This window comes from Calidris pugnax, unplaced genomic scaffold (assembly GCF_001431845.1).
Source record: "Calidris pugnax isolate Ruff unplaced genomic scaffold, ASM143184v1 scaffold171, whole genome shotgun sequence".
NCBI classification, from domain to species: domain Eukaryota; kingdom Metazoa; phylum Chordata; class Aves; order Charadriiformes; family Scolopacidae; genus Calidris; species Calidris pugnax.
The window spans coordinates 4,981,420-5,052,561 of record NW_015091064.1 but is presented as its reverse complement, the minus strand read 5'-3'; the positions used below and the strand labels follow the sequence as shown (position 1 = coordinate 5,052,561).

Sequence of the window (71,142 nt, the reverse complement as noted above, 5' to 3'; positions counted from 1 at the left end):
AGATTTTGTGATTGATCACCATTGCATCAGGAGGCCCCTTTTAAGCTGTTCCTCTAGGATGCAGGTAGTCTAGATATGAAAACCTTTAAGCTGAGAACTAAACATGTCATCTGTAGGACTGGCTGGTGAACAACCACATGATGACAAGTATTCCAGAAGAAGGCAGGGAAAAAATGTGAGGGTGTCAAAATCAAGGAGGAGCTGCTGCCTCCCAGATGTAAAAGATGCAGGCAATCCACTGAGTTCTCACTGTTATTTCTCCCTCAGAATGTTGTCCACCACCCCGTTTCACACCCTGGGGAGCTGAGCCAGAGGCTCTTCAAACACAGCCAAAAGCTGCAGGATCCCTGTCCTCAGGAGGGCCCCCGTTGTGATGGCTGCTGTCTGAACAGGCAGTGCATCGGAAAAGGGGGGCCACAGTGCTGCCATCCCACAGCATGTATGCACTGATCCTCTCCTGACCATGAAATGGTCTATAAGCTAACTTCTAATGAGCATCTCAAGAGACATGGCCTTCAGAAAGCACCTGAGTGTGGAGAGGTGGTGGAAGAGAAAAATCATGGAGCAACAAGTGGTGCAGGCAGCTGCCAAAACTTGGGATATGTAAAAACATTGTTAAGAAAAAACATAATCTTGTTTAGCACAGGGTTCAGTGCACTGGAGACAAGGACCTCTTTGATTTCCTCACTTGGGAAGGAGAACATAAAAGAACTGAACTTCTCACAATGAAGCAGCAAAGAATTATTTTGCCTTATTACCCTGTCACCTTCCTCTCCCCCTCAGCCCTCATGAGTCATCACTCATCCAGTGTCAGTGATCTGACAGTGAAAATCACGTTCTGCTGTTGGGGTAAGCCCAAGGTGGTGGTCCTCAATGGACAAGATCTCCTCTGAGCCGTTTAGGAAGAGCAGGGAATGAGCAAGCAGCTTCAAGCACCCCTGGCTCTCCTTTTGGCCCCGGGGAAAGAAACAAGCAATGAGAAACCAAAGGCAGCAGCTCTCCAGGGAGGCTGCAATGCCAGGGTGCAGGAACACCGAGGAAAGGCAGTTAACACTAAAGAAGCTGTATGCGGATGCAGTTTGTCTTTCCTCTAAACTCCCTGATATCCAGGCTCTTTGGACACTGTGCTTCCAAACTCAACCTCCTGTTTCTAACCCATCTTGCTTGTTTCTATGGTTTGGGTTTTTTTTCAGAACGGAAGCTGATATTTTAGGGGAAAAAATGGACCTAGGATTTTGGGTTCTTTCTCTTTAATTCCACACAAGTTACCAGAGACATTAATTAATGAGACCGGGGACTCTAACCATTACTATTCTTCTTTCTCATTATTGTGTCTTAATTATGTCATTATGTGCACTCATATTTATTATAAATCTTCAGCTGCTTCTGACTAACCATACAGTTTAAGGACAAAAGCAGCACAGGTGGATAAGAAGCATTTCCCCTCATACATTTGCAGGACCTCAGCTTTCCAAATCTCAGCGGTGTAGAAAAGCTAGCTATTCTACCAGTTTCAAAAGCTGATTTATTACCGTCTCAGAAAGAGACGCAGCATAGTTAAAAATGCACAGTAATTTGCTGCTCTTACGATCAATCAACCACAGCCAGCACTGGCTGTTATAGCGACAGGATAAAAACAGGAGCCTGCCCGCTGCACCGGCTCCGGGATGGCTTGCTGCGATCTCGTCAGCCTGGAGACAAGCGTGAACGTTGCCAGCCCGCGTCCCCATGGAGTTTGCAAAGATGCAGCTAACAGCATCTGGTAACTCACAGGCGAGCAGAGACATATTTAACACTTTCTTAATAACCTTCAGAGATGCTCAGATGAACTGGAGGTTAAAACCTTGCAAAAAAGGGCAGCTGGGAGCTACTAAGATGAGAAGAGACCCGCTTCAGAGGGACCAAGGGAAATGTATTTGTTGAGAGTGATTTACAGACGATGCTGGGGAAAGGAGATGGGTTTTCTGCTGTTCTTGTTTATCCTGGGGAATGTGCATTTAGACAGCGCTGTGCAGCATTGCCCAGCCACCACCACTGGGAATCCATGATCCTCAGGGTCCAGAGACCATATTTCCCAGTGCTTCTTCATTCCAAGGGGATATCTGAATTAAGGGACAACCCTCATCTTGGCTTTCTGAACATGAAGAAACTGAGTTGTATTAGTGTGAAAAGTCACTCGGTGTCTAATGTAGGTCCCAAATGTTTTTAACCCTCTAGCCCAAACTGTAGACTCAGATCACCTAAGTGAGATGCCCTCAGCCGTTAGGCTGAAACTAAAAAGATACTTTTAACCAAGACAGTCTGCCAACTGTCATGTATGTGAAACAGTGCTAAGCTCTTTCACGGCTTTCTTCTCTAAACCTGCCTTCCCAACCAAGACGTAAAATCCCTTGCAAATGGAGTCTGATTTCTTTGGCTTCATCTACATTAATGAACTAAATGCTTGAGCTCCTCTCTACCCCTAAGGTCAACAGACACAGTTGGTTGGCATCTTTATTATTAAATAAATGTTCTGTGACCCCATCCCAGTTGCCTAATGGGAGAAGTCCCTGGTATAAGCTACGGTTCAGATCATGCCCAGGAATCCTTTGGGAAAGTTACAGTTGGCCTGGAACTAAATCATACCACGTTTTTTAGTGTAAACCCATAAATTATTAAGCTTAAGCGCCAGCACCTACTTAATTTAATAGTCCAGAGGTAGTCTTCTGTAAGCCAAAAGACAGTAACTTCATGCTCAGTGGGAGTTTTGGTACAAAAGTTCTATGAACTACTCTGGTAAGGGATCATTTAGTGCTTTAGAAAGTTGCAATAAATCCAAAATATAGAATGTAAACCCCTCCTTTTAACCTCATGTTTTCAGTGTGAGCCTCATCAAATCTGTAACAGTTTCCCTACCCTTTACTCTGAAATGAGTTTACTGTGAAACAATGGCCATGGAGTCATCTTTCTGTACAATGAGAAACAACTGAATGCAAGGACGCACAAATGCTTAGAACTGTCTAATGAGTTGTCCCTCTGCAGTCTAGGGACAATAGTCTCACATGGCAGCTTGGCTTCTCTTCCTCTCACCTTTGGGTCTTCCCAAAGGTCAGGAAAGAGAAAGAGGAACAGGAAACTTCAAATATTATTGTACATTCTCAAATAAATTTTTAAATATAGAAAATTCAAGGGAGGCATACTGCTGATTTTTCATGGTTTAGTCTTTTGCTGGATTTATAATAGTTATTGGTTAATGCATAATATTCTCTGCAAAAGTGCCATGGTGATGGCTGTGGCATAGGAGCCGAGATAAAGAAAATGAATTTGAGGCTGTGGCACACTGAAAGGTCTGTTAATCTGCAGGAAAATGATATCCTTGCTAAAATAAGTATTGTAACCATGACATCCTTGCTACAGGGAAAACATTATCCATCCTTCAATGAACCTGTAGGATAGTGAAAAACCTTCGGGGCAGACATACTTCTCTCATCAGCTCCAGCTTTTGGAGTGTTTGTGAATAATAACTGAATAGTTATAGGTGAATTCTCAACAAAATACCTAATCAGTGTCACAACTGCATTTGTATTATCTCAGAACAATCTCCCCAAAAGCAGACATCCTCATTTACAAGTACAGGAGACATTTCTCTAAACTGCAGCGACTTGAGTGCATCATCTCATTCTTCTCTGTATTCCTGATGAATTAAGTCTAGACTACCAGTCATGGGGTAGGGGAGAATCTGCCTCATGCAATTATCTGTATTTAAAAAGTGAGTGTAGACATTGGGACTAAACAGCAGGAAAAGGCTCTTAATCAGAGTATGTAATAAGGGGCAATCATATTTATGATTTTAGTTTCTTGTCTCTAACTTCATGAGTCAGATTTGCCATTACTATTATCAGACAAACCAATGGAAATTTTTTGTTTCGAGCAGCTCACTTCTCCTTCACTTTATGCGGAACTGGACTCCCCAAAAAGATGTCTGCTTAATTTGATTAGATCCAAATGAGGTTTCAGGGTTTGCCCTTGCAGGTGGTATTAAAGCCAGCTGATTTTAACCAGTTTATAAGGGGCTTGACTCTTAACTCTGTTAATTAGTATTAGCTAATGATGGATGCGGTTTTGTCGGCAGTGTTTAGATTTGCCACATGATGATTGCTTCAGATCCAGTCAGGCTCAATTTACAGACTCTGTTGTCCTTGGGAAAGCTACGCTTATTGTGCTGAGCAAGAGGTCTCAATACTCCCAAAAGTTTCCCTGGGGTGTGAGTGAGGGGCCATTTGGCAGGCATGAAAGTGGCAGCCTGGGAGCTAAGTCTGTAAAAGTTTTGAATCTAAATCTTCTCTCAAGCCTCTGATTTCCAGGAGAGCTTTCACACACAGACGCAAGTGAAAAATAGTTTGCAAAGGAGTACAGGGGGAAAAAAAATCCTACCACAATACTCAGGCCACTTTTATTAAGCAGAAGTGTTACTCTGCAAGGATTGGGTTCTGCTGTCATCCTTTCCTGCCCTATCCCCACCCCCACCATGAAATACTGTGACTTCTGTCATGCTCTTCTTGACTTCTTTGATGATCTCCATGACTTATGTCCTAACCCGAGTCCCTCTGATTTCATAGGACTGTTCCACTAACTTCAATGAAGCCATTACAGAGAGCATTTTAATCAGCAAAACTGAGTCTTCAAAGTCTGTATTTAATTTAGTGTCTTAATAACTTTACTTCACTGTGGAAACTGAGGACAAAGATGTCAGTCTATTAAATAAATCTTCCCCTAGCATTTCTATGCCAAATCAAAATCAAGCAGGCCAGTTTAATCAATGAAAAGCAGACTGTTGGGAATGGTTAAAACGAATAACTTACAGACATTCATCTTCTACAACTCAGACAAACAGGAATGTGTATGGTGAGCATGCAGGGAATGCTTTTGGCAGAGGAGCATATATTCTGGGAGGAGCGAAGACAGAAAAATGTGATACAAAACAAAGAAAATACCACATATGAATGTTTGATGTTGCACTTCATGTAGATTGGACCACCTCTTAAAACACAGTTCCTTGACATCAATTTTATTTGAAATTCTTTAGTACTTCCCATAGCAGGGTTTTTTTTTTTTTTTTTTTTTTTTTTTAATGCAGCTAAGTAACTATATTTCATAAATCCCTAGGAGAGCTGAAAAATAGCAATGTCTGGCCTGAGTCATTAAAACCGTTTTATTGTCTGTGGCTGGTAATGCCTTTCTTCTGGCCTGAAACCCCAGGTATCTCAGCAGCTCAATCCCATCAGCTTTAAAGAACTTCTGTAAGCTGCTGCAAGCATCTTGGCTGTCCAGCAAAGAGCTACCATCAAAGGAATTTTTTCCTGAGGTACTTCAAGAGGTCACTGCACATGAGCTTAACTAAGGGTGCTAAAACCTGCCAGGATGTAAAACAAAATTCTTGTAGGCTCAGAGTAAATTGCACTGTCTGTGCACATGTCTATGTCTATACCAGGCAGATTGTACAGCGTGTGTGATCCTCACAGCCAGATTGCTTCTGAAAACAGCACACAAGTGCTGGCAGCTGTGTAATGCCAGCACAGCGGGAATCAAGGAGAGAGAAGGTGGCTGGGCTGGTTTTTCCCTTCTCCCATGTTCTTTACAGTGCAGAAGGTGCCCCATGGCCAGAATGCCATATTGCCTCACAAGATGGGAAAGCCACTTTTCCATGTGCCTTGGGAAAGAGATGTTTGATCCGAGTGACTAGAGCAACATGTGTTCCTAAATCACTTGGGACACACCTAAGGTTCTTACATGCATTTTGGAGACATCTCATTCACGGGACAATCTGATAAAACTCAGCAATATGCTGCAAAACCCTTCATAGAAACCATCACTACCAGCTCTCAAAAGAACGTTTGCTATCAGTCCCACCTCTGCCATCTCAGCTCCTGCAGGAGCTTGGCGTAATGGAAAAGATGGCCAGGAGAAGTCCTGGCAGCCTACGAGTACTGCTGGAGGGATTTAGCTTAGGATAGAGGAGAAGCATTTTCACCATTTCTCTGCTTGCACAGCTGTGCAGGGATTGGTACGTCTGGTCTAATGTCTTGGAGCAAACTTCTTGCTGTCTCATATGTCTTGCGTGGAAATCATTTGCTCAAATCCAAAGAAAAACATTTGGCCTTCTGTTTCTACGTATGTGTGAATAACAGAGGAGACCTATACACTGTATGGCTTGCCCACTGCATATGTCATCCTACCACACGGCCGGCTCAAAGACCTGGTCAGAAATAAAAGTGGGAAAAACCAGACAGGTATAAGACATCTCTAAATAAGTCACTCTGAGGCAGGGAACAGCAAGCGGGCCATTGGTTAGAAGGATACTATTTTCAGCTGCCAGCTATAATTAAACAGCTCATTTTCCTAAGGCAGAAGATCACAAGCTTCCTGTACAGGAAAAGGTTTTGGTTTTTAATTAAGTTGCCAAGTAGCTGCTCTCACAGCCAAGCCTGAGAGATCTTGAGCTTGTGAGGTCAGGCTGAGGTGGTTAGATACGTCCACATTTATGAGAAAAACTATAAACCTTAATGAAGACGGGCAGCCTTTTAAATGTATAACCTCTTTTCTCTTCTTGGTATGTATCTTTACACAAAAAAACCCAGCATAGTTATTTGAGTCACAATGCTTTCAATTACTATGGTCTGCCGTGGTCACACTCTCCCAGAGGGCATTCTCCCAGCAGTGAGGAGCTCCGCTGGGAGCACAGGCAAGGGGCAGGACCCCAAGGTGACCAAAGGGTCTGGGAGGAAAAGAGACATGGGATTGCAGTCAAGAAGGAGCACAAGTGGAGGTCCATCCACGGGAAGGGCCTCTCAGCATCACCTGTCCTGCTGGGACCAGCTCTCCTCTGCAGCATCTCCCATCACTTGGGGAAGCAATCCTGCATCTCCCTGCCACCTCCTCTCCTCAAGGACCAGGAGCCCACGGACAGCCCTGGACAAGCTATACCATAAAGCAGGGCCATACCCCACACAGCTGCACTTGGGCAGGATACCCCAGGTCAACAGGGCGGGCAGAGACAGAGACAAAAGCAGCTTCACAAACCCAGTGTCACGGGTGTCTCCTGATATTTTCTCTCCCTCTCCCTGCTCCTACCCTTCATTATTTACTCTGATTTTATTGTTCAGATCTCTAATTGCACTATTCTCCAAAGCATTTGTCTAATAGTGAGCCAAACAAAGCCATGTTATTGCAGCGTAGAACTGCTGCCTCGAGCACAGCTCCGCAGCAACTTCAGAAAAGATAGGCTCTCTTATGCCCCAGCAAGTCTTCCTTTTCCGGTAATGTTTAAAGTATATAATTATGTGCCAGATAATGAGTTACCTTACTTGACATTTGAGAAATGCCAGTGTTATGTTTCCTTGTGTGCTCTTGCAAGAAAGGCAGCATTTCTATGAACGCAAGACGCTGAAGTGCAACTTGGGGCTTCTCTGGCCAAGGGGGGTTGTCGGGGTCACCTCCAAATGCTCCCCCACGGCATGGGGGGCTGAGCGAAAATTAGAAGCACATTTTAGAGCTGTCGTGCAGGCCGTGGTTGGTGAGGGTCAGAGAGGAGAGTCTTTCCTACCTAGAGACTAGGTTTGTACAAGGTATGGAGAACATACCTAAATCAAACTGGAACATTTCTGTCTGGAATTACCAATGTTTCTTTGTTTTTTCTAAATGCAGTGAACATACTGCAGTTCCAGTAAGGACAGAAATCTCTCTCCTAATTATTTCAAGAACCCCTTCATTTTTCCAAGGAAGAAAAAACCATTCTCTTAAGAAGTATACTGCCTTCCAAACCTGAAATAAACCTTTACCCTTTACTCGTAATCCAGTCAGTCCCCCTGTTTCACTTAATAGCCTCTTCCCTCTTGTCTTCTGCCATGTCCCTTCCAGTACCACCATCTTAAAGCTATTTTTTCCCAATAGCAATGGCAAGGCAATGAAAGTCACCAAAAGTGATGACGGCAGTCAATGCATCCAACAACCTATACATGATAAGGGGAAAGGAGGGCTTTTTGGGTCCTTCTTACTTTACGGACCCTAAGTATTCCATTGGGTCTGCCCATGGGGACCTTTCTGATTCAGAACTTGGACCTTGTAGGTCAGACAAAATTATCAGGCCTTGTGCAATTTTGCTCATATTAGAAACTTAAAACTCCAGAGAGAACAGCACTTGTATTTCTTAACTTGTCTCCTCTTATGTTCTTCTGAGGCCCCATCCCTGGAGATATTCAAGGAGAGGCTCGATGAGGCCCTGGGCAACCTGGTCTAGTTGGGGGTGTCCCTGCTGACTGTGGGGAGGTTGGACTAGATGACCTTTGGAGGTCCCTTCCGGCCTGGGCAATTCCATGATTCTATGATTCTATGATTCTATGTCTTATCCCTGTACATATAGGTTTCCATCTATGGCAGCAACATCAATTGCCAGGAAAAAAAATGCTGCAGAAAGAAAAGGCATTTATTTTCCTGTAAACCTTTTACACACAACTCTCTCCCCCTTGGCACTCTATTGGGCAGTGGACAGCTTGAGTTATCTAATAACCCCTATGTAGTTTGTGCATTCCTTTGAGGTTGTGTCTTTCTAATACTTTCTATCTCTAAAAAAACCACCAATGAAACTCAGCATATAAAGTGCGTCCAGTCACCACCTGATTTTTAATGTTCCATTTCTGAAGACTTTTTCTGCCACACAGATTTTTTTTTTTTAATATATGTTGGTATTGTGTGTCTGGAAAAAGAGATGGCTCAGTGACAGCTAAAACCACTTAGGCAGTCATTTGCCTCCAGACACAGAAAGCTTGTGCAAAGCTTGCAAAGCATTGCCCTGCACCTACCAACTGTAAAAAGCCAGGGAATTAAGTGGGATTTCCCAACCAGGAGCTTATTTAGAAAGGAGGAAAACCAACTGCATTTAAATCCTTAAAATTGAGAGGACTACCTGGGTCAGATGTCGCTGTCATTCAGCAACTTGTCTTCAGACAGATGATGGGTGGACAGGATTGAGGGGTGTATTCATTTGATATTCTCACAGAACCTGTCAGATAGATGTTTATGGACTTCCTGAGCCAGAGGCTACTTTCAGATGACTATGCTTAATAGTTTCTGATGGAGCCATCCTCCCCTAATATGTATACTCCCTTTCTGAATCCATTTCTACTTGCTGTGCCCATGATGTGCACAAGCCACCTGGAAACGTCACAGGAGTGACCACTAATTCTTGTAGCATGTCTCTCATCTCCCTTCACTCGTATCTTTCCATTCTCTACTTCTGCTACATCTTGTGAGACTCAGGGAACATTGGATTCAGCTGGATAACAGCGGGTGCAGCCAGTGTTTGAGGTGTGGGAACACCACTGACTCCTACAGCACTGAAATGACCATCTCTGTTTAGTTCTCAGGACTTTTTTTTTTTTTTAAGTAATTCCAAATGTTCCCTTTGCCTTTGAACCTGAATATTAGCTCTTTCCAAGCACTAACAGCTAAGTCAGGGTCCATCACTGCATATCTCTTTAGTGAGGGCTATTTCCTCCCCTGTGCATTACTTGCAGGCACTGACACAGAACTTCACCTGCCATTTTCCTACCAGGTCACTCAGTATCATGAAGTCCTCAGTGCAAGAAGAACTCTAGATATCAAATCAAAAATTAAAGTTGAAAACAGACTCAATTTGTCAGCTGAAGTGGTGAAAATGAGAGAAATAGTGGGATGATTGCACACTGCTTTACAGTACCTCATCTTTGAAGAGCTGCTGTTCAGCTGCCTGCTTGGGAGCATCATTTTCAAACCCCTTTTTCTTACCAGAGATGAAATTTTCCACCCTGCAAAGGATCAATGTTTATATGCTTCTCAGGTTCTTAACACAGGCCTTAAGAGGGGCTTAAGCAGTGCTTAAACTTTACAGTGACCTGAAGAGAGGGAGCATTCAGTAAATCCATATTTGCTCAAGAAGATGGAGACTTCTGGAAGAAGCCCCTTTGCTGTTCAAGACAGAGAGCACCAGCTCTGTGGAGGCTCTGGCTGACACCACAGAGGGTGCCCCGTTGCTGTAAGCCATCTCCATACCTGTGACCTGGCAAATGGCTCCTGGAGGTGACATCCTGCTGAGGCTGTCACCGCAGGAGCTCTAGGAGCTTGGCAATAACCCTCTGCCTCCAAAAAAGAGAAATAAATACATAAGCGGATGCATTTCTGAGCCACCCTAGAAGGAATAATAGCCAGATGAATTTATTTATGCATCCTAGTTAAATTATTTTTTTTAAATGATACTGGAATATGTACTATGTACGCTATACATAGCAGAACCAGAAAGAAGAAAATGTTTCTGTGAGCAAGTATAAATCTCAGGAACTACAGACTCTGGCAGCTGTAAAGGCAATCAATTTATAAGATGGCTTCAGAAGGTAGAGTCTCCACATGTGGAAGTCGGGTTGTATTTAATTATTAAGGTCTCTGTAGAGTAATAAGAAAATGGAGAGATCAACCAGATATCTAGTAGTGTGTAGGCCCTGGGACACAAAACATACGCAATAAAATAAATTCAACCCTCTGTGTGCGTGCACACACTTATAAGTACACTCGCATGCATTAGCAAGCCTATAAGCAGTGTACATTCACATCCTATAAAGAAAGCATTTCCCTTTATAGCTTGTGCTGGCAATGTACTTCCCTGTCGTTAGTGTTCAGCACTCAGGCACTTCTGGGCAAGGAAATTAATAGTGAAGAGATCACAGACCATACCCAGGCATGTACATAAGCTTTATGCTTTTCATATATAAGGAAACATTTGTTAGAGAAAAATGTACTTAAGTCTGTGCCACAGGAATTTAACTACATTTGTATCTTGACGACCACTGGTAAATGTTTTTTTTTTTCTATATAGTTTGTAAAAGTATTAGGAATATTGATTAGATCTCAGAACAATGTTTGGTAATTGATCTATGTTACAGCTTTAAAAGGCAATTTTGTGCACATAGTTAAAAATAAAAAGATCCAAACTATACTTTACTTAATATATAGGATTCCATTTGCAGAGCTATTTATCTGTACTGTATGAGTTTGTGTTTTACTTTTTAAGGTTGATGATGAAGGTTTCATTTCGGTCAGAGGTGAAGTGCTGTAATGCATTTCTTTCTGCTTTTCCACTGCTTTTTTTTTCTATTCCCCTGAACCCAAACATTCTAAAATTTTTAATTTCATTATGATTAACTGTATTACCATAATCCTAAATAACATATAAATATACATACAGAAAAGTTCAAAATGAGGATAGGCAAAAAGACTGCTTTTGTTCAGAATATGTCTGGTTTCTTTCTAGCAAAATAAATTGACATTTTTCATTTTTCCTTTCTGTTTAGCTATTACTCATTTCAGACTTTGAAATTAGAAAACTGTAAGTTTAGCCCATTCTAGCATACACACTCATTTGACTAGATCTAAGTAACATGAATTAACTAAAAGACCAGAGATCTAAGGAGATTGTGTCCCTGAATTTAATTAGACAGATAGGCTTCCTCTGGAGGTCTTCAGAGACATCCTCCTCTCTACTATGTATTTTCTTGAGTGACTTCACTACAATTCTATGTTATAGGTGCAATTTAAATGACCAGATTATACAGGTCAAATATACAAAATATTTGTATTTTTATACTACACAATACAAAAGAAGAGGCCCAGCCTTAATAATGGGAAAGTAATTGGGCAGTAGTTATTCCAGATGCTTATAAAAGAAATGTATTAAAAAATTTAGAGAAACAATATTCACCTTTATTTACGTTCACTTATATCCAGAAGTTGTTGCATCAGCTCAGCAGCAATAAGCCTTTGCTGATTACCTATGTCTCCTCCTTGTTGCTATGAGAAGATCACTGTGGTTTCTGAATAAATGGGTTTCAGCCACACCTTAGACTATGGGCTTTACATCCAGGGTATGGTTCAATTTTCCTGTAGTGTGAGAGTAGAGAGGAGGATGTCTCTGAAGACCTCCAGAGGAAGCCTAACTGTCTAATTAAATTAGACCTTAGACTATGGGCTTTACATCCAGGGTATGGTTCAATTTTCCTGTAGTGTGAGAGTCAGTTTCCATGTTTTAAGAGTGTGGATTGTGTATATAGAAAGGTATTTAGATGTTTATTGGGACTTCCGAAAGCGTCTAAGTGCTTGAATTGTCAGAGTTTGTTCCTGGTACCCAACTACTCCTACACGACCTTCATGGCACCCAACTGCCTTGTTAAACAGTTAAATACTTGTTAAAAACTAGGCCCACAACCTTACTAAGGACGGGTTTGGCCCAGAACTTGTTTTTCAGCCATTCAATTTAATACGATTATTTCCCTACTATGGAAAATAATAGCTGATCTACCTTCCAAAGTACTGCTAGAGGTCAGAACCCATTCTTGTGGTTCCAGCCCGAACACTGGAAGTTATGGTGCAGCATTAACATAACTTCAAATGCCAGCCAGAAATAGCCCAAACCTGTTTGTGTTGGGCTGACCCTAAGATTTCTCACTGCTATTAAAATAGACTCTTCCCTCTTAAAGTGCACTGAGAGACAATTTACCAAGGATGTTGTGGGTTTTTTTCCACTGCGTGGGGGTTCTGCCCCACTGAGAGCACCGAGAGCTCTCTCGGCAGCGAGGCAGGAGCCAAGCATGAGGCTCTGACTCGTATCTGCAGGTGGATTAGGCAGGAGGGCTGAAAGAGCCATTGCCCTGCTGCTGTGAACATAGGCAGTTTAACACAGCTGGAGCATGGGCAGGCAGGGATGCAAGAGCTACCAGGCTCCAGAGATACTGCAAAGAGGAGGTTTTTCAAAGCAGAATTCCTCAGAACAAGAAAAAGTCCAGAATGGGAATGAGTCTTGTAAGTGGCATGGCTTGGTTCCCTCTCCTGCTGTCCACCGTGACGGAAAGCTGGTGAGAAATAGCTGTCACCTGCACACTGAATGGAGGACGGGGGACTCTGTGGCTGTATTAATAAATTAAATAATGCCGGACACCAGTCTCTGGCCCCAAAACCAACTGGAGTGGCGTTGCCATGCTCCCAGTGTTAAACTGGACCAGGGGGCATGCTAACAATTCAACTGCACAGATGACCAGGTTGCAGTTGTGTTGCTGTCACTTGGATTTGTGACATAGCATTTTTTGATGTACTAGCAAGAACACGGTCCGTACATAATCCTACACTGATATTGCTCAACAGGCACCCAGGTTTGTGGGACATTTGCAGCTCCAAAATCCATTTTCCTCTTAGTTTGGGAGCTGTCTCTGTTGTTCGCTATTCTCATACCTTCCTGGATTTCCATGAATTTCTGCAGAAATTCAAACTCTAGGTGCTGGCACCCTGTTGCTCCTGCCTCTGGTTAAAAAAAAAACCCACAACAAACTACAGCCCCCTCCACGCAGCAGGGCCTGTCATTATCTTGCTAATCAAAGCAAGCACTGTCAAAGGACCTGCTGAAAGGAGACTTGCATATATACGTCAAGCTTGCTCCAATTAAAAAATTGCTCATTGCCTAATTCATTAAACAGTAGGAAGCAGAAATGAAGCTTTAAATTTAGCAGAGATGCTACTGCTAATTATTAACCACAGTCTCTCATTAAGCCATTGCCTGTCATTCTAACAAACGATATGAACAAAAGAGGATAAAATATAATCTACTAATGAAATTGTAATCTAATGATATCCAATCAAACAAGTATGTGGTCATTTTCTCAAAAGATCAACCGGTGGCTTTATCTTGCTATTGCTAATTAACTGGGGCTTGAAAATAACGTGGATTATTTCCATATCACATTCCTTACTGTCACAAATACGGAGGGAAGAGTACTCAGCACTTGACCAAGAAGCCCTGCTGCCTGGTGTAACTCCGTTTGCTACCGTTGTACTCCTTTATGTGATAAGGGACAATTATCTTCACAGGACAGCATCTCCCCACGTGACTCAGGTTAGACTACTCTCATGGCCAAAGGAGATGCTTTGTGTAGATGTTACACAATTCACTGCTCTACCTGCCGTGTTCAAAAGCAAATTTGAACAACTCTTATCTGCTGTATTCATCACATACAAAAGGCAGATCGATACCCAATTGCTCTGTCCAGGTAGCGAGCTAGTCATTTCAAAACCACCCATCACAGTTTTGCTGAGGCCACTGGTTTCTCCCTGTGAATGATGGAATTGTTAAGGTAAATGCTGCCTTTGTGAGCCTCGGGACAATAGCTGAAGGCTATGTTTGCAGCTGTCATCCTTCACAAGAAAATGTAGATCATAATGTCCCATTTTTTTCTGTAAGACTTGGATCAACTTGAATCCAATGGACCAATACTTTTGTTTTTCTGTGGCTTTTTCAGTTTTTCTACCTGGATTTGCAAATCTGAAGTGGCTACTAACAAAAAGTTATGCTTTGTGATCTCTGTGAAATCCTGCCATTACCTCGGTTTAACTCACGGGATTCCCAGGAAAGGATATTCAAATTTGAGCTTGCATCTAAAAATACACTAATGACAAGTATCTTCCTCTCAAACTCATTCCCCTGTCTCCTACCATTAAGGAAATCAATTATAGAGGATCCCAGTGTGACAAACCCAGCAAGAGTAAAAATTGTAGGATTTAACTGATGTTAATTGTAGATGTTGGAAAGTTAGTTGCCTATGTGTCAACTGCTCGGCCACAGTCACTTCAGAGTCAAGAGGCAATTGCAGAGGGCAATTAATTTGACCCATGTTTGCAGCTCTATCAGCCTGAGAGAAACTGCCTCCTGGAAAAGCCTGGTTGTGTCCACTGACTACAAAGTGTCTCAGTTAATTAGCTTTAGCCTAGCCGCCTTTTAGACAGGTAGTTAAATGGAGATGAATGCCACCTTACATCTGTCATTCATGACATGAAGATAGTATTACGCATTGATAGAATTCACAGTATGTAAGAAATCACAGGTTTGGGTTTCAAGCCTTTATAAATATTTTCCAGGCTCCCTCTTTGATCAAGACCTCAGCACTTGACAGGAATGAACTTCACTCGACTCTCCTTTACTTTTCAGCACCACTGAAATGCACCAATATTTGAATCTGAGTTTCACAATATTTGGGGTTTTTAACAGGTAGCTTTAAAAAAACCCCTATCCTGTACAGCTTTGTTTTGCAGTTCTGAGCACACCACAATTCAACACTTCCTGGAGCTAATTAAGGGTTATACTTTTTCTTTGCTCCAGAGGTTCATTTTAAGACAGATCCAAAAATGGCTAAAAGAGCACTTGAAGAGGCTCTTTTCTGAAACAGATTGTTAATTAACCTTCCCCTTTTCTGTGCTTGCTGAAACCTGCATGCTCTTTTTGCTAATTCCTCATCTCTTAACCTGTCATTTAAGCCTGTGCCCTTGGCCTTCAGATCCAAACCTTCATCTTTCTTTGGCTTGCAGATAGGTCAAAGGGTTGGTCCTTTAGTCCTTTATATCCCCCTCCCAGACTTGGCTACGAGGAAGATTGTGAAAGCTTCTGTAAACTGTCAGCATTCTCCCTTGTTACTGCCCTTCTCCTTTATTATCAGTGAACTTCAAGGGTTTATTATTAGTGCAACATGTAATTTGTATTAGATTTCGTGACTGTCTAATTAGCATTAGCAATTCAGTACAAAGCTATCCAGAAGGTTTACATTCATCTTGCCAGGACAGTTCCATGCAGTTAAAGGAGTAAAAATGAAAGCATTTGTCTATAATTACCTATTATGGAAAGATTAGCTGATGTGGTGGATGCTGCATTCCCAAATCAAGATATTCCTACTCCTTTGCTCGAAGTGGTTGGGCAGTACGAAAGGCCATCCTAGTCTTCACAGTTTGTTTTAATGTTTTCCTGGAATACGCTGGAAAAAAATGCAACCCAGCACCCACCAGAGCCTTTCCTGGAGCCTTCATCCTCCATATCCCTCTGCCAAGCACTCATGTTTGCTCCCCTTGCTGCCTGCAGTCTTCATTTGGCACAATTTAAGCTGCAACCACTCCTGTTACTGCTGATATCATCACAGCCTGGTCTCATTAGCTTGTGATTGACTTTACCATGCTGCCCACAGCCTTGGGAAGTAGCTTATTGTCTCCAATGTCCAACACATAATGGCATATTTGATTGTGTTTTCCACTTAGCATGAAAAGCCTACCACACTTTTGCAGCTCTTAATAACTTTGGAATGACACCCTATTTGGTTCTAGCCTGACCACATTTGCGAATAGCAGCATTCATGTATTAGGACTGGAAAAAACATTAATAAAAGACGTCAGTGGTAAGAAGACTGGACAGGTGGATTACAGAAACAAATGTGGGTATTAAAAAGTAGGACCTTTACCTTTTGAAGCGAGCAGAAGTCTCTTCATGGCTGCCAGTGCCTCCCTCTGCAGCAGGGGCAAGATTCCAGCTCCACTTACACTCACACCGTGGTCCTGTCTTTCTCCTTGGCCCCGGTGGCCCTACTTAGAGTTTAACACTAGAGCTACCAGCTTTCTGCTCATCAAGGGAGGAATTTGTCTGGACCAATGCCGGTGGCCCTCCATCTGCATCAGTCGCCAGTGCTGCCGTTGTCAAAGGAGAGGCATGCAGAAGTTTTAGGCTGTGATTCATCTGATTTATTTTAGATGTCTACATTAAGATGACATGAATCACATCTTTAAACTGCCTGTTTCTCACCACAGAGCTGAGAGTGACAGTGATTTAAATGTATATTGTCGGCATCTACACTTGCTCAAACAGAACCCCCGCAGAGGTAACACCTATATTAATGCTATAAGCAGTATCAGGGCCCCATTTCTGGGCCTGAGGCCAGCTGGCAGGAGCACGCCAGATAAATCATCTCCCAGCCTTCAAGGAGGGGTGGCGATGTGTGACCTGTCCACTGGCAAAAGCCCCCAGCCTGGATCGCTCCTCAGTTCTTCGCGGGAGCAGTTTTGGGGAGTGCTACTTGAATGAAACCAAAACCATGTCAAGGACTTTTCTAGAGAGTTAACAGTGTGGATAATCAAGCTCCCAGTCCTTGATCCACATCTTGGCACTCTTTATTTTACTTAATGTCTGTACCCAGAGTGTCATAGCTGACACTGCTGTTGATCTGCTCTACTGTGAGACAAATCACAGTTTAACATCACATGCCATCACCCAGTAACTTAAAGGACTGCACACATCTCCATCTGTTATTAAATAGTTATTTATGCCTGGAGGGAATGAGCTACAGGCATCATTCTGTGATGCTGTTCCCATGCAAGACCAAATCACGTACAAGCTTCCATCCACACCAGATACTACCTGTTCTCCAGGAGTGGAACCAGACCTTCCCTGCCTGCACTGACTTGCTGCCTGCTTATCCTGCCTGCTTACCAATAAAACCTTCCAGCCTACTGTTAAAAAAAGGAACAGCTTTGACAGAAGGGGTTCAACACCCTTTCTTTTTCAGCCAAAACCACATAGCTCAAAGTTTACATAGCTCAAAATTTACATCTACGGCTTTGACAGAAGGGGTTCAACACCCTTTCTTTTTCAGCCAAAACCACATAGCTCAAAGTTTACATAGCTCAAAATCTACATCTACGAGATGTAGATTTGAAGATCCTCAAGCAAAGAAGATAACAGAATAAATAATCTCTCCATACCCTGTTTTATTGCATTTTGGTTGGACTGAGCTCTGTAGGGCATCCGTCAAACCAAACCGCAGAATGACCGAGTCTTGGCAGGTCAGGGGTATGAGATAAACAACTCTGCACAGACATGTAGAAATCAAGATTATTCTGGCATGTGCAGAAGGAGAAGTCCCAGCACTTGGTTATACTGTCATAGAGAACTGAGCTGCCTGGGAAGTTCAAGCATCCCTGGTAGTAACCACATGGGAGTTTTGAAGATTTATGGCTTTGATTCCCAAAATATAGTTTAAGTTGTTTTCATGCTCAAAGATCTAGAAAGTGTCATTTCCTCATGGTGGTGTGTAAGGGCCACAGGGACACCTTCAACCTCAAAGATATATTCGTAACTGTGGGGACTCTGCCTGACAGCAACTTACATGGCTGCGCCTTCAGAGTGGAGGTGATCTTGGGCCACTGGTTAGAAAGCCCCATTCTGGGAGGATGATTGTCTTTAAGGAAAAAGCATTGTATTTACAATGATTTTTCAATTTGTATAGTTTGATGTTTGCAAACAAGGTAATTTGAACATACCAGATACCTTGGGGCAATGAAATACTTCATTTAAGGTTGAAAAAGAAATCAATGATCTTCATTCAAAATCATTCAACTTTCAAACCTTCCTACCCACGCTGATACCTCTGGTTCTTGGCTTGGTTGCAAAGTATCAGTCACCGATACGTGTCCTGGCACTTTCTGACCGCTGTATGGGTAAAGTCATTGTGATGTTTTTTACTGGTGGCCTCTTCTTGGCTAAGGGTCTTTTTTTCCCTTTTCTGTACACTTTGTACTTAACTTGTTGGTCAGTGCAAGTAGCACGTTACATGCTACAAAGAGGCTTTCCTATTTTCCTTCACACTAAGAAATTTCTATTTATGATGTATATTTGCCATGTGCAGCGCAGACATACTTTCCCCTCAATTGATGCTAAACCCTGAGTTCAGAGACGGTCAGTAAAGTTAAGTCACTGCTGTACGCCCTGGGCTCCAGGGGCTCAAGGAAAAGTCACTGTTGCATATGTGTTCCAGAGCAACACTGATGCAACCAAAACATTCATTAAAACCAGTCATGTAAGCATGTACCATAATCTGGTTGCAGCTGAAAAAAAGAAGAGATATCTCTTATGGTTCAAAAAAATTTGTAGACTCTTTTGACATGAATCCAGATGCATTCTTCTCATCGGGATGCTCAGTCAGTGCAGTGAAATATGGGAATGCTGCCAGAGACATCAAATTCACCATCAACCTTGCACACAGTTTCTGCGGCTTCATTGTGCGTTTAAGAACAGAACCAACTGACCTGAAAGACATATTGTCCAGATCACAGTTGGGATGTGAAGCAGGGCTAGAAAAAGCTTCTTTCTTTCTGGTTTTACTGCCTTGCTTTGCCAACAAATGATGAACTCATATTAAATATCTTAAAAGATGTTCCATTCTTGCTCAGAGTGGGTAAATCCTGTTTTTAAATGGGCAAGGTACTCAATTTTTCACTCTGGTATGGTTGGGATTGTAGTATAGCTATGTCATCTTCCAGTTAACACAGTAATGTGTTATGAAGCAGCAGACAGTCGCCAAAGCCACCAAGTCTGGAACAGGAATTGACATGGTGATACCAGGATGCTCAATCCATTTATCCATGTGCTTGCTTGCTGGCCAGGAGAGTATTTCTCCTCTCTCCCATCTTGGTCCCCCATGGAGACCAGCATGTTCTGGTCTGGTGTGATGTGGTCAGAGCAACATGCCTGGTTTATTGTCCTGCTCCAGCTGTGGTGATAACACACTGGGCTGCCCATCAGGCACTCCCAGACAGCTCTGCTCATGAGATTTATGTACCCTGTTATTCCTTTCCCCGCTTCTGGGCACTCCTTTTCACTGCCCTTGTATGTCCCTTTCTCCACCTCAGTCTTCTCTCAACAAAGCCATCACTCTCATTGTCCCCACTTTGCTGCTTCTGCACCCAAAATTGGTATTTTGGTACTATTACTTAGGTCACCTTGGACTTACATACTGCTGTTGGCAGGCTTCTCTAGGCACTGCTAGACTTACACGATTCTGCTCCCCAAGAGGTCCTAAATGCTCCCCAAAACGTCCCTCCAATTATCTGTGAAGCTCAGCCGTGAGGTTTCTCACGTAGCAACCCGTAATGACCTGTGAAATCCAGCCTTCCCTCACAGTGGGAGTGTAACTTTTGGCAGTCTGTCACATGGCCAGCGGCCACACGCAGCAGTTTCTCATGTCACATCCCATACTTTTCCACATCTCACTCAGGCAGCCCCACCTCAGCCCAGCGTTCAGTCGGTGACTGGTGGTCCTAACAAACGACATCACTCAGAGAAAGGTAAGCTCATCTTGGACCAAGAGTAGCTGATAATTATTTATCACTTTGTTCCGTATTTATTGCTGTTACTATGACAAACCAAGGCTATCTCTTCTAGGAAATAGTAATTTTCCTCTCCAAATTATTTGAAGTCCTCTGTTAAATTAATAGATGTGCTTTGGTATTGGAAGAATGAACACTGTCATCGCTGAGGATAAGGAGCTGGTAGCAATGTCATAGCAGAGGTTTCACTGAAATTTGTAATTAAAGCAGAGATAAAATCCCTTTATTTCATATTTTTATGATTAAATTTTGTCTCCATAACTCCTGCAGTAACTCTTCAGGGGACTATTAAATTGTCTGTATCATATTTTTAGAAAAAACATTCCTCCAACTATTGCTAGGGAACAATTTAAATTTCTCCATCCTGGATTTTAGTCTCAGCTTCAAGGATTTCTTCTCATCATCTGCAGCACAGCCTACATGCATCCTTAGACCACTTCTTCAAAGACAGATCAGCTTAAAACTCACACAGAAGAATGGCCTCTCAGTGTTTACCTGACACGAATCCCAGACAATTTTTTCTCTGCCAGGAAAAGCTCAGATTGGGGAATCATTCCCTTTTTAACAGAGCAGAGCCTGTCACATGCAGCCTTTGCTATTCCAAGACCTCTCCTTTCACAGGAGCTGCCCTCCTGCTTGGCCTCAGGGGATTAAGGAGGGAAGAGTCTGGATTTATCCTCTGCCTCATTGGAAACGACTCCTCCCACTTCTGTGGCTTATTCCGGGTGCAGCCCCAGCCTGTACCTGCACAGGAGGCTTGCACCGACCTGTTTTAGGAGGTACGAGCAAGAAATGGAAAACAGAAGTAGGGCAGGGGGAGGGAGACAGCAGTTGGGCCATACTGCCATGCTGACTCCCATGCCCAGCTCCCCCTGCCCGCCTGCCCCGGCTGGAGAGCTCTCATCCCCAGCTCCTCACAGCAGGAACGGGATGAATTGGTTTTGAATGACAGCTCCTTATTTCCTTGTCTTCAGAGTCTGCATTAATGAGATATGCAGATTAGCAAACCAAAGTTAATTATTTTTTTGACACAAACTAGGGGAGATGAATCACTGATGATTAAAGCAAGTTTAAGGTCTCTTTTTGCACGGCTTATGTAAAACAGAGGAAAACAGCAGTCTTGCACAACTCTGGTGGTGCCTGTAACACCCCTGAGGAAGCAGGGGTAGTTGCTTCCACAAGCATGTTTCACAGCCACCAAAATCATTTGAGTTTTGTGCAACAGGTTTCCAAAACAACTCAGGGCTTTGTTATATATGAGGAAAGTATCTGGAGGAGCTAATATTAGCCATAATGGGTAGGAATCCACTTGCTCAGGTTTCATCTACCTGAAGTTTAGATATCGCATTCACCCAGGTTCTTGGTACAATCCCTGGATAGAAACATGCAGTTCACATGACCTATCTAGATACACGTTTTCTAGTGAAATTAGTAGTTATCGTTCTTTACTACAAAGCCAGCCCAATATCCCTTCATCATCTCTGTAACTCTTTGACATGGAAGTCAAGTAGACAACTCCCATGCTAGATGCCTCTCTGCATTTGTCCCTTGGGCTTTTCTAATAAGAAAGAAACTCATTTTAACAAATGGATTTTAAAATTACTTTTAAAATATGGATTATGTGTTTTTAGTAAAAAAGTTATTGGGTTTTGTGGAACGAAAAGAGTCACATGGAATTTGCGTCTTGTCTCTTCATGTAGAAACTATGCCTACTGTGAAAAAAACAAGCTATGCTGAAACCTGTAAGACTATATTTGTACTAATAAACTAAGGCTAGACGCCTAGGCTTGGACATCTGATTTTCTAGAGTGATTAATCATTAGAATAGTCTCAGGCCAAGAAGCCCTTTCCTACAAAATCCTTGGGTACAGTTTTGGAGTTAATGCAAGCCAGGAATCAATCCAGATGCACACAATATTTTTCAGAAGTTGAAGAGCTCCATGGCATGGTAATGACCAGACCAGGCCAACGGGCCTCCAGGCCAGAAAGGGAAACAGATTTTGCTTAGTTTACCAGTAGCAGTATAACTGCAGTATATCAACAATCCAAAGCAATGAAGATAAAAGTCATATTCTCCCCTCAGCAGATCTGCTGTAATTACATTGAACTCGATCAATTTGGTGGTACTAAATTTGCTTTATGTGTTTAAGGCTAAAAATATAACATAAAACTAATCATAAATTACACTGTGAAATCTAGACTCTGGATTTCACATTCACTGTTGATGTTACTGCTTTCATACACAGCAGTATAAGGAAAACACCTGGGGTTTTTTGAAGGGTTTAACTGAAATATCCTGAGCAGGTTACTGCAAGAGCAAAGAGCTAGGGTGTAACACCAGAGCTGCATGGGCTCAGAGGTTCAAACAATAGTGACACTTGCACAAATTATACTTTCCTTTCTAATAATGCGTACCTGCATATTCTAATCACACTGCCATGTGTGGCCAGCTAGTATGATCATACTGTTTATTTCTTACAAAGCACTTCCAGAGGCTAAGAACATAAATTTGAAACTTGGATGATACAAGGCAGATGTTTAAATCCATCATTTGTCTCCTGTGTTGCTGCCCTGTCAGTGAGATTCCAGAAGAAGCTTTAGCTATGCAAAACCAGGCCCCTCCTCCATGTTCTGAGGCCTTGGCACCTGAGCCACCCTGATCTGAGCACAGTAGATCTGGTGGCACCAAAAAGCATAGTCCGCCTTTTATCCTCTGCCCTGCTGAAGGGCAGCATATTGGTGGCTGCTCACCTGAGAGGCCAAGGTAGTAGCTGTGAAGCTCTGTGAAGCCTGAAGGGGAGTACATGCCAATATACACAAAATCAGCATCTTGTGAACAACTGTGGCACTCAGCTCTCAAATACTGAAACATCCTGCAAGTTTCCTTCAAGACACGTGCTTTAATGAGTACTGGGAAAAATCAACTAGGTACATAAATATTGTCTTTACATCTCACCCAAGTAACTCACATAAGCAATAAAGAATGCTGTGTTCCTGAGAGTTCACATTTCACAATGGGAAAACAGATCAATTTCTGTAATTACCTGGACATGAACCTTGCTAAATGGGTAGTATTCCCTTTGAATAAAGCAAAGATGTTCTGACAAATACACTCCTCAGTTTCACAAGTCCTCCTTTTGAATCTCTTAGCATTGATACAAGACCATGCTCATTAAATAAATGTCCTTCAGCATTCAAGAAACCACTTCCACCTTTTAGCAATGTTGCAAGGACATGTTCTTGCATTTCCCTTCATTATCACATTGTCAGCCTCCTAAATTAACATTCAAGACTTTATTTCTTTGTCATTGGCTGAGATGACAGGACAACTCATGGTTTTTAACTTGAAACATTGCCCTATTCTTTACAATTAAGTTTATTTCTCTAAGTTGCGTGAGAAGGAAAATGCTTTACTCTGCTACGTCCATTTCCGTTATACCTGGTGACTCTGCACCAACATTTGCCCAATTTAAATGGAGTGCCCCTGTATGACAGTGGTGATATTAAGATTTGTAACAGAAAGTTTAAGATGGTTCCCAGTGGAGAAAGAAGGGAAATGTCCGGATGTGGATGCAGCAGAACGCACGGAGGAAGTGAAGGTTTAAGAACAGCATGTGTTGCTGGCACCTGGATTAGCACATCATCAAGAACACAGCACATCTACCAACAGCTTCTGCATGCTTCACATCCAGGTCAGGGGAAAAAAGGAGAGCCTAAAACAAAGGACAGCCTACATCAAGACTAAAACAAAGATTCAAGACATTACAAGATGATGGCCAGAAGATGAGGAACAGGAAATTCCATTTAAACATTAGAAAAAAAAAAATAACTGAAGGGGTGGTTAAAAATGGTAGTTGTGGAATCTCCACTACTGGAAATATTCAAAACCCAACTTGACACAGTCTTAAGCAACCTGCTTTTGTTAACTCTGCTTTGAGCAGGGGAACTGGACTGGACAGTCTTCAGACGTCCCTTCCAACATTAACCATTCTGGGATTCTAACAGGGCTGGATCCTTAAAATCCCCTCGTAAGGAGACAAAGACCATGAGTAAATTCTGATGAGTGACATGCAATGGGATGGTGAGGCTAAAGATCAAAATCACTATCAGCTTCTACAGGTGCAAAAAAGGTTATCCAAAACTTTCAAATGGTCATCAGCCCAGGGAGAACCCAGGACACATGATGTTCTCAGTAATCAGTATTCTTTGTACATTTTTTCACCGCAAGGAATCTGGATCAGACCACCTTGTCCATCTAATCCACCAGACGCCTTCTAGATGCCTGAATGCTGGGCAGGTTACTTGGACACACATCTCTTGGTGTCTGAGATCATGCAGGTATGAGAATAGGAGAAAGTGGCTCTTTTTGTAAATAAAAAAAAAACTTTTTCTACATGTAACATCTGGCTTTGAGCTTTATAATATTGTTTCTACAGTAGTGCAGCATTATTTCCTACAATGATGTGAAATAATATGAGGCAATGTGAGCTTTTTCTTCTACAGAAACACTGTAAAATTCAGTGCATAAAATGCAATGCATCATTTCCTCAGCTGGGATAAATTAATACTGATTTAACTCTGGACCTTTGTTAATTTTTAAACTGCAGTTGTCTGCTTGTCTAAACGATAGGGACTAGTTCAGACAGGAATTAATCTGGGGAAGCCCAAGGACCTTTGTTTTAACCCAGGTCAGCCTAGACTAGTGGAATGAACCCTTCTTGCCCTAAAGTTGATGTCTATACCAACTTAAGACTACTCAGTTAAAAAATATGAGTCGGTATGTCTAATTTTGCACATATAAGTTTCATTTTTAATGTTTGCAAACAATACAACATGTCACGTTAATGCAGTAGCTCCAACTACTGTTATGTTTTCTTCAATCAAAATCTTAAGGATTGTAAGACTCACTGCTATTCACCACTTTTTACTCTTCTCCTTTTCCCTTGATCTCCATTCTCCAGCACACAGCACCTGTATGAACAAACGCTGTTTTGACAGAAAAACAGACCAATGACACAATATGCTGTATATCAAAGGTAAGCAGCACCATCTGCCAGCTCTTCCAGAGCACTGCAAGGAGCAGCAGGCTCAGACTGAACTCGGGCAATCCTGTGGTGAGAAAAGGAAAGATCATATTCCCCGCACACTCCCCACTTCCCCATAATGTCCCATAGTAAAGATACCTGTTCATGTGCCATCAATTCAATTCATGACTCAAACTAATTAAGAATTTTTGAAATGCCCCAAACTACAACATGTTTTCCAAAACACTTTGATTTGTTGCAATAAAGAAAAGTATTCAAAGTAATATGTTAGTTTAATTTAAAGAATTTTGGGGAAAAGTTTTCTAAGGTCCAAGATGTATACCTGGTAAGAGAGACTCTGCCTCCACCTGACCACAGGCATTCATAGGTAATCAATATCTTGGCCCAAATGATCCTCTCATTTGTCTCTCAGAGAGTGTCTGAAATGGAGCATAGAGGGTCTCAGGTCCATCCATTTCTATTCCTTCCTTCCCTCTCTTTGTCCAGACACATCCCCTTCCAGATGTGTATCTGAATGAACGTGACTCCCTGCATAGGCACAGCTGGATAGAGACTTTCCAAATATTCCCTTTTTTGATACTTTTGGGAAGCCATGCATTTTCTGGTATAGACAAACAGGTTAGTTAGGAGAACAGCCCCGAGGACTCCTCTGAGGACTTGATCTAAGTCATCCTTCCTGATAAAAAAAAAACCAACAGGTAAAAATGATTCCTCTAGACCTCGAGCTTCCAAAGAATAAACACATCACAGCTCTGGTCTGCCACCAATACCCTTTCCTCAGCCTGTTCCTCTCTACAGTAGTGATAATTAGCTTTCTTACGGATGACATGTTTTAATTAGTGACAATGGCAGACTCAGTGAGAGGAAAAGAAGATAAGTTAGTCTCCAGACTTGTAAATTCTGGCACAGAAAACATGTGGCACAGCAAGAACTAGAAACCAGCAGGGTCCAAACATTAACAAGAGGAAAACACATGCCTTTTCAGATGCTTAATACAGATTTCACATACTTCCAAATGTCATCAGTTGAGTCCAGACAGAGTACCAGCTGGTGTCTGGAGATAAGGTGCTTTGATTTCTTGCTTGTCACTCATTTGTCACTCAAATGAAAAACTGCAGAACTCACAAGACAACTGAACCAGTATTTGAAAAATAAAGGGCATAACTCCAGGGAAAGCCTCGATTCCACCTGTTAAACCAACAACTGTAGGCAGAAGAGCAGCACTGAGCTAGGACCTTCAACGGCTCTAGTCAAATAGCACGCATCCAGTTATTGGAATACTAAATAAAACTAAGTAGCAAAAAATGCACATACACATCTGGGATGACCAGCTTCTGGCTCATCACATGACTGGCCTGGCCAGATTGGCGAGCTGCAAGACAAAAGGGACCCCTGTAGCTTTCATGGTGGTTCTGCGTTCTGTTGCCACCTTGCTCATGCTCAGCCTCTCTTTCCATGAGCCTTCTGCAAATTGCACCCGACTATATATATAAATGCTTTTGTACTGGAAGGACTGAAGTGAAAGGGGCTGCTGTTTCATTTTAGCACCTTTTATGAGAGATTCTGTGTCTGTCACATCTTGTCTTTGTCAGAATTTCAAACATACATGGAGCTGCCATACGGACATCTGCCTTCCCTGTAGCCTGCACTATCTATACACAAAGATGTGCATGTGACAAACAAGGCTAAGAGCAAAATGGAGTGCATGGGAGAAAGTCACATGACCTTTTGCAGGACAAAAGCCATTTTTTTTTCTGTTTTCCAATGTATAACACTTACTTACCTGGGTTTTGGGGTATTTTTGCAAGTTTGCTAAGTTTTGCAAATTCTCTGGAACTCAATAAACATGTGGACACACGCACAAGTCTATTACAAAGTTTTCTTGTGAGAGATTCATCAGCTACAGTGAATTAGAGGCGCTGATTTCACCCCCATATCTAAGAGGTCTTCAGCCAATGGCTCAGCCTCACGTTGGGTGCTGAGAGACAGAGACAGACCAGAGCTGCAGCTGGGGTGGAGCTGGGAAGGGGCTGCCAAAGAAAGTTTGGGGCTGCAGAAAGATCTCTCCCATGGAGACTGTTTAGCCAGAGGAAAGGCTTGGGTACCTTTCCTAAGGTCCAGCCAAGGATTACAGTTCAGTTCAGAGCCAAGAGATAAACTCAAAGCTACAGCTGTTATGGGGCCGAAAAGCATCTTTCCAAGTAAACTAAGGGCTGATGCCAGAAGTTACTTCAGTCAGTCCTGCTCCTGAAGCTCTGGGCTTTCTCTTTCTCTCAACCCAACACTGAAATAAACCAACAGCTTTACTAGAGCTCTTATCTGAGGAAAAATTAGTCATATTTAGCCCAGAGGAAGGTCTTAGCTTGAGAATAGTGTGGTTAATCCCCATCAGAACTTTCTAAACCTCACTAAAATCTGCTGATTTAACAGTAACTAAAAAGTTTGCATACAACAGCACAGGTAAAAGTCACAAAGAGGTAACATGCCACAACAGAGGCAACACGAAGCAATGTTAAAAAGATGACAATTTGCTGGAACACAGAAGAAGATGCCCTCTATAATTTTTTTTTACTAATGTTTAGGTCTATTACAGAGCTCTTGCATGGTCGTAACCCTACTCAGTAGCCTTGGGTGAGGATTTCACTGGCTGTCCCCAAGCTCACGGACATGAGCATGTGATGTGCTCAGGCTGAGCACAAAGAAGAGCTTGCAGGGAAATGTTACAAACTTCTTATAAAGTAATGGCCAGTGATGCTTTTTATTGTATAATAACTCATCTCTTCAGCATTGCCTCATTAGTGAATCCTGCTGTTTCCTATGACTGTGTTGTCATTAGTCTCTGTTGGGTTCTATACACACAAAACCACTCACACACATCTTCAAATGTTCTGCTGACATCCCTGTCAGCTAAAAGCATCAGAGCTGTGACTGAAGGAACATTTTCTGCTCTGGTCTGCAAAAGGCGTGTAGCCTTCGATTGAGAAATGGCACAGTGGCATCTAGTGGGTATTTGTTGCATTAGCTGATAACCAGCAATAATTCTTGATTCATTAGTGCTGAAAGAGAGGTGTATGAAAAGGTTGGCAGGGAAAGAGAAATACGGAGGTCTGCCCTTATGACTCCATCTCCAACACAGAGAAAACCCCTGGCATCAGGGGCCACCCCCTGGGCTCTGCTGTTCTCAGCAGTTCTTCCAACAAACAGCTTAAATGAATTTGTTCTCAATTTCTTCCCACCTCTCCCTCTTCTGCTGCCACATACTCTAGTAAAAAAAAAATTCCTTTAACACCTGGATATTTGTACTGTACAGACATTTGTCATCTTTTTCCATTTAGATACTCAGCATTTACTCCTTACTTAGGAAATAGGTCATTCCAGTTCATCTTTCCAAACCTTCATCACTTTGATGCCCTTCTCTAAAACAACTTCAATTTATTGTTTTAGCTTTTTTTAATAAAGCATTTTCAATATTTTTGTCATGGTGCAAATAAATGCAGTCTTATATACTGTTCAGCTAATGAGGGAATTTCTGTTGCCCATTAGCAACAGGCTAAGAAATTACAATAGAGCAAACAAGCTTGGTGGTAACTGCCCTACAAAACCTTTTTCCGACCCCATCCCCAAAATAATTAACTTGTTAATAAAAGACAAGCATTTGACAACATAAAACAGTATTAGGAAAGCAGGCCAACAAGCCATCCTGCTCTGTATCTTGGAAGAAGCTATCAACAACAAAAAATAGATACATTTTCCCATCACAGCCTCAGCCACCATCGTTTTGTGGTTAAGGGAATTTCCAAGAGAGGGCTCATAACTATCCAGTCATGAGCAGCTTTCCTTTCCATGACTTTGTCCAGTCACTTTTTAAATCTATTTACATTTTTACCATTCAAAATATCCTGTAGCAAGGAGTTCAATAGTTGAACAACCCACAGGAAAAAGTATCTGCATTTTTTGTTTTGAATCAAACACCTATTACTTTCATTTGTTGTTTCTTAATGACTAACACTAGTTCTTGTCTTAGGCAACAAGCCAAGTTCCCCATCCACTGTCTCTCTGCTACTCACAAATTAACTCCTTCACTTTTACTATAAGTTAAAATAAAACTTCACAAGCTTGCACAGAAGAGTTTATTACCACCACATTAATCTGTAAGGTATCAACATGTTGCTAGCAAGGCAATAAATCACAGCTTTTAATCAATTATTCTTCATCTGACAGTGTCTGGAGTCATGTGGGAGCCAAAACTAGCTCAGCTTTTCTGCTCCATACAGTTCCTTTACCTTTGGTTTATATTTGCTGCTCACCAGAACTAAGTGAAAAAAATCCTTCCTCTATTGCAGACAGAGGAAACTTGCCACGGTTTGAAGTGGGTTGAGGATTATACCTCCAGGTATTTCTAGGCTTTGACAGTTCAGAGTGCCAGAGGTTCAGGTCAGTCTCCAGGCAGACTGGCCTGCAGCTCCCCAGACCCAATGTCACTGATCTCGCTGATGGTTCCCTTAAGTCTTTGATCTTCTTCTTTGTATTTAGCAAATTCCAGAATAATGCTGCCTGTGGATCTCATTCATGCACTTTTTCCCTTCAGTTTCTGATTCTGGTCCTAACCAGCTGTATTTTTATTCTGTTGCGACCTTGCCTGTACTGTCTACAGCCCGACGGCCAATATTTGGCTACGCTTTCAAAACGTTATCTCACACAATTCAGTCCTGATAACAATTTTTGGGTCCGAGTTTCCCTTCACTGTCTTTTATCATTCTTTATAGTGCCCTGTATGCATTCCTGCCAGTTCAGTATATGAGCCACATGGAAAAGCCTGTGCCTTCAGGACAAGATAAGGCAGAGCAGTCAATCACAGCAAACATGCAGTCTGCTGGCCGGCCAAAAATACAGCCTGCCATTGCACAGAAATACCGTGGTGCAGGGAGTGTGCTGCCAGCCTGGGCTGACCAAGGTGAGAGGAGTGGGACAGGGCTGAAGCACCCTGCCCCATCAGCCAGCACCCCCAGGGTTGCAGGTAGCGCTGGAGCTGGTGGGACATGCAGGCTCCTTCCTTCCAGCCAGACTGGGCTTTTCCACCTGCCCGACACAAGCAAGATAGTAGAGATCTACATCTCTAAAACCTCTGAAGTGCTCCCCTTCACTGCCGCCTCTGGTATTCTTCCTTTCTTTTTACAGTTTCCCTTGGTGTACATACACTGCTGTATTCTTCAGCTCCATCAATATCTGCTTTCTCCTAGTCTTGTTCCAGCCAATTCTTTACTCTCCTCAATTAAGCTTGAAAATCAACACTTCCGAAAGCTCCACTATACCACAGGCAAAGCCAGGCTGGCCTTACAAGATGTGTTTATCAGGGTTTAAGGTGAACCCTCCTGTTCAGGGGTAGAAAAGAACCAGTATAACCCAGAGGAACTAAAGGAACAGGGTTTCTACATTCAGAGACTTATTAAGCAAGAAACCAAGAGGGGGAGCTGAGGCAGATGCATGAGCTGTACGCGAGATGTCTGAGAATGAAGATTTCTGCAGAAATACAAGTTTGCAGCAAGATTTATGTGGCTTCAGCCCTTAATGGACAAGTAGAAATTGCTTGATTTTTTTTGACTTATTTACATTCCCTCTAACAAAATCTGACAAGAGTTTTAACTCAGGTCTGCGGTGCCGGCTCTTTGCTTTTCGATGGGCTGATGCTTTGCCTTCCTGTTCAGGGGTAGAAAAGAACCAGTATAACCCAGAGGAACTAAAGGAACAGGGTTTCTACATTCAGAGACTTATTAAGCAAGAAACCAAGAGGGGGAGCTGAGGCAGATGCATGAGCTGTACGCGAGATGTCTGAGAATGAAGATTTCTGCAGAAATACAAGTTTGCAGCAAGATTTATGTGGCTTCAGCCCTTAATGGACAAGTAGAAATTGCTTGATTTTTTTTGACTTATTGCAGCAAGATTTATGTGGCTTCAGCCCTTAGGGGACAAATTGCTTGATTTTTTTTGACTTATGTTACATTCCCTCTAACAAAATCTGACAAGAGTTTTAACTCAGGTCTGCGGTGCCGGCTCTTTGCTTTTCGATGGGCCGATGCTTTGCCTTTATTGAGTGAAGATGTTAAGTGGCCACAGAGCCGCTGTGCATAGACATGCAGTGCTTGGCTAGCAGAGTTACAGTCATTAGATGTGTAAAACTACACACAGCTATTAAGCAAAAACCTTTGCGTGGTAAAGGCTTACCTCATCAGAAAGCCTTGCACAGAAATACAGTCTGTCATGCCAAAAAAAGCTTTAACTAAGCTAGTAATGCTGTTTTCACTGCACAGGGCAGATGGCAGGGATGGGCCTTCTGAGAATTAGTTAGCCCCACTGGAGGTGTTGGTTATTATTTCCTAAAAAAGGAAACATCTGGCACTGGAAAACACAATGACTTCTATTACGCATAAAGAATAAATCTTACATTGTTGCACCAGGTGATGTGGTGACAGGAAGCTACACCATCAGGTCAGACTCGGTGCTTCTCAAACTACTGGTTTTTCAATGCCATTTTGAGAGTCCAGAAGTGATTATAAAACGGGTGTGTAACAGGATAATCCCAAATAAATTACGATTCAGAAAAGGGGAATGACAGGTCCTTTTGGGGATCTGAATGACCATGACAATAAAGACTTCAGAGAGAAAGGCCTAGATCTGAATAGGTGGATGCTCCACTTAAGTAACAGAGGTGCAAAGGTGGCTGATTCCAGCTGTGGTGGGGATAAGGGTAAAACAATCATATCTCATTTAGGATAACGTTGAAGCCTAATAAGTGAGTTCAGTCCCTGTGATGGCCCCACCCTAATCAAGGCCAACGGGCTCCAAAGCTGGCGATATCTGTTGCATCTCTGAACAGCAGATGCTGGAGCCTGGAATATTTGTAGGGTTACAACTGCTGGTCAGTGAAGGCCCCTCAAAGTTTTTGCTGACTCCAAGTCTTAACCTCCTTCTTCAAATATGGTCAGTTCTGGTCATGTGTGTCAAATAAGCGAGCAAAAGGCCTTTTCCCAGCTTCCAAACCTTCACCCGAGTTTCATCCTAAACAGATAATAAGCCTCATTAAGCAGAGAATAGCTTTTCGTAAGCTCCATCCGTCATTCCATCTGAGGCTCTGCAGCCACTGGCTCCCCTCTGCTAGAAAGAAAGTCAGTTGTTCCAGGGAGCAGTCCTTACTCCCACCTCTTTTTACTAGCTCTAAGGCTTCCCCTGTTTTTTCTGTCTCCAGTAAAAGCTTCTGTCCGCTGCTTTCTGGTAATTACAGGCCACTAAGATTAAATGCATGTTAATAACACAAATGAAAAATGCTCCTTCAGGCAAAGCTTGTTTTACTGTGAAGTTCATTCCAGGAACACTCAACCACGTCCCAGTTGTGGAGTTTTGATGTACCCAGAACTTGTGAAGCCAGAATCCCTGTGCGTTATACTCCTCCTACTCATCTGCCAAGGCAGGAATGAGGCAAGATCCCTGGAATACAAGAATATTGCTCACATTTATAACATTAATCCTCTCGCTGTCTGTTCCGTACAAATGTTCTTCGCTGTACTTCCTTTCTCTGGTAACTAATTTCAGGTCTTGTATCAGCCGGCTCCCCTGCACCACCCTGCATGAGGTCTCACAGACTCAGATACGGAGCGACGTCTGCCGTACCAGTGTGCTGACCTCGGCAATCTGCAAAGTCCTTTCTAATCCTGTCCCTGCAGTTACCTATACATTTTTAAATACAGGCTCAATAACCTGTCTCATGAAAATCTGCAGGCAAAGTCTTTCCATTATTACGCTTTTTATGTAGCCATGAGTCATGTTAGGTTTTTTGCCTAACAGAAGTTCATGCTGCTGCAGTGGAGAAACAGCATCTAAATCTCTTTCAGAGACACCATTCCAGTACTGTCTTCACTGAGATAGTAAAGTCCCATGCACGCTCATTAAAAGCCTTAATGCATTTCGTCTGAAGGCAGCTCATTTGTCAAACACCCCGTATCGTTGCCCTGTTTAGTTATTTATCACTCTACTAATATTTGTGTTGGTGCAGGTTTTATCAGCACTATCTTATGTGTATTTCCAGGACACACACAGAAATGTTGGATAGCTCCTGGTGTAGAATTGCTTCCTGTAGAAACTCACTAGGAATGTACTGAGTCACTAAAAATCTGTGTTAAAAGCTTCTTATTCAGCACAAAGTACTTTAACATGTGCTTCTTGGTGCTATAGAAATGTTAAACACAGCCATTCAACTTCTTATTGCATAACAGTGACGAAAAATAAAACATACTACCTCTATGCAGTTCCTTCTATTAGCCAGCCCCTACCCCCCCAAATTATCAATTCTCTCTGCCAACTTCCATGCCATAAAACTATCCTTTAATTGTTTCTGGTTTTGAGGATTTTACCTGGAGCTCAGGTCAGGAGTGCCCCAAGGTGTCACGTCTACATTTTCATCATACTAGTAGAGTGTAAGAGCAACTTAAGAGACATACTCATTCCCTTAGGAAGGGTGGTCTGCAAAGCAACTCCTGTTTGCTTTAGGAGTCAGTAAGAGGTGAGGTATCATTTATTTTAGGAATGAGGAATCATCACAAAGTTGTAACCACCTGATCAGCAAGCTGCCCTTTTATGGAAGGAAATGCAAAAATATCAGTATTTTGTAGCCATTCTCATTAAACCTTTTATTTCATGCATCTCTGTTCCTACATTTCTGATATACAACTGGCTTGTGAAAATGGCTGCCTGTCCTCACTATCATGTTAACAATTTCATACTCTTAAAAAGCAGGACTTAATATCCCTGAAAAGTGCTGCTTGTGAGCATTAAGTAATGGGTGTGCAGATGGGGGACAGTTTGGACCACTTCAGATCTAGCTGCTGAAACTTGTTATTTCAACGGTACATTAAGTCCAGCTACTAGCACTACACTAAAACCTTCACAGCTCACTTAATCATTGAATCCCAGCTCTGCAAAAGCCTTTGCCTGCACGTATGCCCACCACCAACACGGCCCCAGGCTCTACCACCCTCCTGATACATGCTATCATTGTGGGGGGAGTGAAACAATCAGCTTTTCAGAGTGGTTTCTGAAGCTTTTGAACTGGGATGCTGATTTTTCGTATCCATATACTTAGTGTCTTGCTGAACCCAAACTTTCCAAGCCTTTCCTGGAATCAAGCAGGTTATCCAGGTTTTAAGAGCCTGTAGGAGCATGCACCAGCCCTCCCTTCACCCTACTTTCGTTTCCTCAGCCTACAGAAGATGTAGGAAGGTGAAGTTCTACTTTCACATAGAAGCCTGTGGCTTGCAGATTAATTTTTTTCTTGAAACTAGATGCCAGCCCGCTTTTCAGTGACATGATTTAGCCTGTCAAATCTTTAGACTCAGTTTGCACTTCCAGGCAGTACAGAAGAAGCTCTGGCACCAGAGAGAAGAGAACATTGGCCTACGTTCCCCCTCCTTGAAGGCCTGCGTGGGTTTCAGCCCAGGCCCGGACAGCCCCCAGCGCTGCGAGGCGGGGAGTGGCTGAGGGCGCTCCGACTGTGGCAGGACCCCAGGAAGCTGCCAGAAGCGGGCAGAAAGCCCGTTTTCCGGCGCAGGGGCATCCCGCTGACCACGCTGTCCAGGGACACCTCCGCCATTCCCCTACCCTCGGCCAGCCCCCGGCCACCCCCGGGACCCCGCTCCACCAGGCCAGGCCCCACCACCCTCCTCTTCCTCCGCCCCTCAGCGCCTCCTTCGCACACCCGCGCCCCACAGCGACTGACGCGGCTGCCCCCCATTGGCTCTTACCAGTGCGCCAGCGCCGGCGCCGCCAATGGGCGGCGGCCACGGCGGGGAACGCGCGGTGCGTGGGCGGGGCGGGCCGGCTCTAGTAGCGGCGGCGGAGGGAGCAGGGGGCAGCCATGGGGGCGCGTGCCGTTGGCCGTCTGTGGAGGGGTAGGAGCGCTGAGGGGCTGGGCGGTGGGCGATCTGAGGGGAGGGAGTGGGCCACCGCTTCTCCTTCCCGCCTCTCCGGGCCCTGCCAGGGGGGTGTGGGGCCATGGCGGTGGGAGGGAGCTGGGGCGGCCGCTGGCGCTGGGCTGGGAGCCGCCGTGGAGGGGTTAGAGATGTAGGCCGTGCGGGGGGCCGGCGGCGGGGCTGGCGACCTGGGGGGCGAGGGTGGCAACCGCAGCCGCGTTGTGGATGTTACTGGCCCGAGTCGCTGCCCCGCAGGGGAACGGGGGTGGGGACTGAAGGGGGAAGTCGAGGGACGCCGTCGTCGTCCCCCCCCAGTTGCTCAGTGGGTTATCTGAGCGCGGGCAGGCGGCCTAAAGGTCCCAGCAAAAAAAAAAAAAAAAAAAAAGGAAACGGTACTTGTCTCTCACCCTAATAAGTTTAAAAAAAAAAAATAAATAAAAAGGCAGCTTTGATGTCCAGTTAGTGGTGGTGAGTTACTTGCCTGGCTGCCCGGACCTGGCATCTAGGGCTGTAAGAAAGGAATGACTGAAGGCAAAGGGAGGAGTCCGTGGGGAATTGTGCTTCCTCTTCCCCTCCCTCTGCTGCGGGGTCTCCTCTGCCCAGTGGCTGGGTAACCCTGAGAAGTGGTCTCGCTCGAACCCCGCAATAGTGATGCTGGAGGCGCAGGGCCGAAGGGGGAAGGGTCTCACTCGCCCAGGGCACATCTGTGAGAATGTGTGATCTTCAGCACGCCCAGCTCTGCTGCAGAAGCTGCGGGTAATTTTAAGGAGGAGGTTCACAGAATCATCATCGTTATCCTGCATGAAAGCTTTTCCTCACAGTTCTTCAGAGTTGCAGCTTGGTTTTTCAACGAGGACTAGGAATACCAGCGTGGTGCTGCCTTAGTTTTTTTAACAATGCTCCTGTCTATGTAATTCACTTATATTAGAAAACAACTTTTGAAATCAAATTATCTGAGATTTTTTTTTTGCCTTGATATGAAGGACAGATTTGTATTTTCCTGGCTTAGATTCTTGTAGAAAAATTATGGTTTTATTTGCTAAAGGTGAAGTAAATCCTGAATATTTCACTATAGAAATGAAACTATGCCACCAGTTAATGAGTCATACTTAAAAAAATGCAGTGATACGTGACTAGGTGAATTTTGCCATGTGCTTTCTTTTGTGAGTTCTCTTTAGCAGGTGTTTTTGCATAAGCTAGAACTTCTCTATCTGAAGTGACAGAAATAGCTGAATGATTTCTGTTCAGCTTCTGAATGTATTCTGCCAGAGATACCTCTTTAGGTGATACCAAAATATGCTGATTTCAACTTAATGGTCTCATTCCATCTAGAGAAGCATTTCTGTCTAGAGAGTGGCTGTAACATTTAAGTGGCTTTTTTCATCCTTGTTTTCTTACTTAACCCCAGTGGCAGCTGCTACTGTAGGTCACCGTAACATGCTGTGACAGCCACAGATCACCCTGGAAGTCAGTTGATTAGTGCTAATGAAGTGTTGCTTGTGTGGGGGCCTACTGAAGGGAGAGAGCCAATCTAATGTGTAAATCTGGTGTGGAAACCAACTAGGATCACCTCAAAAGAAAGAGGTTGTTTCCTAGGGCTAGAAGAAACCATTAGGTAGGGGTGTGATGCCATGTATAGAGTGCTTGGGTTGCTGGCTGTGGCAGTTCCACCCAGTCTCTGGTTGAGTAACCTGGAAGATGTTATTTCTGTCAACTTTCACCTTTGGGATAGTTGTAATGAAACTGGCTTTTCTTGAGTGAGACTGATAAAGTGTCGGTGATGCTGTGTAGTCTGTGTACCATGTGCTGTAGCTTCTGCATCACTGAGCTCTATCTTCCTCTCATGTTCAGTCTTGAGAGAGAATGTGCAGCTTCCTATTAAAGTTACTAACCACTCGCAGCAAAGCTCGCTATTTTTTGCCTATTTCTAACTTCTGTGTCCGAGCTCTTACTCCCCTCACTCTTTGGATTAAGGAAAGTATTTTGCTACATGGATTTTGTTACAGAGGTGCTTGTCATCTTTCATCAAGTCACCTCTTTATCTCTGACTAGGTAGAAGGAAGGATTACGAGGTTTTTATGTACAAAGTCTCAAGCAATAATAAGATCCAGAAGTGACCAGAAGTATGAAGTCTTTCTGAAGAGAAAGTGATTCCTTTGTACCTTTTAATGATTATTTTTGAGCACTTTAAGAGTGCTTGAGTGGTTAACCAGAGATTTAGCTGTTCTCCAGTCTGCTGATTTGTCTCCAGACAAATCAATGATGGATTAAGATCCTCATGAAGTGCTCCTAACACTACTAGTGTATCAAGTGCTGGTCCCAAAATCAGTGTAACTGTACTAAGATTACTTGAGACAGTCCTGTGTTATGTGATCCTATGAGACATGTGTTTGTGTACCTGCTCTGCAAGAGGTGTGGATGATTGGATTAGGAGTTTCTGTGAGAGAGAACCAATAGGAAAACGTAGCTGATTGTGGGGATCCCTGTGGAAGTTCTGCTGGTCTGGTACCAGTTGAGGTTAGGGTTGCGGCTTGATAACATGCTGTCTGGAAAGTAATAATGGGAGTGGCATAACTCTAGCCAGCTTTAGGCACAGAAAATATATTGCATGATCCTGTGGAACCATGATCTAAGTGGGGAGAGAATACATAATGTTGCTTTAACTTCCTTTTTATAGCATCAATCCCTTTCCCTGGAATCCCTTTCCCCTCTTTTTTTTTTTTTTTGTGCTGATTTTTGGTCAGAAGGGACATAATTTACCATGGCAACAGGAGAGCCATAAATGTTCTGCAGGAGCGCTGATTACTTTGCTTTTTATTCTAGGAACAGTGAGCTGCACGTTATTCCTGGCAGTTAACGGTTTGTATTCTGCCAGTGATGATGTGATAGAGCTGACACCTACTAACTTCAACAAGGAGGTCATTCAGAGCGAGAGCCTGTGGCTCGTGGAGTTCTATGCCCCATGGTAAGAATTACAGCTGTGTACTTGCTTGCTCTTATCTTGGAGGAGCAGCGTAGGAATCTGCTGCCCATCAGTCCAGGGTTTCATTCAGTTGCTGGCAGTACAGCTGATAGTTTGATGGCCTCATGACTAGCAAAATAGCTGTAGTTGGGATTCCAATTTTAAATGGCAGAAAAAAGCTGGAATGTGTTTCAAGTTGGCAAATAGGATCTAACAACAAAACCTTATATACCATTTTATTATTTCAATTTTTCTACTGAAGTTGGTGTTAAAAACGACTGATTAAAGTGCAATAAGTAAGTGAGAAGGCCCCTCACTTCTGTCTTTCAGAACCTAATTCAAATGCAAAACCACACATCTGAATTCACACTTAGTGTTTTCCAATGGAAACTGGAAATTCTTGCTTTTTGCATCTTAATTTCACACCTCTGTCTCCTGTTCTGCTCATGTCCAGAGCATGTAGTCTCTATCTTCCATGTTAATTTTGGTGATGTATATTCCATTTTTGTGCAAATTCTCTGTGCTGTTGCCATCCAAAATTCCATGTTCTGGAGGAAGTCTGCTGTAGCCTGACTGTGTCTGGACTGAGAGGTGTAGGGGGAAGCTCTTCAAGCATTGTTGCAGCTTTACAGGCACGGGAGGCTTTACTGAACAATGGCAACAAAGTAAATTGGCACCTCCTCTTTCCACACAGACTTGTGATGCTGTGGTTATACACTAGTTGCCAGGAGACGTGCTGTTGCCATCCAAAATTCCATGTTCTGGAGGAAGGGGCCTTTCCTTGCTGCAGCCTGACTGTATCTGGACTTGATAAGTGTAGGGGGATGCTCTTCAAGTGTTGTTGCAGCTTTACAGGCATGGGAGGCTTTACTGAACAATGGCAACAAAGTAAATTGGCAGCTCCTCTTTCCACACAGTCTTGTGATGCTGTGGTTATACACTAGTTGCCAGTCCATCCCGGAGATGTGTAGGGGGATGCTCTTCAAGTGTTGTTGCAGCTTTACAGGCATGGGAGGCTTTACTGAACAATGGCAACAAAGTAAATTGGCAGCTCCTCTTTCCACACAGTCTTGCCTGGAAGTGGTTATACACTAGTTGCCAGTCCATCCCGGAGATTTTGTGCCACACATTCTTGCTAGTTAAGAAGTTACCTCTAGAATAAATATTTTTGGGCCTCATCATGGGTCCATTTTGGCTTCTGACAAGCAGGCTAGTGTACAAATGTGGATTTTGATGCAGATGTTTCCCTCTATATTAGGAAAGCTAGGTAGCTTTTGAGAGATGTGGGTGTGTATGCTCTATATAACACATATGGAAGTTTTTCTTCAGAAGTCTGAGTGATGATGTGATGTTGTGGCATATCCTCTTCCCCTCCTCATGAATAGATCTTAAATCTTGCACAGTTTGCTGCGAGCAACTGTTCTGTAATTGCAAACCCAACAAGGCCACTCTGTACTTTGAAATAGTTGTCAGATCTGAATGACAATTACTGTTTGGTTTTCTTTTTTTTTTTTTTTTCCTAAAAGGTGTGGTCATTGTCAAAGACTAACCCCTGAGTGGAAGAAAGCAGCAACAGCGTTAAAAGTAAGTTTAACATTTCAGATGTGCTTGTAGCAGTGGATTGAAGGAAGTTTGGCTGTTTGTCATCTGACTTGGGAATGTGGAGGTGGGGTTTGGTCCCCAAAACCATATCACTTTAATAAGGCTTTTCTAGCCAGAGAAGTAGTCAGTCAGAGACACTTAAGTCAGGATTTTTGTGGATTTTTTTCTTTTAAAAGAAGCCATTGAATTGTTTAGGAAGGAAGTAAATTCAGTCCCTGTGAGTTACATTACATGTTTTCCAGGGCTTCTTTTTCACCTGCACCAGAAGACATTAGAATCCAGCCATCCCCCAAAATAGCATGTTTCTCATTTCTTCCTCAATATCCTGTCACCTGCCTCTGAAGTACAGGAACAGCATGAACTGAATATTTGATAACAGCTTTGTAAGCTGTTGGTGATGAGTATTTTTTAATTACAGAAAGCTTGTAGTGTCAGGTAGTGATTTGCTGAGCTCTTGCGTATGTAAAATATATTCCCCTTAAAAAAAAAAAAATAAACCACAAAAAACCCAAACTAACAGAAACCAAACTAAAGAAGCCCAAACCAGCCAAACAAAAAACCACAAACAATTTTAAATTTAGTCAGGGTGAAGAAAAATACATGTATATGGTGTTCTGCAGTTAAATGCTTTTTGGGGATAACACCTCTCTTCTAGTGACTGTTTTCTTACCCTTTTAATAACTTCCCTCTCTCTCTAGCATGCACAGAGTATAAAATGTGTTAAATCAGTGTAGAAAGCTTGTCTTAATACTTGGTTTTTATTTCTGCAGGGTGTAGTGAAAGTAGGTGCAGTAGATGCAGATAAGCATCAGTCCTTGGGTGGACAGTATGGAGTCAGAGGGTTTCCAACTATCAAGATATTTGGAGCCAACAAAAACAAGGCAGAGGATTATCAGGGTAAATGTGATGCTCTTTCACGTGTTGCATGTCTAAAAACTTTCCTGAATACAGTAATTATGGTAGCTGTTAATGCTGTCTTGCGTGGTGTTTCCTTCCTGTCAAGTGCTTGTAGTAACTGAGAGACAGATGGGTGGGACTTGTTCGACCCAAGTTGTGCATGTTTATCATGAGCTACCAGTCCCACTTGCAGTTTGTAGTTGATGAAGGTTGAGAGGCAGTTCCAAAGAATTATTCTTTTCTTCCTGTTTACTGGGAGCTTGCCATGGTCAACCCCATCAGATAAAGTGGTTAGTTAAAAAGTCAAGTCAATCCTGCTGCTTGTGTTAAATCAGTGATGTCCCACCACTAGTGCCCTATCTATCATTCATAGCCCCGTCCTGCTGTTCCTGAAAAAGCGTTAAGGTGAGCAAGTATTAAGTTTGTAATTAAGTCAAGGGCCTACCTTAAACTATCCGTGATGCTTTAAACACTCATTTTGCTGTGTTGCAGGTGGCAGGACGAGTGATGCCATTGTTGATGCTGCTCTAAGTGCTCTCCGGTCCCTGGTGAAAGACCGTCTTAGTGGCAGAAGTGGAGGATATAGTTCTGGGAAACAGGTATTTGAGGGAATGTATGGGTTTGTTTTCAACTGGAGACTATCCTGTACAAGAGATAAGAGCTTGTGCTCCTGGCTGTTTGCTGGATAGTTGAAGTTGGAAGTGATCTCTGGAGGTTGCCTAGTCAAGCCTTCTGCCCGTTGCAGGGTCAAGTAGAGCAGATTGCTCAGGGCTGTGCCCTGTGAAGTCATATCTCAAAGGACTGAGACTCCACACAGACCGCCCTCTTTGGGCAACCTGTGCCAGTGTTTGACCACCCTCACAGAAAAGTTTTCTCCTATATTTAAATTGAATTCTTGTATTTCTGCTGATGCCCTTTTTGTCTTGTCACTGGGCATTGCAGAGAAGAGTCTGCCTCTGTTTTCTTTACTCCCCTCCACTTGGATATTTAAATACATGGGTAGGATCCACACTGAGCCTTCTATCTTTCCAGCTTTGCAATCCCAGCTTTTTCAACCTCTCATATGTCAGATGCTCAAAGCCCTTAATCAGCTTTGACCCTTGGCTGGCCTTGCTCCAGTGTGTATACGTGTCTGGGGAGCCCGGAACTGGACTCAGCACTCCAGATGTTTCACACAGTGCTGAGCAGAAGTTAAGATCACCTCCCCAGACCAGCTGGCAGCTCTCTGCCCAAAGCAGCTCAGGAGGCTGTTGGCCACCTTTGCCACAGGGTTGCATTGCTAGCTCATGTTCAGCTTGTCCACCAGGACCCGCTGGTCCCTCTCTGAAAAGCTGCTTTCTAGCTAGTCAGTCCCCAGCATGTTCTGGTGCATGGGGTTAACACTCTGCATCTCCCTTTGAACTTTGAGATCTCTGTTAGCCCCATTCTCCAGCTGGTTGAGGTACTGACATTCTGGCTGCTACTACTGTTTCTAAATCATGGAGCAAGTACACTCTGACATCCTCAGGTTGGCCAGATAAACCTGGGTGGGCTGTACCCTGTGGCGTGTACTGCACTCACAGGTTTGTTTTGCCAAGAAACTGGGACACAGTGAGGTGTGGGAGTTGCAGAGCACTTTGTTCTCGGACAGATTGGAGCATGAAGAACTGGGGAAGTGTTCCCACATCTTCTTATTTGACCTGATTTCTTTTTCTGTCTCTTTTATTTTTTGTTTCGTTTTTAAGAGAAGGTTCTCTTGCTGGTTCTTTAAAGTGCTGTGGGAGTAAGCTGTGCGTATTGTCAGGTATAAAATGGGGAAGTTGTATGACCTAACACTGCCTGTTTTGTATCTCATTCAAATAAGGACCATTTGGTACAACATGACACACAAGAGATGGCTTGTCTGGGAAACTAATTTTGGTTACTTATGTGAGGTCTGTTTGTTTCTTACAGAGTCGGGAGAGTGGAGGTGGAAATAAGAAGGATGTGATTGAGCTGACTGATGACAGCTTTGATAAGAACGTCATAAATAGTGATGATGTGTGGATGGTGGAGTTCTATGCCCCATGGTGTGGGCACTGCAAAAAGTAAGTGAGCTTTTTCTTTGACAATTCAGTTCCCATTAGTGTTTGGTTTTATCCGATCCCTAGAAGGGACCTTGCATCTCTGGTATATCAGAAGTGAGATTTTCTGTAAGGTCTTTTAACACAACTGCATGGGCTTCTCCTGCTCAGAGCACCTTGGTACTGCTCTGGCTGCACTCCTCCTGAGCAGTAAAATTCCCAGTTATGAGTGGAAGCAAGATCTGGAAGTTACATTGATTCTTTCATTCCTTCAGATGCAGGACTTCAGGTCTAATTTAGAATAACCCTCTTAGTTATCATTCTCAGCAGAGAATTTATTTGGAGGGGAGTATGCTATGTGATGTTGGCACGTGGTATGCTTCTGCTGGCTCTAAGAAAGCTTAGAGCATTCATACTATCTTTTTCAGCCTGGAGCCAGAATGGGCAGCTGCTGCCACTGAGGTGAAGGAACAAACAAAGGGAAAAGTAAAACTGGCTGCGGTAGACGCGACAGTCAATCAGATGCTGGCAGGCCGATACGGGGTGAGTGTGCTCTGCAGTAGTTACAATTTCCTTTCTGTCTCTGAAATTAGATGTCCCTCTAACGCTTACTGAACTGTTCCTTCATCTGGTACCACTTAACATTATTTTTAGCACAGAACATTTAAGTGACACATACCACTTTTCCAGAAATAGTTCCTTCCTGAACGTCAGTATCAATATAAATAAATGGGGCGAGAGAAAAAGAATAAATCTGGATGTTGCTGGTGAAAAAGGCTGTTTATTTCTGTAAGGTCTTGCATAGCTTTATCTGAAGTGGGAGGTCTTTCCTTTCAGACTGCTTGTACGCTGGCTGAGTATTTCCAGAACACACACGTGTGCCTGTACATCTTGGAGCCAGTTGTCAGGGATCACTCAGCAATATTAGCTGTCCAGATCAGCTATGCTGTGGGCCTGAAGTGAACTGATATTCTTTAATTTTTAATAACAGTACAGGGAGTTTACAGGGAAACAAAGCAGCACACTGTCAGTGCACATGGCTGGCAATCAGCAGGAAGACTGAACAAGTTTTGCTGAAAGTGTAGCAGAAGGAGCTTAAGGTCAGTTTGTTGTCATGTAGGCTCAGTGCTGTCTCCCCACAGATAAGTAGGGGAAACTAATGTCTAAGAAATACAAAGGGTTAAGATAGTCTTCTTGGTACTTAAACCTGCTTGGCCCATCTAAACTGAGTTGAAACTATTGCTGATTCATCAAGCCTAAAACTTGAAACAGTGTTCCAGTGTGTTACCTTTTTTAATTTGTTGCACAAGTAGGAAGCTAGAAGATTGTTCCAGTTCAGTCATAACATGCTGTGAGACTTGATTCATGTAGATGTTATATCTCTTCCCTTTCTCTTAATCTAAAACACATCAGAGTAGCAGATAAATTCCACCATAAATATTCTGATTTTTTTTTGAGCTGATGGCTTAAATTTGTCTTGCAGATTCGTGGATTTCCCACAATTAAAATCTTCCAGAAAGGAGAAGACCCTGTTGATTATGATGGTGGCAGAACTAGATCTGATATCATTGCTCGTGCTTTGGATCTGTTCTCTGATAATGCACCTCCACCTGAGCTGCTGGAGGTACCTCTACATCACTTTCTCAAATTGCTTTTCCATCATGTCCATCAAATGTCCTCATCTTCAGCAAATGCTGCACCCTGCTGGCTCTCCTTATGCTAGCAGTGCCAGGAATGAAACCTACAGGCATATGCCTAGGTCTGGGCGTGCTGTTTCTAGCCCTGTTCCAAGGACAGTGACTTTGAGCAAGAAGTGACATCTTCCTGTGCTCTCTGTAAGCCTTGTTTGGTACTGCTTACTTTCTGTTGCTGCAAGTCTCAACAGAAGACTTTGTGGACTCTTTGTACTCAGCCTTGTGTTGGGGTACCAGTGAAATAAGAGAGGATTTTAAGCTTCTGTTAACAAGTCTCAATGCTTAGTACCTTGTAGGATGGAGTTGATAGGCTGTTGGAGGGGAAAGTACAGTCACAGCTGGCTAACCAAGTCTTAGTCTCATTGACTTTCTCCCACTTTCTTCTAGATAATCAGTGAAGATGTTTTGAAGAGCACCTGTGATGCTCATCAGCTCTGCATCATTTCTGTCCTGCCTCATATTCTGGACACAGGTAGATGTACAAGCAAGAATACTTCCGTATGAATTTGTTGCTTAAAGCATGTAGTTGTGGGGTTTTTTTTAACTTATCCAATTCTGTCTAACAGGAGCTTCAGGGCGGAATTCTTACCTGGATGTCATGTTAAAAATGGCTGAAAAATACAAAAAGAAAATGTGGGGGTAAGTGTCACTGTAGACTGGTTTTCTTGGAAAAGATGTGAGCATTTCTAGAGGTAATGGACTAGAATTTGTATGATAGTGATTTATCTGCAGATAAGAGTTGTTCCTTGTTCAGGATAGTGTCTCTTGGTATTTCACTAACAGTACTGTGTGAACGGTTTCTGTGGCTTTAAACTGTTCATTTCTTTTCTCTTCATCTACCTCTCAAATCCTGTGTTTACAAGTAATACCTAAGCATTAATGGGATTAGATTTAGCATCTTTTACTCTTGTCCTGAATGCAAAAATATTTTAGGGCAGTATTTATCCAGTTTCTTTTAGAGTCTTTTACTGGTGGGCAAGTCTGCCAGTATGACTGAATTCTCAAAAAAAAAAAAAAGGAAATTGCAGTTTATTAACAAATTTTGTTTTTCAAAGAAGCAGGCCAGCAGGCTTTGCCTCTTCTCTTCCTCCTCTCAAGTGGAGGTTAGGATTTCTGAAACTTCTGTGGGAAGCAAAAGTTGTTCTGACACACTGCTGCAAAAAGGGGGAAAAATGGCATGAAAGCCTGGGGGCAAACGCTGAGGTTGGCTGATTCCAGAGGTTTCTCAGGGGACTTGTTAAACATTAGAGGAACCAAGAGCTGACCAGTGAGGAACTAATACTGAGTGAAATATTGGTCTTGCAGTCTTTGGCCTTAAATCTTATGCAGTGGGATTTGAGCAGTACTTTGTTGTGTTTAAATCTGTGACTTGAGCCATTTAAAATCTTGCTTAATAAAGGCTAAAGTGCAGCAATTTGTTTGGATCTGTAATGTAGTTCTTTCATGGCTGTTCTGATCCAGCTTCTGGTGGCTGTGAGCATGGGGCTGGCCTAGAGTGCTATTCAGGAGGGGGTTTTTTTTGGTTATTAGTTCTTTCATGGCTGTTCTGATCCAGCTTTTGGTGGCTGTGAGCATGGGCCTGGCCTAGAGTGCTATTCAGGAGGGGTTTCTTCTGTTACATGGCTCAAGATTAGGACCCTGCTATTCCCTGCTACCTTCATTAACAAACTGGGATGGGTTGACACCCTCAAGGGCAGTTCAGAGCCCAGCTTGAACTCTGCAGGGTATGAGTGACTTCTAAATAATTGTAGTGCCTATCCTAATTATTCATTTTATATTTTATCTTCTCCTTAAGGTGGCTGTGGACAGAAGCAGGTGCTCAGTCAGATCTTGAGAGCTCTTTGGGAATTGGAGGCTTTGGGTACCCAGCAATGGCAGCTGTTAATGCTCGGAAGATGAAATTTGCCCTTCTGAAAGGATCGTTCAGTGAGCAAGGGATTAATGAGTTTCTCAGGTATGAAATCTTTTAAGTGACTTAAATCTTTCTGTAACCGGAGCTGTGACTCTTTAGCCCAAAACCAGGCTTTCTGGATCAGACAGGACTTGCACAGTTAAGAGAATTAATATGATGAGCATCCATTGGAGTAAGTGTTATTTCTATGTTATTTCTATGTCCTTGCTTGGAGAATTGCAAAGGACAGTCAGAATTCCAAAAGGAAATACAAGTCTCTTCCCCACCTCACCACTAATTGACCCCTGTTCCTGCAGGATTAATGGAAACAGTGCTATATTCCCTTAGCTGTGTAAGGGATCAGACTTTCTTCTTAATGCCAAAAAGGGAAGGTTCTCAGAGTATTAAGTAAAAAAAAAAAGAGTTCAGATGCAAGAAGAGTAATACCAGACAGTCTGCCTAATAATGCCTGTGAGAGAAATGTCTGCCTTTCTCAGACATGGCAAGTTCTCTTGCTCTGTAAAATCCAAATCAGTGAAGCCTTTCCTCGTGGGGGTAAATGGTGCTTTCAGGACACAACAGCTAAAGTAGACTGTAAACAGCTTACATGGCATTAGATAATTGGTTTGGTATTGTCTCACTACAGAGAGTGATCTCTGACTTGACACTTCAGCTCAGCTGTGCTGCCTAGAGAAAGCAGTACAATCCCAGCTGGTGTAGCTGGCTGTTAACTCGGCTTCCTGTGTGCAGCTTTTGTAATCTAATAGGCAGTCTCAACAGTGCTAATCAAAAGTAAGGAAACAAGCACTGAGAAGAGTGTAAAAACTGTAGACTCCACCTAGGGAGGATTGCTTATTCAGTTTTATTTGCCTCTGAAAGAATACAAAGGGATTAGCTCTTTAGGATTTTAATACTAAGTTTTTTGAGCAAGCCTAAATAGCAAGTGCAAGATGGGGTGTCTCAAAGCAGAAGCTGTTAAGTTAGCTCATACCCATTGTAACCTGTGGAGACTTAGAGCTCACTAAAGAAGGTCACTAGTGATTTCAAGTATCAGTTGCAGGTGACTTCCAGAGCTAGAATTATAGACTTCTCTTGGAGTTGCCTCAAGTGATACACAACATACAGTTAAAGGGGCTGTGTTTATTCAGGAGTGTTACAAGGGGCACTATGGAAATAGTGTCTCTTTACATCCAACTGTAAATTCACAATGCTGCTTTAAGGGCTTCATTTTCTCTTTCTCAATTTGAAAAGGTTTTGCTTCCAGAGATGTGAGCAGTTTTCAAAGTTAACTTCCTTTCATCTGAAGCAGACACTGTTCTAGGTGGATAGACTGGAAAAATTTCTTAAATTTAACATTTATTTGTGTTTGGTGGTTTTTTTTTTCTCAGGGAACTGTCTGTTGGTCGTGGCTCTACAGCACCAGTGGGTGGTGGAGCTTTCCCTAAAATTCATTCAGTTGAACCTTGGGATGGCAAAGATGGTGAGGTAAGAGGCGCTCCATCTCTAAAAGTGCCGATGCTTTGCTAGGTTCAGCAGTGAGTGGAGAGAGTAACTAAGACCTGCCAATGTGAAAATTCTTGTTCTTCAAATACTGTGGCAAGTTGTGCTATTGGTTTCCTAGTACCTAAATTCTGCCACCAGACCAAACACCAGATTCATCATCTGACATTGTGGACAGATGATTCTCCTGCCTGGCTGTTAGGATGTAATCTGACAGGTGAATCCCTTGAGGCTGAAACTCCTTCCTACCTATGCTGAGTAAGGGAGGTGGTAGTGGATGCATTCAAGAGCTGAATGTTTGTGGAGACTTTGGTTCTTCAATATGCTGACCTTGCCATCAAATGCTTGATGTCAGGAAGATTGTAAGGTAAAGCCTGTGTAATTACACAGTGATTATGTTCTTAAGGTTCAACATTGCTGTGAAAAATAGTTCCTACAATCCTTTGATCTACTTGAGATAGAATTAAAATATAGAATATGGTAGTAGCTTTGCTACATCTTTTATCTGTATTTGCCTTTATCTGGAGTATTTTCGTTAGTAGAAAACAACCTTCTACTTTGAACTCAGATCACTTGTCCTGTGCTTAATACACTTTTTGTGAAAGAAAGATGACAGGCAGGAGCTTTACTCTCAGGATGAAGTAAGCATCTCTGTCAGTGATGTCTCAATGTTAAGCACTTCTGAATGTGTGCTCAAAACCTTTCCTTTTTCACAGCTTCCAGTTGAAGATGATATTGATCTCAGTGATGTGGATCTGGATGACTGGGATAAAGATGAGCTGTGAGATCTTCAGGAAACTTTGTTTTTTTTTCTTGGGAGAGTTTGCGCAGCAGTTTGCAGCCTGGTTCACAATCAGATGGATATTCCAGTGGCCTTTTTATGGAGAAATAGCATGTGACACACTATGCTATTTGATGCACTGCAGCAGTGAACTGTACGCATCTCAAGAAAACATTGCAGAAATTCTATGAATTGTCATAACCAGTAAACTTGATTGTACTCTGTGTAACAAATATTTTGAGGACATCTTGGATATTTCTTTGGAACATCTTGGGTTTTATTTTGTGGATAGTGTGCTGTTTGAGTGTACTGGAGGCTGTTAGTGTAACCAATTTTAAATGTGATATCTTTTTCATGGAGGTGGAACCTGGTCAGCTTCTGTTTCAATTAAAGAATAAAACAAAATATTTTTGACACACAGTGTTAGTCTCGTGTAGAATAATGAAAGTGCACGTGATAAAAGCTATACTATTTTGAATGACTCTTGGGGAAAAAATGAGCTGTAGAATAGAGAGGCTGGCGCAGAGGGGAGTCCTAAGCCACTCCCTTGCTGTGAACCATCTTGACTGTTTGGCCTAAAACCTGATTAGGACAATCTTAGTTCCAATGCTTTTTAGTCTTCCTATTCCTTCTCAGGGGCTTTCTCTTTCTTTTATGCCAGACTTTGTAAGATCATTAATACAGTGGAAGTGGAGTTGCTGCTGCGGTGGGAGACACTGGGAGCTGTTGGTCTCTTCCCCAGGATGACAGTGAAGCTACTCCCCATTGTAGGGCATGAGCATTTCCAGGTGCTAACAGAAAAACACCACGGTGCTGTCTCCAGCAATTGGATTGTACTTCTTCACTTCCCATCTGGCATTGTCTAGATTTGAAATTGCTATTTCCTTGGAAGGGGGAATCAGCACTGGGAATGAGGATGGAAACTGCTGCTTTTTTTAATAAAAATACTGTTATATTTTATTGCTCTCCATGTCTTGTGTATCACTGTCCAGTGAAGTGATCCTCATGTGATCAGCTTGTTTATAAGGAATGAAAGACTGAACGTGTTCCCTCCTTTCAAGGAAATAACATAATAAGGGTATTTGTCATCTGGTGTCTGTAAGAGATGGCCCATACCTCATCCCTATGAAAGGCGGGGTAAGAACCACGGGTAGCCAACAGGAGCTTGACTGCTGATTTTGGGCAGGACATGTGCTCCAGCTCTAAGTCATCCCAGCAGATGAGATCTAATGGAACTGTTCCAACTGAAATGTCTCAGCAAAAACTAAACTTCTAAGTACTTGGGACGAGAAGACATACTACACTAAGTTTTGCAGCAATTTTGAGGATCTTTTCTTCTTAAGCTTTTCTTTTTTTTTAAATTAAAAAAAAAAAACAAACGAAAACCAAACAGTTTTGCTCTGATGCTTTCTACTTTTTCTGGTTTGTTGGGGTTTTTTTAAGTTTGCTTTGTTAGAAGAACAGGATTTAGCAGATTCATTAGCCACCACACTCTTTAAATTGTTTTATTTCAAGTCCAATAGATACTTCATCTTTGTAACTTACCAAAAAAAATAAATACTACCATAGTACCTCTGCCTCTGAAATATGTTTTTGTAAAACTATGAACAAGGGATATTTATATTGAAGTCACTGTAAAAAATTAATGGAAGTGGTAGGAGGGTCTTATGCAATTATCCTGCTACAGCATCTGCATTTTAATTTTACTTTCAGCAGTTAAAGATTGTTTTACTGTAACATTAGGGTCCTGAAAATTAAGAGATGAGGCTTGAGCATTTTTTTTTAACTGCCATCAAGAAGACTGAGGTCGATTTTGAAATAGACGTAAGGATAGTATTCTTGATTACTCAGTTGTAAACCAGGGATGTCCATGCCAGGCTGCAAAAGGAAACAGTATGACTTTAGTACCAGTAAACAAACTGTTCACAGGTCAAAGCTACAGCAGATTGCTTTCGGGCTGCTCTCCCACGGGTGGAATGGAGTTTTGTATTTGCTGGGCTTAAGGTGGGGAATTCTCTGAGAATCGGGTGTTTGCTTGGTGCTCTCAGGCTGCCTAAAGCATTTGACGTTGAGAATTCATCTTCTCAAATTTATGAATGTGTATTTTTGTGTGCTTCAGCTCTAGAGCACCTCCTTTCTCCTCCCTTCATGCACTGAGACTCTTGGATTTCAGTGGAAAACGGCTGGATTTGGGCTGTTTTAATGCCTACTGGTTTGTACACTTAAGATAGGGGGTAGAAAGCACGTCCTGCTGCTTGCTGAGGTTCTGGGTTGAGGCATTTAGTCAATGACAGCCTGAAAGGGGATGGAGCCCTCGCACTTGCCCTAGTGTTTAGTGCTGAATTAATTTTTCTTGCTTGTGTTGACCTGAATGTTTATAGAAGACTTGAAGATTTTTACCTAGAGGAACTGACATCATTGAGCAGACCTGTTTCAGTCCGGTAGCTGTAAACATCAGATGCTTCAACAGAAAATGTAAGCAATCTCCATGCATCTCTACCATAATCTGAGTCTACCCGTTACCCTAACCCAGTCCGTAACCACCAGGGGTGAGAGCGGCATCCAGGGGTCCTGGCAGTGTGAGGAGGGGCTTGCTCTAACCCCTGGGCTGTGAACATGTTCATCTGCCTAAACTGAGACAAGCTGCACCATCTGCAGTCGTAGACCAAATACATACATCCATTATACTTGCTGCTGCCACTTCATCCAGGTGTTTGAAGACCACATTCAGGACATCTCTCAGGCGTTTGACAGACTTCCTGTTGGGCTGCAGCAGCATGGCTTGGAAATTCACTGGGAGGCCATACCTTGAAACACATCAACGTACATGATCACCTGCTGGGAAGGGGCACGCTTTCCCACTCCTGCCTCTTTGGTCTCCCAGCACGCTAGCTGATCGTGCGCTGCAGAAACAGTCTCTGTGGACGTGTGCTTATCTGAAAGCATTTTCTTTTTGGAGCCAAACTCAACTAACTAGTGCCTTGATGTTTTTCACTTTCCAGTAAGTGCCCCCAAAGAACTATTTTTCATCAACTTCCCATGTCACCTTTTTTGTGGTCACTTGTGTTGTCTCCTGTGAGTTTCTGGAGCATGGTGTGTCAGGGATGTTCCCTCCTGAGAAGGAACTGCCCCAGGAAGAGAGCTTTTGACGTTTTGACTTCTCCAGGAATCTCTGCCACTACTGCATGTTCACCCACTTACCTCAGGACAGACTCAACAAAAACTCTCAAGGCTTTCACGTGAATCCAAGCCACAAATGCTTCACTGAAGTTCACTTTCAGCCAGCGCAGTAGCGGGCCCTGCGAGAACAGACACAGCAGTGTTGTGACCCCCTCGCTGTGTGCAGGGGCTCCATAGCTCACACCACTGAGGCCATCACGGGCTGCTGGGAGAAGTGACCTTGGGCAAATTGTGTTATCTACCCTGTGCCTTGGTTTTCGGGGCTAAATGGGGCTCACGGGAGTCTGTTGGAACCACAAAGCCGGTTCTGACTGGGAGGTGCTCAGGCATGCTGGTAGCAATGGCTCTCATTACATGGACCATCAGCTGGAGGAGCTACTTACATATTGTTGTTTCTTATCAGAAGCTAATTTCATCAGCTCTTCCTTTTCACATTTCAGTTCCTTCTCATCAAAATAAAATTCTCGAACCATGAACCTACAATTGAATGACACTTGTTCTCAGAAGCCATAGTCCAAGCAACACTTAAGCTCATTTCTTTTGTCTCTGAAGAAGCAGGGTACAGAATGTTTCCAAGTCACTAGCCATTTAACCGGTGGCAGTTAAAGGGCTAGGTGTTAGGTGGAGGGTGGGAGTTGAAGTCACCCCCAGAAAGCAAGCTTCCTGCTCTCAGTAGCATGAGAGGAGGAAGGATAAGTCCAGGATCTGTACTCTGGTGCTTAAATGTTAGAATCACTGTGGTTAGAACCACAGCTCCTTCCCACCCTGCCTTCTCCATGGCTTTAGGGCCAGCAGCAGCCCAAGCGTGAGGAAGTCCTAAAACCAGCAATGGGTTCAGCCGTACTGCAGGCAGAACAAAGCCCACCTGACCCTCACCATCTGCTCGCTGGCCTGCCCTGCCGAGCAATCGGTGCTCCTTACCTGTTCTCCCTGGCTTTAGCCTTGAAGTCATCCATCACTTTTCTGAATAGGGTCACAGTGAAGAGTCCCCCCTCTGCATCCTCAGCAATCATCCTGCGGGAGGGAAATCCACTGCTGTGATTTGACGTGGCAAATCCCTCATGCCTTCTCTACCTTCCTCACCTACAGTTCTTTTTTTTCTTTTATGATACTGAACCAACACCCTGCTTTTCAAGAACTGCTGTGATGGAAAAAGGGAACAAAGACTTTACTAGCAGCCACCACTCCCTGGAGTTAAGTTCCTGAACCCATCGTGATACACGCACGTTCTGCCTGACTGCTTTTTCTAGGTTTCCCAGTAAGGTTTCCCCACTTCCCATGCACTCGTGTTTTTGAGACAGGCAGTACCACACAGCTTGCTTCTTTCTCTTCGCTTTCCACTTCTTCCATTACAGATAATAGCACTGTCACCTCTTGTGCCCTGGATTGGACCTCACGGTGTGTGGGAGCTGAACAGTGGGATATTTAATTCCCAGGAAGGCTTTTTTACTCCAGGTGAAAAGATAAGTTCATGTGGCATTTGCTAATGGAAATGACTACAGTGAATGATCCTATTCTACAGCAGGAAGCAATTAAAGATGCAAAGATAGTGTTTGATCTTTGTAAAAAGAGGTTTCTTTGCATGTGATTGCAGTGATTGCATGTGTCTGAATTATGCCTGGATTACTGTAACAAATTGTTTGCCTGTTTTACACGAAAAGCAATGGCCCTGGTTGAAAGTAGAAAGAACTGGATTAGTGGAAAAGGGAACAACAAGCCAATTGTAAAAAAGAAAGTGATTTTTTTTTTCATCTGCACTTTCCTTCAACAGAGTAATTTCTGATTTCCATTGAGAATGAGATTAGGCAAATCTGTATGTGAACAAGGAGCCCATGCACCAGACAAGTGATTCTTCCCAGGATCCAGCAATTTGAGAGGCTGAAACAAACAGGGCCCTTAATTTGGAATTTCACTTACTTGGTGGAGCGAGGCACTACCATATCGGAGAGGGATTCATAGGTCTTTTGCCACTGCACGTAGCTTGACCTTTAAGCAACACAAAACAAAGGACAGTAAATAAATACTATACACTAGAAAGCAAATGTGTTGATAAATACAGTTATTAAGCTACTAGCTTAGGGCAGAAGGGTTGGAGCTCTTTGTGATGGGTTATGTGATTAAGATCCATTAAGCCTCTCCTATCCTTTCCTCTCCTGGTCACAAGCTAGGGAGATGTCTCCCTCAATGCTGCACCCTCAGTCCTCGCTTTGGGTCTTGGCATAAGGGAGGGCCCAGAGCAGGCAGCTGATGGTGGGACGAATGTGGCTTTTGCCACACAGTGTCCCATGTGCCAAGACCCCTGCCCAAGCTGCCCCTGACCCACGGGGTAGGTGTGGTTCATCTGCTGTGTGCAATCCCAGGGCTGATGAGGTGCTGCACTGCAAACATGGCAAGTGCCAGCACTAGGAGAAAGGGGTGAAGGGGATGGTAAGAGTTCGCAAAGCCAGAAGTCTGTTTATAGGGGCAATCTGAAAGAATGTGCAGATAATAAACTCAACAAACTTATCTCAGATAGCTTTTTGTAACATGGGTTTCACAGAGAGAAAAGTGATGGTACTGTATGAGTGTGTTGGGACAGGGCTATCCAGAGAGGAAAGGTTCTGTGTAGGCTTCTGAGAAGGACACCAGGTAACTTCAGAATTGATGGAGATGGCAGTCATCCTATGTGCGGGCATTTATGAACACACGGCCAGCAGAGCCTTGTGAATTTGACAGATCTAATTCCTCTTATAAAGTGGCCACACTCCAGCAAGAACCTGTTTTTCTGTTCCTTTTGACTCATCCTATTCCTAGCAGAAGGCTGTTGGAGAACCCACCCTGTAACCACTAAAAACCAACATCCCGATTCTGTCCTGCTCCGAGTTGGGAGCAGCCTTTGCCTCTTTCTTTCTCTTGTGCCAGCACCACCCTTGGCAGAAACCGTTCTTTCTCTTTGCTGCCATCCCCACCCGTGTCCCAGCCACGGCACTGCTGAGCTGCCCCAACCTGGCCCAGTATGGCCTGGATCCGGTGCTGAGGCCTGGAGCTCAGTGCCACACCACGCACGTGTGCACGCACTATTGCCTTACTTTGGCACCACGACGAGCAGCGTGATAAGGTACTCGGAGTTCAGAACAAAGTCTTCTTTATGCACGATGTCTGCTAGGGTCCGAGTCAGCAGATTTCCCCTACGGTGAAGAAGACAAAGGAAAAACAACATGAGCAGCACACTGGAGGTATTGTGCTGTGGGTATAGTCACTAATAGTGTCTGCTGGGGTAGAAGGTGGCCAGGGAGGAGATGACTAAAGGACACGTCTACACTTCTAAAATGGCTATTTAGCTATTTTTACTGCAACTAAAAAGAATAAAAAAGCAACTAACACTTATGGTGGAACATTGGTGACTAGCACTAGGCTACTTTATGCCCTTTATGTGAAATGACACCATTCTGCTGCTGTGGTTTCTACAGTAAGGGCGTAGACACTTGGGAAGTGCACACCTGAAGCTACCACCCCGCCTGTAGTCATTGCTGCATCTTGCAGGGGGCACCTGCCCTCTCCAGGCTGCCTGTTGAGCTGTCTGTGTGACCACGCTTCCGTCAGAGTAAGCAATGCTTGTATGGATGTAAGCCATCAGAGCAACCCTGAACCTCCACGGACCAGCACACAGAGATGCCTCCAGCTGAAGGACAGTGGTAGCAGCAGCCTTGCATGCAGGTGGGATCTGCAGGAGGGGTCTCTTCACAGTCTGGGCCCACTTGATCACCTTAAGTCCCACTGGTGCTGCACGTCTAGGAAGTATAGATGGCGGGGACAGGCTGGGTATGGCTGGTAGGCACTAGGTGTGTATGGGAAGAGAGCAGCTACCCTCTCTGTCACTGGGCAGGAGTGAAGAAGGACCTAAAGGTTTTCGTTTGAGGTTTGCTGTGCCAGTCTAAACATTAACTGGCCAGTAACATCTTAATAGATTTTTGTTCAACTCAAGCTAGCTGGCACTGGTAGACACCAGAGATGCCACCATTTGAAGGTGGATGGGATGGTGAGAGGAAGAGAGGTGTGGAGCATGTGGTCTCCGTTCTTCTCCCTCATCATCTTGCTGGAGGCCTGGCACTGCTTATGTTCCTCACACAGAGCTTCTGCCTCTCTCCAGGTACTTAAAGCTGACATGGAAGCTGGAGAGATGCTGCAGGAGTGGGCGGGAATTCAAACAATTCAAACACTGCCAAGAAAACGGAAATGGGAGCTACTGTTCCCTTGTTCCTCCTGCACATGGTATGCACATGGCCTAAGACAAACGTGTCTAACACTGTCGACACCAAGCTGGAAGCACGGGCCAGTGGTACTGGCTGGAGGTCATGGACACAGGAACTCAGCAGACAGAGGGGGAGACATAACTGTGACATGGCTCTGCTGGTGGGCACTGCAGTCCCCACGTTGAGCATGTCTCCATAAGGAATAGCGGGTTTTTTTGACAAATTCATGTTGAACCACCACCTGGAAGTATTTTTCCTGTGGTTTCTGGTTGGGTTCAGTGGCGTTGGTGCCAGGCATGCTCATTTGAGCTCCACATTCAGAACAAAATTCCAGGAACCCTGGGGTTTGGTTTGAGCCGCTGCGAGTATCGTCCTTGGGTAAAGGCTGATTTCTAGGCAGGCTGCCAGCCTGGCTGGCTGCGGTGCCAGGGAGGAGAGGACTTGTGTCCTGTGCCTACAGCAAGGGGCCCGAGTAGGAAAGAGTGTTAGGTGAGGGCTGGCACAGCATTGTCTAAGTTTCTCTAAACGTATTACTGGAATTTTCTATTCTCCCCAATGATACCCCAGAGAAAATCCAGGTATCAGCACTGATACAGGTAAAGACCATAAGCAGCTGAAGAAAGTAGAGAGAACATTTGGGAAGCCCTCACAGATCACCACCTGGACTAATAGAATGAAACAAAGAACAGAAAAATGGGATATGCTGGTGAGGTAGACCCAGCAGGGAAGGAGAATAGATGCCTTTGCCTGGAATATTGTAAAACCGACTTGCTGAACAGCATTTGCAGAGCTCCCATAGGAAACAGCTTTGTCTGGCAAGGGAATCCACCGGTTGACCCAGCTGATCTAATTTCTGAGTCCCTGAAATCTCATCAGAACAACGCAGCACATTTAGTTTTGACTCTTTCCCAAGACTGCCTGCCCAGACTGCCAATCAAATCCTATTAGGAACTGCAGCCTCCCTCAGCTGATTTTGAGGCACACTGATCACACCAGCTCCCACCGCCCCAGCTTTTGCAGGTCTGGAGATGCTCAGTGTGCCCCAAAGCCACAAAAATTTGTTCCCACCAGAACACACATGGTCCGCAGCACAGCAGTGGGTGTGGGTATGTGTGCCAGATGTGAACATGCGTGATACTTACACAGTTTTTTTCTCCAGGCTTTGCAAATTTCCTTTAATGTTGTTGTATGCAGCTGACCGGCTCTTTAGGTCTGTTTCTATTTGAGTCACTTGCTAAAAAAGAGTCAAAAAAAGGAGTCAACTCTGTGCTTGAGGTGTTGCCCTCACCCCCTCCTACTCCCTCTGCACCTTAAGGCATGGACACAGCTCTCAGCCCCTCGTAAGACCCCCTGAGCATGGCCAAGGGGGGAGCCGGTGTCCGAACTCCCCTGAGGCAAAAGCCCCTGCAGAAAGTGGGATGGAGTGAGCTGCTGCTGTGGCTGTTCCAGCTGTACTAAGGGCAACTTCACAGTTTCATTTGTTATCTCCATTGAACAACACATCACGCCTTCCTGAATGGACTGACAGTGTAAATAATTCATCCAGCCCGCAGCGCGTTTGATTTAATGTCAGGCCAACCATTTCACAAAAGAGCTCCAAAATGGAGAATGATATGGCAGTATGTAAAAACAATCAAATATTACAATGAAGGGGATTAAAGTGCAGAAAACATGTCAATGCACTCTAATAAATCTGATAAAGTGCCATGTACTTACGGACTGGATAGGTTTAAACACATGATTATTATTGTTACAGTAGAAATTAAAACAATATCAATGCTTCAGTACAGTGTGAAGCCTGTTCCTGCCCAAACTGCCAGTCAGTGACAGGAGGGACCAAAACCCTGCCAAAAACATGCTTCCCCGTGCTGACATCTGCTTACAATTTACCTTTGCTAATGCTTCTGATATATTCTTCAGCGGCTGCTTTATGGGATATTTGGCCATGTCCCACTCAAACCGTGTCAGGTAGCTGATTAGATCAACTGAAAATGCAGAGAGATGCGTTAAAGCAGACAGCTTACCAGACAGCAGGTGAAAATTTGGGTAGTGGTCCCCAGCTATAGCCTAGGCATAGCTTTGATTAGCATTAGAGATGGGAGTGAACCAGAAGCCCACCTCTGAATCCTCATAGAAATTTAATATAGATCAAAACTGCACAGATCATATGCCCAACCTCATCATCTTCCCAATTCTAATCCTAAATATTTATAATTATAATTAAACATCATCTTCACAGCAGAAACAGCTTCACGTGACATACCTCAGTCTTGATTATTTAACTTGAATTTAACCCCAGCCAGAGCGACCAGAAAAAATACTTTGTGCTCAAGACCATCAGTAATATTCAGGATTATTGACAGTCGGATCAAAGATATTAAGAGTATGGCTGATGTTACTTCTCTGTGATTCCATCAAGTGCTCACTGGAAATCAAACCAATTGTGAAGCAATGAGGAACTCCACACTGACTTTGTGCACAGAGCTCCCCAGCTCACACACAGCCATTCGGTGTTTCTCTAAAGGGATAAATCCAGTCACAGCACCCAACAACAGAAATCCACAGCAAGGCCCTGTGCATGCAGCCCCCCAAAACAACACACCCTCGGACCATGAGGAGCCCTGGCTTCTTCCCAAAATTGAGGGGAGATGACACATATGGCACCCAGCTCCAAAAACAGAACCATGCTGTGGCACTCTGTTTGAAGACCAGGGCTCTTTAAGATCAGAAAACATTAAGACTTGGTACATTATGGTACCAAATAAAGAATTCTCCTCTAGCAGCTAGTGAAATCAGACAGCTCTGTGCCTAAGCTGACTCCTGATAATCCCTAGGCTGCCACACACACTCCTACATTGTGTTCTTGAGCAACTTTATGGGATGGGATAAACTCACAACAGGGAGAGGGGCTGGGACTGTCCCCCTGCAGGTTAGGGGGGCTGGAGAAAGGCAGCAGGCAGGGTCTCAGTGGCTAGACAAAGCAGCCAGACAGTGTCCTCTGTAGGGTGGGCTTTCTTCCCGACCAAGAGAATACCTGGAAGTCGCACTGAGGAGTCGGGGGGCAAAACAAGCTCAAGGTGCCGAGTAAAAGGAGGGGTATCCTGGGCACATTCAGTGCTCTTCACTACCTTGTCCAAAGAGTTAATTCAGTCCCACAGCGAGGTCTGAGCACAATTTATTGTGGGCTGGACTTTCAGGGTGCGGAGAAAACTTTATGAGCTGAGATGCACGAGCAGGAATGTGCAAAGTTGTGTAATTGCTGTACTACCAGGCTGAGGGTAGAACCCTGTCCGTGTGACACCGAATACCCTTGGCAGGACAGTGCTATCCTTTCCACGGGCTTCTCTCACCCCACAACAGAGTCAGTTTACCCTATTAGATTTCTAAAGCATGGAAAGTCTTATGTTAGGAGGAAACAGGCTTCTGAGCAAGGGATAAACTGCCTGGGAGGCAGAGAGCGCTGGCACGGCAGTGTCCTCCCCCTCTTTCTAAAACCACAGCTGGGTAAATCTCCCCCACACCCAATGGGCAGGAATCACGAGGCAAAGATCCAGCCCTTCCTGCTAAGGTCTGATCAGGAATCAGCCAATTCTCCTGCACGGGAAGCATGTGGGAAGGGGGCAAAACTGCAAAAGGCAGGGAGAGCTACCACACAGCTCCCACTCGGGCAGTTCTGGCGGTCCCTGGGGAAAAGGCAGAGAGGGCAAAAACACCTGAGCAATACAAATCATGGAGTGTTTTCAGCACGGGGTATGTGACACAAGGATTTCATCCTGCTGCTTCTCTTCCAAGCTTTCTTGCTCAGGCTTTGCCAAATTCAATGGGAATGAAACCTGCAAAGAGCATGGCATTGCTGGGCTGTGCAAAGGAACATTCACAGGCTCTGACCTACATATAGCTGAGGAGACATGAAAGTTCCCTGTAGACCTACACATGCCCCTTCTATCCTCACATTCCTTGAATCTCAATAGAATAAAAGTGTTAGGCAGTTAAGTACACCATGAGTTCTCAGCCCATTTCACAAGTTCCCTCCTGAGCAGTGTGCCCTGGCACGGGTGCAGCTTAGTTGAGCAGCCTGATCTTGGGGACAGCACAAACATTAGCAGAATTGAACTTATAATGCCAAGCAGTCCAAGGACCCCAATGCTCCTGGAATGGCACCCCCCATCTACGGAACCTGTCAAGCCACTTTCAAAAGACTTCACATGGCTGCCCATCCAGGAGAGATGCTTCCTACCTACCCCAGAGCACCCAGAGCTGCCCAGGAACCCCACAGCCTGAACCTCTCGTAACTCTCACCCAGCTCTAAGAGACACCGCTACATACTTCCCTTCAAAATACTTAGTTCTTCAAAATTGTTATGCTTCCCATTCTGCTTTGATTTGAGCTCATTATAAAGATTGGAGTTATTCCACCACCTACCAAATTTTAAAATTCATTTGTGTTTAATATTACTATAAATGGAAGAGAATTTGGACTGAATATTTGAGGAAAAGCTTTTACTTACATTTCACATTTTTTATTCTCTCATAAGCAAGAAAGCATTTCCTGCTGTTGTGACACGCTAACATTCCCTTCATTACACAGACACACGTTTTCCTTCTGTAAGAGAGACATCTCCACATGGCTACTTTCAACTGTTGTCCACTGGAAAGTAGTCTGTGTGTTCACTCAACTAAAAGTGCTGTATTTTCTAGGACTTTGCATTTTTCTTCACACACAGCCAACATCTTCATTTGTTTGTGGACCAAACTGCCGTCAGGATTGTATACAACTGAGCTAAAATCACAAAACTTGAAGTTTTAGTGTAATTTGAAACAAAATTTGAGTTGGGATGGTCTGATAGTCTGAAACAGGACCATGAGGCAAGAAGTCGTGTCTTCTAATTTTGTTTCTGATTTCACGACCTCAAGGAAGCCTCCAGCTTTAGGATTCTTTTGCTAACCAGAAAGGGAAGAAGGAAGAATTCATACAGCAAAGTTGCTGCTGCGTATGAAGAATGACACTGGAATGTATGAGGGAATCCTCATATACTAAAGCTGACTCAGCTTTTTAAGATGCAGTCAATAATCTTGGAGAGGTTAATGTCTTAGTTTAATATGGTTTGTTTGGATGACCAAATCCAAACAGAGGAGAGAAATTAGTAACACATCCAAGTAATCTCCACATCCTTCTATTACAACACATGCAGAGCTGATAGGAAAGGAAAATGGTGTAAAAAGAAGAAACAAAGGAAATAAGTAGAACCTGTTGTTTCTCAAGTCATAGAGATATCGTGATCAAGCTACGAGGTTGTTACTTGAGAAATCCATCGTAACCTGATCACTGTATCTCTACAACCAGACCAAGACTTGTCTCTAGCACTAATACACACAAATGCATGCTCGTAACATCACTGCAATCATCAGTCCTCAACATACTTTTGAGGCATTTCATTTTATCCTTTAGTCCTGAAACACAGTAAGTGGGGTTATTGTACTTGTCATGCAGTTGCACTCATCAAATGTTGGTCTTATGTCATGCAAGGAGAACACTTCTAAAAGAACATCCCCCCCATCCTTTACTCATACAGATCTGAAGTACAACCCTGCAGGCAGTCGAAGGGTGATGGAGTGTGTGCTCTTAGTTTATTTACAAGCATCGTTCTACAAGCCTGTAATTAGCATGTTGTAACACAGCCAATTTTGTTGTACTTTTCTAGAATAGCTGGGAATTTGCTCTGAAACACAATCAGGGTTTAGCAAAACATGCGGAGATCTAGGAGCCATCAGTTTCTAAATGTTAATTTTGTCCTTGACACAGGCTCCCTTTAGGGCTTTGAGTACCGTACTAGATAATAAAGGGGGAAAATTAGAAAACACTTTATTGAGTATTTAGAGACTACGTAGTGGGGAGCGTACAGTAAGGTGGCGAGCTCCCATGGCCCTCTGACATGTCACAAGTGTCCCTGCCTTCTCTGCTTGCTCTTCTCTGCTACACAGCTGCTGCCAGCCAGGGCAGGACACCACTGGAGGGCATTTTCTCCTAACAGGAGCAGGACATGCACGTCCTGGCAGCGCCTGGAACAACTTTGTGAGTGTAGCCCTGGCTCCCTGGTTTGGAGCTGTTGCCTCAAACGTCCACCTGTGATCCATGGTTAACAATGTGATCTATCCCAGCACCGTAGGAGGGAAGGCAGATCACCACCAGATGTCATGCAGACATACAGAATGAGATTGAGCTGCCTGTAAGAGATCAGGTCCATATAAGGCACAGAAAGGCGCTAGGTCATTTTAGGAGGGAAGAAGGATGTCTCCTGCTTTCCTCTTCACTCCTCAGCTCTGGTGTTAGAAACTAATTCAGCCAGAAACTAGTTCTAGACACTGAACACTCTCCTGGAAGCAAAGCTGGTGCCAGATAAAGCTTCTGCTATCTTTGAGAAAAATGGGATCAGGCTAGATGTGCTCTTAGAAAATGTTGCTGACGGTTGTCCTTTCTAATGTATGAGTGTTTCAATTCCACATGTTCATATTCTGAAGCAAATACAAACAGCATCAATGCATTAAAAAACCCCACATTCACAGCACCTACCTCCATTGGCCAGAAGATTTTCCTGGACTTTATCTTTTGAGTCCTCCATAACTTCTCCTATGTACTGGGCTATTTTCTTTATTACGCTTAGACATAACAAGAGAAGCTTTGTTAGTGAAGAAACAAAATGAATATAAAACAGTTGCCACAATGACCTGATAAACACGGAGATGTGCAAACAAAACACTTCTGAAGCAAGGCAGGTTAATTTTCAATTCAAATTATGATAAACAACCTATGGCATATTGCCTTATTTCTGAATAAACTGATCTCTGCAAACACATAGGTAATAACATCTCCCCAGAGCTCTAGACTTTCAAAAGACCAAGATTCAGTCGTCTGTACACTCATGATACTCATAACAGAAACCAGAAGGCAAGAAACCTGTGTTTAAACTCTGAAGGGGATGGAGGAAGAAGAGGCTACATACAGACTAACACTAGCTGAAAATATGTTCCATGGGATGCTAAATAAACTCTTAGGGCTTGCTGAGATAAGGTTCTTACAAAGTACTCCAGGGAAAACGGCAATGTTCTCTTGTTTGACAGGGTGATTTTCCTTCTAATTTCCTTCCTCTCTTCTTTTTAGCACGGTGGACCAGACACTCCTTTAAGGTGTGGAAGAATTAGATTCAAATCCTCCTTCTGCCCTTTTCAAAGCAGAGATTTGAATATAGCCCCTCCTGGTGAACACTGTCTCCACACAATTACTTATTTTTTACTTATTTAAAAAATTGATTCATCTGCTCCCTCCAGCAGTATATACCCCTGCCTCCAGTCAAAGTACCTGTCTCATAGAGGCCAAGAGCCATTCTGGTTTATCTAGTATCCTTCTGTACTCAGAAATATTCACAGAATTTGATCTTTGGTTCCCTAGCAGTTCCAGGTTGACTACACCTTGTTAAAAAAAAAAAAGAACCAACAGCTAAAAAGTAACTGCCTCATCATGAAATTGGCAGAGACATGAAGTGGACATAATCCTTGGCATGGTGACATTGAGTAGAGCATAATGACAGGCTTCTCCCTTGCCTCACAGAGGGGAGACTACTACAGCTGCAACTGAGCTGGAGACCGAAAGGGCACCTGCAGTGTTTGGACAATGTGTCTTGTGACATCCTGTGGCTTTCAAGAGTTCAGGGAAGGGACTTCAGGCCAGGTACAGATATCATATGAGCATCAGGGAAAAAGATTTTCTTTGACGTGCTGCAAAGAAGATTTGTGGGCCATTTAAAAGCAGTAATTCAAAGAGGCAAAGATTTCCTCTATCTCCATTCCTGTGAAGAAACTCAGTCTTTGGGCTATGCAGTCTTTGGAAAGGTTTTCCAGTCCTGTGACAGGGAGGAAAAATCTGAGATTGCTGATGCTGCCAAGAATGCAGTAGGCAGAGTTCCTGCTGTTTGGGGTCATTCAGCCTGGAGAAGAGAAGACTTTATGGTGGCCTTTGAATATATAAAGAAGGCTTATAAGAAAGATGGAGAGAGACTTTTACCACTGCCTGTAGTGACAGGACAAGAGGCAACAGTTTTAAACTGAAAGAGGGGAGATCTATATAGGACATAGGGAAGTTCTTTCCTGTGAGGGTGGTGAGACACTGGAACAGGTTGCCCAGAGAAGCTGTGGATGCCCCTTGTCTGGAAGTGTCCAAGGCCAGGCTGGATGGGGCTTTGAGCAACCTGCCCTATTGGAAGGGAGGGTTGTACTGGATGATCTTTAAGGTCTCTTCCAACCCAAACCATTCTTCTCAAGATCCTGGACAGCTGCAATTCAGAGTGCCCACAGGAGGAATCTACACCATTATACTCTAGTTTAAGCCCTCTCAGGGCTTCTGCAGTTTTCCACCATCTGGCTGTAGCCACTTAGGGACCCAGAGCCAGCTGAGAATTGCTGAAGAACACTGTGTGTTGCCCACACTCGGGCTGCGAGGAGGGTGCACGGATCCATACAGCAGTTCCCCATCAGCTGGGACCTTGCCAAGTGCTTCTGCAATTTTCTGCTTGTAGATGCAGCTGGTTTTCAGCCCCTTACTGATTCCCAGGGAACCCAAAGGAGCTTGGAACAAGACAGGACTCCATTCCAGTTGATAAGAGCAGTATAGTAGGAGGCTAAAGGCGTAACAGAGGAAACAGCCAAGAGGAAAGTGTATAAACCAGTAGGTTTTCAAGGAGCCTGAACTGCTTTTGTCACTATTGAGTGCAGCTGGGGGCTGACCTGATGTCTGGGAGAGAGTTAGTTCTGGTCTGCTTAGGTACAGATGGTGGGACAGGCGTGTCCTCTCCTGCACCCAGCAGTCCGTTCTGCCCAGGCAAGGCATGGTTGCCTTCCAGCCCACACGCCCCAAGGTTCCTGCAGCAGCATCTGGCCAGAATGCATGTACGTGCTGGAGCAGAGAAATGTTCTCCAGTCCCAGCTTAGTCTCTGTGCTTTGCCTTGCACCCTGAGAAATGCAAGCGGGATTCACTCATCCAGTACATTCCCCACACAAAGACAGAACACACACCCCGTGCGCCACTGAAATCTGAGGCAAGTGAGAGGAATCAGACCCCTGGAGGAGCCCCATCAACCATAGCGACATCCAACAGCGAGCAGCATTCACAACCAACCCTTAAACCTCCTCCTTTGGATGAGATGAATCCCACCTTGAGCAAACATCATGCTGAAACGATGTGTTATAAAAGGACAGAGTTTCAGCTGAACTGCCTCAAGAAGTAGTAATAAAAACCTGTAAAGGGAATAACTCCATTTAGCCTATTATTATGGCTTGGAAAACTCTTACATTTTGCTTCTGAAATTGATGCGATGTCATTACTTAAAAAAAAAAAAAAGTCTAACACTCTTAAAATGATACTGTGTATTAAAGGGTGCTACCAGCTAGGCCTCCAAAATGCTGTGGGGAGCAGAAGCCCTGCAATTTGAGGCCACTGCAGAATGCTCCACAGACCAAGGACTCAGGAGAACCCTTGGGTGAGAGTGACTGGGGGATCACCAGCTTGAGAGCACTCCCTGCCACCATAGGGTGACATGGAAAAACACTCCGCCTCCCTGCGTAAATAAATAATAAAAGTATGTGGAAACAATAGATCCTGCAAACTCTTGCCCCTTCTCTGCTGTCCTGGCAGGAGGCAGCGCTGACAGGTTTGTGCTGCCTGGCTTTACTGGCAGTTTTGTTTATCTAGCAACAGTTCAGCAGGTACATGTTTCAGAGGAGCAGGAACAGAAATGCTCCGGTCATTTGAAGAGCCTTGTAACCGTCTGGATGCCATTTACTTAAAGGAAGTGTGAGTGCTTGGCATTTTAACCCTTGAATCACAATTCAGACTCAAAACCGTGGGCATCTATTTAACACAAAATACTTTTGTACGCCCTTGTGGAGTTTGTATCTCTGTTGATTATTCTCTACTATTACTCTACTCTAATGCATTTTTCTTATTTTTTAAGACATTTTTCTTATGGTTAAATCTCCTTGATCCTTCTTGATTACCTAGCTGTATGGGCAAACAAGATAAATAGGATGAGTCCTTACCGCAGTAGCTTTTGGTGGAAGGGCCTCGCTGACCCCTTTGCTCAGTGCCTACAGCATGTCATACAATAAGTATCATTACTGGCATTAAAGGCACAATTAGTGGAGTAAAGGGGCATTCAGCTTGAACAAGGAGCTGTACCATGTTGCCAAGTTAAGACAAAGGTTAACAGAAAGAGATGGTGAGCCTAGGAAGCTCATACTGACAACTCACTTAAAATTCCCCTCCGTGGTCGTACACAGATCTTATAGATGGATTTTCAGAAGTCCTAATTCTTCACAAATCTGGGCATTAGCTAAGCTCTTCTGAAAACCAGTTCTGTATGACTTTTGGCAGCTCTCAAACCCAGGTCACACACTTGCTCTCCTTTCTTCTGCCCTGACTAGAGACATCTTCCAATAGGACAAATAGCAGGTATTGGCACTGTCTCTCCCCAAATTTGCCCCTGTCACCACTTCATGAAGAATCTCTGCAGTATGAATCAGAGGCCTGAACATGATTACAAAGAATCTGGGGCAGTTTATTTGGCAGGGTCACAATGGAAAAGGTTTTCTTGATGAATTGAGTATTAAGTTGTTTTGATCTGCTAAAAATCCTGAGAAAAGCAGTATGGTTTAGTTTTAGGTAGTTGAATGAGGAGCAGGGAGCTGGACTCGATGATTCTTATAGGTCCCTTCCAATTTGAGATATGCTATGAATCTATGATTCTAAAAAGATCAATGTTGTGTGCAACCCCGCGTGATCAAACATAATCATCCTAATACAGCCCTGCTGTAGCACCAGTAAAGTAGTAAAAAAACCCAACAAACCCTACAAAGACGTGTATTCTGGCAGATTTATCTTCACCCAAACTGCCTAGCATAGATGTAAACAGTTTATATTAGTGTTTCTCTATGTGTTTGCAACTGCCAGACAAAATCTTTGAAAGTATCAAGTACACCTAGAAAAGCAAATCCTTCTCTCTGGCTGGGGGGAAAAACACAAAAAGCCCAAGAGCTAACATATGCCTCTGTGACCAAGACCACAACTCTATGTGAAGTATGCTTCCAAAGCAAAAAAGAAACCCTCCCAAAAACCCCAGCAGCTTGTACTTCCATTGCCTCAACAACAAAGTTGACTTTGTGCCATGAAGTATCTTAAAACCTGGCATTTTCTCAGCTTGCTGTACTATATTATTCTTTGTATGCTCAGGTCAGTTTGGCCCAAAAGGCAATCTGGGCAATGATCAGCAAGGAGGTCATGTGAGTTTTTGCATAAGTAGGTTTGATACAATGTGAGTCAATATTCTGGTTTTCAAGGCATTTAAAAGCCTGGAGAGAGGAGAGCTCCAGATTTCATTCAGAATAACTTATTCAATAGAACTCCTATATCTGGTTGAAAAGGGGCAGAAGGCTCAAGAGAAATATTCTGGGCAAATAATGGTTGCACTCAAAGAGTTGTGGTCAATGGCAAAATGTCCAAGTGGAGACAAGTGATGAGTGGCGTTCCTCAGGGACTGGTGCTATTCAACGTCTTTGTTGGTGACACAGACAGTGGGACTGAGTGCACCCTCAGCAAGTTTGCCGATGACACCAAGCTGTGTTGGATGGTGGACACGCTGGGGAGAAGGGATGCCATCCAGAGGGACCTGGACAGGCTTGAGAGGTAGACCCATGTGAACCTCATGAAGTTCAACCAGGCCAAGTGCAAGGTCCTGCACATGGGGAAGGGCAATCCCAGGCACAAATACAGGTTGGGTGGAGAATGGCTAGAAAGCAGCCCTGAGGAGAAGAATTGGGGGTGTTGGTGGATGAGAAGCTCAACATGAGCTGTTAATGTGAACTTGCAGCGCAGAAAACCAGCTTCATCCTCAGCTGCATCAAAAGAAGCATGGCCAGCAGGTTGAGGGAGGTGATTCTGCCCCTCTACTCTGCTGAGCCTCCACCTAGAGTACTGCATCCAGATATGGAGTCCTCAACACAGGAAGGACATGGACCTGTTTGAATGGGTCCAGCAGAAGGCCACAAAGATGCTCAGAGGGCTAGAGCTCGTCTCCTGTGAAGACAGGCTGAGAGAGTTGGGGTTGTTCAGCCTGGAGAAGAGAAGGCTCTGGGGAGACCTTAAAGCCCCTTCCAGTGCCTAAAGGGGGCCTACAGGAGAGATGGGGAGGGCCTGCTTATCAGGGAGTGAAGTGATAGGATGAGGGGTAACAGTTTTAAACTGAAAGAGTTTAGACTAGATATTAGGAAGAAATTCTTTACTGTGAGGGTGGTGAGACACTGGAACAGGTTGCCCAGAGAAGCTGTGGATGCCCCATCCCTGGAGGTGTTCAAGGCCAGGCTGGATGGGGCTTTGAGCAACCTGGTTTGGTGGGGGCTGTCTCTTTCCACAGCAGGGGGTTTGAACTAGATAATCTTTAAGGTCCCTTCCAACCCGAACCATTCTATGATTCTGTGATAAGATCAGGGAGAGCTTCATATTGTCTAAATGCTGTTTCATTAATTCAAATTTCTGGATAGGGTGGGAGGATGTTCTTTTTTTAAAAAAGAACCTTTTTAAGCAGTTTCCTTTTGAGAAATAGCTTCCCTAACACTGCCACTCAAATGGATTGCTGTGCAGACAAAACTATCATGGACTTAATTTGCCTAAATTTTAAGGAATAATCCTTTCTTTGTAACAACCCCAAGACAATCAACACAATGGTTAAACAAAGACTATCCACTTTAGTCCAGTTGTAGTCCGGGCTGAACTGAGCCAGACCGAGGTGAACACAAGGACATACCGTGCCATAAAAACAATGTCTGTTTCTCATTTGTATGTAGTAAATAAGATCTATTTTACCTTTCAGCAAAGCTATCAAGTTTTCCCAACTCATCTGACAGACCAACAAGAGCATCCAGTGTCCCCACCTGTGCAAGAGATGAGAAGTAGGTGAAAGATGCACAAGTCTGTCTAAGGCTTCTCTTGGCAGAGTCTTAGGGACACTGACTCATGTTTAGCACTTGTGAATTCAATAGTTTGGCAGAACTTTATTTACTTAGTGGAAAATAGTAACAATTCCTTTACCCAAGTCCCAGGGCATAAAAAGCTTTTTCCAATAAAGGAAAAAAAGTATGTGTAGTCTCAAGATTACATGTCAGTGTCTGCCTTCCTGTTTTCATTCCTGTATCATCAAGTAGCATAGACTGGCCTTTTACATGATAAAATAGTGACTAGAAATGCACACAATATACATACAAACAAATCTGATGTATTGAGTGAACCAAGGGAAGCAGCACTTATTCAAAAAGGGGTCTCCATCTGCATTCTTTGCTATTATCAAAGACTGAGGCTCTCACAAAGCCATTTCCTCCAAGACCAACATCTGCTTTTTGTATGACTCTGTCACAGTCATACTCTTATATTCATGGTATTACAATATATTGCCAAACCTTTCCTTGTAACGTTGCCAGCTCAACACTATAAAGGGTCAAGCTGAAGGAAAAGAAACAAATTTTACTGAGGTCAGAATATTAATGGGCTGGTTGCACCTTCAGATACTGCAAATACTTTATTTCCTATGACATTAGCAGACACACCAACACCGGCTGAGTGAGACCCTTAGATGGTAAAAATCATACCAATCTCAGGAGCACATGCAAAAAGCAACATTCCCAGTCTGAAACCTTCATGTGACAATTCAGTAGGTTATTACTTGAGAACAGACCACGCTCCCCTTTTACTTGCATCCTCATGTAACCGGGATAGCTCAAGTTATAACTGTTAACAATCTTTTTGGATTAGAGCCAGATCCTGGAAGCACTAAGAGTAGCTCCGTTAAGTGATGGATTATGGCAACTCCCCAAGGAAACAAGTTCTACATCTGTGGTAGCTCCACTGTCTTTGGCAGCATATTTGGATTTATCATAGCCACAACTGAAATAAAAATTAGGCGCAGATCTTATAAAATAAGGATTAAATAATGCAAAGATACATTAAAAAAAGCATGGATTAATACTCTTCCTATTTATATGATGATATGAAGCCACATAATGTAGCTGAATATACACACACATCCATTTCCCAAGGCATAATGTACATTATAGCACAGTTTTCTCTGTCAGCAGTCTTATTGGCATGGTTCTAGATACTTGGCTGCTCCCTTCGCATTAGCGATCCGAGATGTACAATGCTCTATGACTTTCATGACTGGCAGCAAATGGTACATCGAGTGCATTAGATTAGTTAGTTAACTCATCTCACTTATCTTCACTCCTTGTACTTATATCCTTCCAACATGAAGGTCAGCTGAATTCAGGCACAATGACTTCTTTTCTCTCTGATCAATTTTCAGTTGGCTGAACACAATTCAGTCCCTGACTACAATCTTCTTCTACTGGGAGTACCTGGAGTATCATCCCAAAAGATAAATCCCACATTTATCCCAAAGTCCTGGCTGATGCTGCTGTATCACCCAAACCCCAACCCCTTATTTACCTTTAGGTCTGGAATATGGAATTTGCTGTTGCTGGACAGGTTGGATTTAGACGTCACTGTGTTCATCCTCTCCCATGCCTGCAGATTTGTTTTATCTCCCGGGGCAGAAATTAGCCAGAACTCCGACATGATCTAATATTTTCCCTTCACTTCTGGTCACTGTAGAAACACAAAGCAGGTAAGTGGCTACAAGAACAGCCCGCAAAACAGGCTTTCCCCCAAGAACAGAAAAAGTTAGAACAGATTAATGATTATTTCTGCAGAAACACAAGGAGAGTGAGTCAGTCCTGTGTCTCCGGCTGAAATGGAACATGACCTTCTCCAGAATGTCACAGACTGCTGCGGTTCCTTCTTTCTCAGGGTTGTTTCACCCCGTTTCTCAATGAAGAAACGAAGCTTCCTCCTCCCCTTTTCCCTCCCAGCCTGCCCCATTTGCCTTGCCCTGTAAGCCTGGTCTTCACTGTGGAGTCTGGAGCTTTCATTAAACCATCCAAACATAATTAAAGATTTCTGCTTGACAAATACCATCTCTCAAATCTTTGGACACTTGTAGGCAAAGCTGAAAACATGATGCAAAAAAGACCTCTGCTCAACCTACAGGCTGCAAAAGATGCCAGTGGCAAGATGGAATACTACTTTCTCCTGGTTTTTTTTTTGTTTTTTTTTTTTCTTTCCCGGGTTGGATAGGAGGGAGCTGGAAGGCGGCAAGTCACGACATAGAGAGGCGATATGAGCAGAAACAACACAGGGAGGAGAGTCGGGACAATCCACGGGGGACACCTCCCGGGGT

General features: G+C 43.6%; 3 protein-coding genes across 3 annotated transcripts in view; 1 reads left to right on the top strand and 2 right to left on the bottom strand.

Moving 5' to 3' along the window:
- The window catches only part of KCNF1 (potassium channel, voltage gated modifier subfamily F, member 1), a 70,323-nt gene extending 53,811 nt beyond the window's left edge, over positions 1–16,512 (bottom strand). Inside the window, exon 1 of the mRNA XM_014956732.1 lies at positions 16,329–16,512. The gene's annotated coding sequence lies outside the window, so the exon portion shown is untranslated. The remainder of the gene's footprint in view (positions 1–16,328) is intronic.
- Positions 16,513–34,926: 18,414 nt separating this feature from the next.
- Positions 34,927–49,356, top strand: PDIA6 (protein disulfide isomerase family A member 6). The gene is made up of 13 exons (XM_014956823.1): positions 34,927–35,008; positions 37,853–37,994; positions 39,518–39,575; positions 40,364–40,490; positions 40,983–41,089; positions 42,423–42,556; positions 42,961–43,075; positions 44,016–44,156; positions 44,614–44,698; positions 44,793–44,865; positions 46,022–46,180; positions 47,506–47,602; positions 48,334–49,356. Exons 1-13 carry the CDS (start codon positions 34,975–34,977, stop codon positions 48,400–48,402), a joined length of 1,341 nt encoding a protein of 446 aa, XP_014812309.1. The 5' UTR covers positions 34,927–34,974; the 3' UTR covers positions 48,403–49,356.
- Positions 49,357–49,889: 533 nt separating this feature from the next.
- Positions 49,890–70,511, bottom strand: ATP6V1C2 (ATPase, H+ transporting, lysosomal 42kDa, V1 subunit C2). The gene is made up of 12 exons (XM_014956824.1): positions 70,353–70,511; positions 68,718–68,785; positions 62,381–62,466; positions 57,701–57,795; positions 56,953–57,044; positions 54,647–54,745; positions 53,496–53,564; positions 52,500–52,592; positions 51,962–52,055; positions 51,600–51,697; positions 51,076–51,205; positions 49,890–50,276 (listed from the first exon to the last, which is right to left on the bottom strand). Exons 1-12 carry the CDS (start codon positions 70,479–70,481, stop codon positions 50,181–50,183), a joined length of 1,149 nt encoding a protein of 382 aa, XP_014812310.1. The 5' UTR covers positions 70,482–70,511; the 3' UTR covers positions 49,890–50,180.
- Between the last annotated feature and the right edge of the window lie 631 nt (positions 70,512–71,142).

Excerpts from the sequence above, each read along its gene's own strand:
- PDIA6 (XM_014956823.1), top strand. The coding sequence starts at position 34,975 with ATGGGGGCGCGTGCCGTTGGCCGTCTGTGGAGGG. Across the intron at positions 41,090-42,422 it reads GATATAGTTCTGGGAAACAG|AGTCGGGAGAGTGGAGGTGG; the intron begins GTATTTGAGGGA and ends TGTTTCTTACAG. Across the intron at positions 44,866-46,021 it reads TACAAAAAGAAAATGTGGGG|GTGGCTGTGGACAGAAGCAG; the intron begins GTAAGTGTCACT and ends CTTCTCCTTAAG.
- ATP6V1C2 (XM_014956824.1), bottom strand. The coding sequence starts at position 70,481 with ATGTCGGAGTTCTGGCTAATTTCTGCCCCGGGAGATAAAACAAATCTG. Across the intron at positions 54,746-56,952 it reads AGCCTGGAGAAAAAAACTGT|GGGAAATCTGCTGACTCGGA; the intron begins GTAAGTATCACG and ends TCTTCACCGTAG. Across the intron at positions 51,206-51,599 it reads TTTGTTGAGTCTGTCCTGAG|GTATGGCCTCCCAGTGAATT; the intron begins GTAAGTGGGTGA and ends ATGTGTTTCAAG.